Source organism: Aquila chrysaetos, chromosome 1 (genome assembly GCF_900496995.4).
Source record: "Aquila chrysaetos chrysaetos chromosome 1, bAquChr1.4, whole genome shotgun sequence".
Taxonomy (NCBI): Eukaryota; Metazoa; Chordata; class Aves; order Accipitriformes; family Accipitridae; genus Aquila; species Aquila chrysaetos.
In genome coordinates this window covers 35,018,333-35,090,421 of record NC_044004.1, presented here as the reverse complement: position 1 = coordinate 35,090,421, position 72,089 = coordinate 35,018,333, and the positions used below count along the sequence as shown (strand labels likewise).

At 37.0% G+C, this 72,089-nt stretch overlaps 1 long non-coding RNA gene across 1 annotated transcript; it reads left to right on the top strand.

The window, feature by feature from the left end:
- The first annotated feature begins 15,922 nt into the window (after positions 1 to 15,922).
- Positions 15,923 to 54,484, top strand: LOC115345251. The gene is made up of 3 exons (XR_003924777.1): positions 15,923 to 16,017; positions 36,064 to 36,187; positions 54,353 to 54,484. It is a non-coding gene; the product is annotated as an uncharacterized LOC115345251 (long non-coding RNA).
- Positions 54,485 to 72,089: the final 17,605 nt, after the last annotated feature.

The following is a 72,089-nucleotide window of genomic DNA, read 5'->3' as shown; positions in this document are numbered from 1 at the left end:
TGTGTGACTTCATCTACCCCAAAAGACTCATAAGAACTACTAATAGGCTCTCACAGGTTTTTTTTCTGCTATCATGCTATGTATATTATATCAAAAATAAAGAAAAAAATTATATAACTGCAATCATGAAGAGATTATTTTCTTCTCAGTTGAAAAACAGATTTATAATAAATGATTTAAAGGTAGATTACATAATTTAGATTTTACATTCTTTGTTTCCAATTAAAAGTGTATGCAGAAAGAGGCCAGCTCAGGCAAAAACATTGTTTTAAAAATATACAACAGTCGTCTTTGAGGAAAGAATGTTGACATTGTCATTTAACATGTATTCAAAGGAATTACTTTCTTCTTTGAAAAAATACAGCACTTACCCAATTACAGAAAAAGAGAGGATTAGTGTGTATTTTACGGTTCACCAATGGTTTTAATATACACACATATGTGTTATTTCTTTGTATATACAGCTGGGACATTAAATTTTAGTTGGATCAAAATAGAAGAATGTTCTTGGTGGCTCTAGCACCAGAGCAGGTTACTGACATTTCAAAGCAATTGAAGACCTAGAGATAGCTCTTGAAAGTTTCACTTGAGAGCCTACCAAAGTTTCCCTTAGTTTCCCATGCACCGGACCTACATTTAAAACAAAGAAGAGTTATATATTTTTATATATATACATATACATGTACACCATGCATGCCTTTTATTTTTTAAGTCCAGCTTCTGCTGCAGTATAGCTAAAGGATGTAAAAGATAAAACTATTCCTTGTTATTCTCTAAGGCACCATCCCACAACTGTCAAGAGATTTTTCTGGCAGATTTGTTGTGAGTAATCCTACACTAGGAATGAAAGATGAATTAATTCTTCCCTACTGCTGATGCTTGTTACTTTTATAATAGAAATTGATAATGTGAAATTTACATGCATTTTGCCCCTCTGAAATGTGCCCAATAGAGCTTTCTGAAGATTGCAATTCTAGTGAGACAAAAAGCATGACTACTAACATAAGAACACTTCACAAGAATACTCCAATTCCCCATAACTCTAGAAGGATAATCTTTGCTAGACTGAGGCCTAAAATTGTTCCTTGGAACTAAGCCATCACCTTTATTTATGAAAACCACACAAAACAGTCATTTTCTGAGAAAGAGCAAAAGTACTTCACCTCTGACTATTAGGGAAAACAAGTATTACTGAATGGATACCTTCCTGAAGTACCTTTTATTCTATTTTTCACAGAGTGACCTTAAAAATTAAATTTTAATAAATAATAAACATGTATCTGCAAGTTTCTGCTTCTACTTCAGCGTCTGCTGATTTTACTTCTGATTATTCTTTATTGCCTTGACTATCCATTAATAAAAGTATACCTTTAGAAAAGCTGTCTCAGGACTGTTTTATAATGATAAATGTTCTAGGCACTGCTTGCTTTTGTTCATCGTTTGCTGCCAGGCACCTGAGTACTGAAAATAGCAAGTCACCTCTAAAGATGTGCCAAGTGACCGTAGCTAATTTGAAAACCCTGTGTCATTTTCAGGTCTGTGAACACCACAATATTTCAACTCCCATGGATCTGTTAAAAAGGAATCAGCCCCAATAATGACACAAAATTTTATTCAGAATCCTCATAATTAAAAAGCACCGGGACTAATATATGTATAGTACATGTTTTTATTAACAAATTCTTATGGAAATGTCAGAAATCAATGTAATCTTCTGAGGAAGAACAGTAGTTTGATGCACTGCAAACTCTCAAACACAGTTTGTACTCTTCTGAGGTAGAAAGGCATTTATAAAATGGCTGCTTCTGGAGTTTTAAGTCATATACTCTATAGACTTGGGTTACCTACTTATTTTAGTATTTTAGAACTGAGCTATCAATTACGTGTGTTTTGCTCTGTAGTAAAATGTTGCGTAAAATCCACATGTGCATAATATTTGAATAACAAAAAAGAGTGAAGATAAAATTAGTATTTAGAAGAAGTGCTGAAATTTTTAAAATTGAAATTAGATTATGATACCTCAGGAAACAAGAAATCAAGTTCTTCGATAATTGTTTTGTTCCCTTCAGGCTTGGGTTATAACTTTAGCTCTGCTTTTTACCAATTTACTCCTTATCTTGAGGAGATTAAAACATAGTTGGCAGAAATAATTTAGATCTTATCTTAGAAGGGGAGTACTATTTCACAGCAATTGTTTCTCAGACTAACTGGGATTCCATGGTCCTTCCATGTTCCCATTTTAAACAACTACCTATTTCACCACTAGTGCATTTGTAGGAAAACATTCTTTTGAACCAGAGAAAATAGCAGGAGTTTATGTCCCTCCTATGGTTCATATTTCCTATGTAGATGTAAAGTATCATTTAAAAATATGTTTGTTTTAAATAAAAGTTATTTATACACTATGCAATGGCTTAAAACATGAATTTATCATTATAGAGTTCCTGTATTTAAAAGTCTGCTAAAGGTGAAAAATATGACAGTACTGTTGAATCCATAAAAATATATTACTTGAAAAACAATTACATTACTGTATTTCAAACACTGGCACATTGATTTTGCTACATTTAGCTTACCAAATGCTCCAACTTCTGCTGCACGTGCCATTTACCATGCATTGCATTTACAAACCCATTAATAAGAGGATTTTAGGATTACAACAAAATTACAGAAAAATTCTAAAGACTGAGGATTTGACTGATGCTGATTCAAACTGGTGACAGCAAACCAAACTGGGGTCTCCCACACATGTCACAAAACCTCTTAGGTCCTCTGAGGACTGATGCTTTTATGCCACCTCCAGAGAGCAGAGTAAGTTCTTCAACCTGCAGACAGATATTTGGCTGACTAAGACACAAGGGCTAAAGGAGGACCACACATTTCCTGTGCTGTCACTGCTCTTTCTGAGGTACTAGCAGTAAATGACCCCAAGAGAGCTCTCAGGCTGCATCCTGTAAGTGCAGAAATTGCAACTGTACTTGGGCCTGACTACATGCACTCCAGTTTCTTGAACTATTAAGCTAAAGGTGTACTCTTACCCTGAGTGCTTAAGAATTTAAAATGCCTGGCTGTAGTTCTGCAAATTGCTCTTCTGATTTGGTATTTTTTTGGTATTTTTAATCAAACCCTGGACACCAAAGGAAGAGTAACTATTTCGCCATCTGCAAAGATGGGAGTTACTCATCACTGAAAAGAGCCCCAAGGGTGTAATGGAAAGCACGCAACCTCTTACACCCCTGCATGAGGTCATCTGATTGATAGTTCATTACTGACTGAATCCTATATACAGTTGATGCCAAAAAAATATGCTTTAGATTCTCATTTTTCCACTGTTTCTCACATAAATGTCTTACCTTCAGCAGGGTGCACACTTTGCCACACTGGCAATAGACTCCAGAAAGCCTGTACTGATCCCTAAATGGATTAGTCTGCTTTAAAGGGCTTTTGTTTCACTTAGAGTCTATCATTTACACTTTTGAGTTAAAAAACAAAACCAACCAGCCAACCAAACAAACCAGAGAAGAAATACTTCATTTGTCCAGAAAAAAGAAAAATGGAAATTGATTTTTGGTTTTAGTTTTGTTTTGTTTTCTTTTTTTAATGTGCCCAAGTGGTACATACCAGAAAGAGGAACATATTTGTGCTATGAAATGAAAGATTTACAGTATATTCAGAATGAGATATTAATGACACTCTTTTATTTCTCCAGTGGAACTTGATTTGGGACACTGGTTGTATTTGTTTTATGAAAGACCTCACTTCATGTTTAATTGTACCTAGGCATAATAAAAGTTTGTTCTGTCCATATTTATCTCCTTTGTAAATTGGTGTCTGAAATAAATATATATTTGTTTCATGTTATAATAAATAACTTATGGTACACATGGTTGAATTGTAATCCCTAGTAATGAGTGTAAGAAGCCTTCAGATGTGCTTTGGATTATTTATTTATCTAGCATGTGTTTAGAGAAACATTGTACATTGTGTGTCTTTGTGGTGTTTTACTTGATTTTGCTGTTTAAAATAAGGGATTAGATGCTGGAGTCACTATTCAGACAATCTTCCATTAATATTTGGGGGGGGGGGGGGGGGGGGGGGAGCTTTTTTCACAGAGGGATTGCTAGACGACTGCCATAAAGAAGCGTAGTTCTTTCTGAAAGTCATCATAATGGACATTAACTACCAGGATGACTGAGCTCATATCTATTTGTAGTAACAGCTTACATACTTCTCTATTCAAGCACAGATTTCTTTGGTTTCTCTTCTTCATTCATGCTTATCTAACTCTTAAAAGAACTGGTTCTTTGTGGCTCTTTAAGAAAACAAACTATTCTACAGAATGAAAGAGCTGAATTGACCTAGGCTAAATAAGTGACCCTACAGCACATTCTTGGGAAAGGAAGCACTTTAGAGAAGAGTAAAATGAAGAAACACATATGCTATATACTGAGTTCAGCAGACTAAGTGCTAGCATGAACTCAGCTTCACTTGAAGTGGATGAAGTAGATTGTGGTTATATCCTTTCCTTAAACCTGTATGACAAAGGAAACTGGGAGAAAGTGACTATTGTAGTATCAGGGCTCAGGGGCTCCATCAGACCCACAATGTCAAACCTGCTATTCTTCAAAAAGAACAGGCTCTTACTAATTCACAAACTGTATCAACAAAACTACCGTTTTCTTGAGTTCAGAATTTTCATGCCAGGGTTGATCTTGAGATCATCACTGTATTAATGACTAACCCTTCCTCCTCCTACGCTGCAACTTGAAACCCACTCAAAAGCCACCCCTGAGGCACATATTATATTTCAGTCACGGTTCTACGTGATAGTGATGTTCCCTCGTGCTGTGGGAACTAGGGCCCTTCTTGGAGTTTCGTTACATGTTCACTGCCTCCCTGGCTGCCTAAATGTGGAGGTAGGAGGGAGGAAGGCAAAGGAGGACCTGTGGCCCTGGGAAGTGCCACCGGGCAGCTGCCTGTGCTTGAGGCATGCAAGCCCGGGGATATTCTCAAACATACAACATACTTGGGAGGTCATTGCGTGCAGGGTCAGTCTGGTAGCCTCAGTACTCCCTAGGGATGGTGCAGACTGCTGACAGGTTATAAAAGCAGGCACTGCAGCAGAGAAATGGCATTTACAGACTCGAGTCCAAGTTCAAAGTGAACCTTAAATATCGTCATGGATTTAGCCACTTGTGCGTGCCTCGGGAGAGACCCAGATAGGGAACTGTGTCACAGGCAGGCAAATGCTTTTCTTTAACTCTTCACTTCAGAAAAGGAAATTCAGGCTGCCTTTTTGAAGCCAAGCTCACTTTTCCCTTGTGCTTGCTGAGCCCTATCAATCTGAATTATTGGAGGGCTGACACAGTTTGACGTTTTTAACTCACTGGGTCAGCTAGGAGTAAAGGTAGTAAGAAATACAGATAAAGAGGTGCTGAGTGCCACTGTAAGGTATCTTATGTTAACAGAGCATCACTAAACCTACAATTTGTCATTTAGGCCACTGTAATCATATAAAACATATTTCTAGACTCATCTATGATGGCAGTCTTGGAGTGCTGAAGGCATTCCTGAAAACTAAAAATATAAAATGGAATACTAATACTAATAGTGGGAGGAAAACAGCGAGACCTATGGTTGTGGTCTATATTTTCATGAGCCAGAGTCTTACTGTGTATGACTTTGGTTGCTAAGCATTTCTTGTTTATTTTCCTGCTTTTGAAAGTGAGTAAGTTAACAAGCACGCTACTGCTTAATTCCTGTCTCTACTTTGCCTCATAAGAAAAATAGTAGCCCTGAGGAAGACATCCTCCTTCCCTACTATACCGTTTCATGGTTTGAAAAAAAATGAGCTGTAGGTTTAGAAAGAGTGTGCATCCTTTTGTTGTCACAATGATATGTGCAAGGTAAATAATGATTAGACATTGTTTTCTGAACAAGAAGTTAAATCTCCAGTCCCCGTCCTGAACAGTGTTGATTTTAGGGGTTAGGGTTTATGAATTGTATTTCCAGGACAGAGAGCTCTAATAAGATACTACTTGGATCAAATGGAGTTAAAATAGACCTTTCTGGCAGATCACAAAATATGTTCTTCAGCTTGAAATACCACATTAAGCTCCAAATGGTCAAAGGGGAGATGGTAAGAAGTTATTTCAGCATCAGCTCCATCCATTTATATATTGTGACTCTCTTCGCTACGTGGCAGTAGCTGACCCCTCTCTCTTACAGTCAAATAAATAGACAACATCAACTCAAAATGAACCTTACTCAAGTATGTTTATGTAACTGATAGCCCTTTTTAGTGGGTGTAGTCCCACTAATCTCTAGTTTTCAACAACACTAAGGTTTAGTGAGTGATTTTTTCACTTACTGCTGGATTTCTGAGACCTTTTTACATAAATATGCATATGAGTAATGCATATCCAGAAATTTAAATCAGACACTTGCAAATCAATAATATTTATCTGACTCCGATTCCTGTGCTCTTTGCAGATATTTCAAATTCAGTCTACAAATGCCAGGTTTCAATTAATTAGAAACAGTTTATCTTAATTAGCATGAGCTACCATCCTAACAAGAAATAAATTGTCTCAGCAGAGAAGGTGAGTTTTGTGAAATGTTAATGGCCATCTAAAGCCTTTTTGAAAAATAAGGGGCAACTGGGAATTTGGGTGTTGGAGAGACAATTTTTGCTACTTCTTTATTCTGACTATTCCTGGCACTGTGGAAAAAAGAAAAACTAGATCATATCCCTAGATTATCTTGAACCCTATAAAAATGAGGATCATTTTAATTCCCACCAATATTCATTAAATATTTAATAAAAGAAATTTTAAGGTCAAAACTTCCTTTGCTTAAGCTATTTTCAGCAATGAATACTACCTACAAGTAATCTATCTAGTAACCCAAACGCTTCTGCTCTCCCTTTTTTGTCTACTTCAATATCCACAAGGAAAAGAGGGCCCAATTGATAAGACTAAAACAAATTTTCTGCTTTTCAGGCTGTAGATGAGATAGATTTCTCTTTGTTCTGCTCTTCTCTCTTAACTTCCTCTCCCAAAACAGTGTTTGAAGAGATTTCTGTAAGATTAAGAAAAGGGGAGAAGTCACGTTTAATGTCAGCCAAAGCCATCCAAACTGTACCTTTTCATTTGTATGAGCAGAGAAATTAATCAGCTTCAGTTTATTAAAGTCTGTGAAAAAAATCCTTAGCTTATTCATTATGTTTCTCTGTTTTTGAGCACTTAGTGCTCAAAATAGTTCACAAAAATCCTGATCCTGTGTTGCCAGTTCCAGGCATGAAACTTGTAGCCAGAAGTAGTATACCCTGCAGGCAAAGGTCATATACAGGCTTATACTGACTAGCTTTCACTCTAATGAAGGCCCAACTGACCTTCTTGTAAAATGCTGTTCATAGACTTTGCTGAAGCAAAAATACCACTAATCCAACTGGAAGCCTGTATGGCACTTATGCCTGTGAAGAATGGAAATTATGGGAGACATTCAGGTATCTAAACAGAGGACTCTAGTGCCATTTCAGAGCTATCTAATGCTTCCATGTCGCGTGATTTGATACAGGACTTGCAGAAAACCCACGCCTTTCTTGAGAAGTACCTGGATACATCATGCATCACGTATGTCCTGGATCCTGATGTTTCGGTGGGCACTAGGTGCTGTAAATTACATCTAAGTGACAGGTGAAATAATAGGAGAGCTCTCACAACCTGATGTTCATAATGTGGTATTGGTACTGGAAGTTCAAGTGAATCGAAACAATGAGTTCCTTCTTAGAGTTTTCATGCCCTTAATCACATGGGGCACTAATATCCATCTGGCTGTAACTGGACATTTGTCATCCACTTTCTGCAAGGTATTCTGAATAGACTGAATGAAAGAATCCTCGTCTTCTCTGAGAAGCAAATTTTGGCACTAATGCACATTTGCATCTGTTTACATCCTTATTCCTCATCGTTCTTTTACTTTCTCTTCCTCACTTTTTAAATCAAACTTTACCTTCCTTGCCTTCTGTTAGAAATAACTTGCTTGGGTAGCTAACACCTCACTTTTGCAGCACCTCTGAGAGATTAGGAGTGAAAAGGTAGTTAAAAAATATGATTTAGGGAGTCTGATGTGCTGGGCCTCCGAGCAGTTGATATGATTTGACAATGCTTTGATTCTGTTTTTCTTCAACAGCAGGGCTGTATAGTAAGTCAGTAAAAGAAAAAAAACATAGCTACATTTTATGTCATTCTATTTCTTTCTTTTGCCTTTCTGTATGTAATTTTATCATATTTTGTCTTCAAGGAAATAAGATTAACCTTAAACAACAGTAAAGACAATAGCTTCAAACACACTTCAAATAACTTTTCCTCTTTTCCAAGTAAAAGGCAATTAATACCTTATTAATACCATCTAAAAGCCTGTCAAGCCAGTCATTTTCCCTTTGAAAAAATTCCTCAGCTTAAGAAAAAAATGATAAAGGAATCAAGTATGTGCTTATTGATTTTTAAAACTACATTATTACCTATCATATATACATGTATCTTTTAAAACAGGCACAATATATTAAATGTCAGTTGCTTGCACTGGAATGAAGCACAGTAAGCACATGTATTTAAAACATGAAAACCTCCTTAAAATTCATGGTCACAGTCACATGTCACTGTGATTCCCATTTACTTTACCGAAATAGACATGATGCTTAGAATAGCAGTATGTTAATTAGTTACCTGTACTACTATATCAATTGGTCTACAAACCCATTATAGCTAACTTTGTTTCTGAGATTGTGAATAGAGTGTGCTTGCATTCACATGAAACAGTCTTGCATGGCCTCCACTCTACAGTGTATAACCAACCAATCATTGCTCTTGCAATAAATCATTTCAACAACTGACATTTGTTATAATTAACACAATTTGTCATCTCTCTTTGAGAAAGCACTCTGGAGTCATCACAGTGTCATGGACTCTAAACTCCCTTGCAAAATCCAGAAAACGGATGTGTTTCATTGTTTGCAGCACTTATACATTTATAAATGGAATGGAAAATACAGTTTGAAGTGCTTAGGTAAACCTGGGAAACTGAAAATATTAACTTTACAAGAGATAAAACTGTAATTAATTCTAATTTTCTAGCACTGGCTGTAATAACTTCTGTCAATCTAAAATGAAACTAAAAGAACATATGTATTAACTATAAATCCCTTCATCTTAATCTCCTCAAATATTTTGGATACCATTAGTAAGTTTAAACTAACAGTTATTAAGTATTTCAGCCAGAGAAATTACTTATTCTGCTGTAAAACCAGAAATAGAATCAAACTAAAAAAGAAATAAAATGAAATCATGTACACTCAGAAAAAATATCTTAAATGTCAAAACTGTCACTTACTAATATGGCATGCATGTTTTTTTAGTCCCTATGGAAAAGTGAAAAATAAAAGAGAAGATATGGCGCTTAAGATGTCCATACAATATATGCATCTTATGATATATGTTTTATAAAATAGTATGACAGATAAGAAAATGTTGAGAAAGACCAAGAATTAATCCATATTTGAAAAAATAAATAAGTATTCAAGAAGCTATGGAGAATCCTAGGAAAAAGGAGTCATGTCAGCTCTATTTGGATAAATCTTGATTATTTTTTTTCTTTTGGGAAACAAACAAAAAACCAAACAAAGATCCCAGAAAGCCACTCAGGGCAAACATTCTCTGGATGGGAAAACTAGCAGGGAAGTCCCACAAATTCCTTTCCACTTTTTCCCCAAGCCACTGGACCAACTAAAGGTTAATGTTAGTGCTAAAAATAGTTTATTTCCTTCTTTGGGAACTGAAGTTCCCCTTTTAAACCCTGTATCTCATCCTGACAGAGAAAAGAAATATTAAATTGGTCATAAAATAAATCTCTACTCACATCTAGGCCCTTGTACACACTTCTCAAGAGGTCTAAAAGGGGCCTTAAGTACGGATGACAATCAGATTCATGTGGCTTGAATATGGAAAAAATATCAACTTGAGCCAACAGAGGATCTTGTTTGGAGGAATTCTCTAAAGCGCTGTACTATTTTTATCAGAAAAAAAGTGATAGAAATGTTCCAACTATTGTGATTGTTATGTGTTTTGGGATATTTCTTTTAAAGTCCTTTCTCCTACAGACTTGTGATTAGGCATAAATCTCAGTCTTCATTAAAAAGACTAAGTTTATACTTTTCCTGTTACAAAGAAAAATTTGAAAATTAGTCCCATGAACAAGGGCAAAACCCCTTAAAATCTACAGGCTAATAGAGATAATAATGTATTTTTAAATAATTTCTGTGTACTGTAAATGAAACTAATGATTTATGAAGAACTAATTCATTATTTTCAGTGGTTTGTGGTTCTCAATAGTGTTACCATGCTAGGATAGTAGGACTATTACCACTTGTGGCAGTAGTGAAAATAACAAGACAGGCTAAATAACAGCATAGTGCAAGATTCAGCAAGATAGAGTGTGCATATATATGGCAAACTCTCTTTCTCTGGCATCTCAGAGGGTTCCTTAAAACTAATATGAGGAAAATGTCATCCAATCCAGGTAACCTACGTTTCTGATTTATCAGTCAGTTTCATTTAGTTTTGATTGATTATACTTAAGCTTCATTGATTATTGAGAGTGAACTAGTTTCAATTATTTTACTAATACTGCCATATGACTAACAAGTATTATACTGTAAGGCAGCCAATGTTTCTTACGTGCTTTAGCACACCAGCAATACCAAGAAACAGGAACCCCAGTTTAAAGCTGAAAGCACATTTCTGCTAAGGCATACAGAAAAACTACATCATTATGTCATAATCCCATTCCTAGGAGAAGGATGAGATCCAAACAGGACATAGTGAGAAAGGAGGGGATGATTTTGCCACAGGTGGGAAGTACCAAGCCACTGAGAGGAGCCCCTCTGACCAGTGTCCACCTAGGAACTCCTGACGGTTTCTCAGCCATGAAGCAGGAGAAAGCAACATGCTGAGTAGCTAGCAAAGACCCTGAAGCACCTTACACATTCAGAAGGATTTTGAACATGCATTTATAATGACCAATGCAAAATAGAGGAATAACAGTGCTACTAGAGAGTGGTAGGGCTGGAGGGGAAAGGAAGGCGAGAGGTCATTTGGTTCATCTGCCTGTGGTGAGCAACTGCTCTCCTGTTTCCTGACAGAATGCTGTCTTAAATTCTGAAAGCTTCTTAAGGCTTTTTCATACTCAGTAATACTGACTCTGCAGTTATTCCAGACAACAAAGTTAAGTTTCCTTCACCTTTATGTTGAAAAGGTCTCCAAAGACTGTCCCTGAGTATTGGCTTAAGGCTATTAATTCTTGTCCCCTCCATCATAGACAGGTAGACCAGATGGCTGATCAGCAGCAGTCTTTTAAGTATTCAAATATTGCTACACCCTTCTTAGTCTTCTTGGACTAATTAAGACCCTTTTAAAAATAGTATTGTTCATGTAGGTCATGTTTCCCAAGCCTTTTCTCTCCTCTTGGCTCTTTGCATCACCCAAAGGTAGCCACAGTTATCTAGCAGTCTTCCCCATGTTGAATGAAGCAGAGTATTTCCTAAGGCTTAAGTTTATATAAACCAATAAGATTGTTTTATTCACATGTGAAGGCAATTTTTGATCCATGTCCATCTCAAGATGCATAACAATCTCAATTTTCCAGTCCTTCTCTGCAATATTGTTACCTATTGATACTTAACCCAGCTGTTCCCCACTTTATATTATGAACTCTTTTTCTCTAGAGTTTGTGTAGTAAAAGGTATTGACAGAATGGCAGGCTAAGAAGAGACAATGGAAACAAGAAAGAGAAATAACTGAAGGAATGCCAAAGCTGTTGCTCATTTACAGCTGGAGACAGTTACAAGAACTTAGGCTTTTACTAGTTCAGTATCTGATACTGGCTCTCCCTTGTCTTTTTTTTTTTTTTTTTTTTAGACAGTAATTAATGCTTGCAGAAATACTTACTATATAGTTGACATAGAGGAGTCTGTGCATATTGCAGCTTGGTAGCAGTTCATTTGTTCTGTTAACCCCATTTTATTATTCTTTCCTTTAACTGTACTTTTACTTTTTTTCTTTTTTTCTATTTTTTAAATTTTATGTCTTGATTCCTACAAATGAAGATAGTGACTTTGCATTGACCCTTCCCATTGCCTGGATTACTATTAGTCAGAGTGTGTTGGATTATAAATTGTAGAAGTGCCTTTGTCTTGTGTTAAGAGGTGATGACATAGTTTTTCTTCTTCTTCTCTAGCTTGGGCACATGTTGAATTTTTGATAAAATATTAAAATAAAAATCAGACAGTAAAATAAGTATTTAAACTATAAAGATGAATGCCACTATTTCATAGAGACACAGATGTCCTTTCCTGTAATGAAATCAGACAATGAGGTGACTGTCACAGAAAAGAGAAAGAGAGTAATCTGAAAGGTATTTCAGCAAACCATTGTTGCTCTCCTGTATTCAGTAGTCTGATATTGCACTTGTATGGCAATGGAAAGTTTGCCATGGATAAGATGATAAAATGTTCCAGTGCGATAAAATGTTCTAACATGATAAAAATTTGGCAGCACTCACAGCCTTCCCTCCTCTAAGCATAATGATCAGCAATCACTAGTCTCTCTTCTGCCTTGTTCTTGTAAAAAGCAAGCCAACACCCCAAGAAGCGAAACAATATTTGTGATTTGCTTCATGAGAATGTGTTAAAGCAAGCAGAAATGTCTCTGAGCAGAAGTTGGAGCAAGGAGTTAAAGGAGTTAAAGTTTTTCCAAGAGGAAATATGAGGTAACCTAAAGGAACACGGCACAGAGCTATCACTGGGACTTGCTGACAGAAATAACTGATACAGTGAATCTAGTCCAAGGTCTGCACGCAGAACAATATTTGTATGCAGAGGAGGAGCAATCAGACTCCTTTGTGCTCTCCGGTAAGCTTGAATCCCAGACCATGTTCACATAACCTGAGCCTGAGATAATGTTTCAAAATCACCTGACATTCACAGCTTTGCAAGTTTTTAATATACTAAGCAGGTGAGAGACAGTCACTTTAGCTGTGTTTCATGCTGGGATTGGTACCCAAACCAACTAACCCCATGGATGGAGACTGTGGAACAAGTTCATGGTCTAGCAGGGAAGTGAAACTCGGTGAAATCTGCAGAATTTCACCTCTCTGAAATGCACACAAGCACTTGTGCTCACTTTGCCAAGTAACTACATCACTTTTGTACGATTAACCGGGTAGTGGCTTAGAAGCACCTGAAAAATCACAGAACGATGTCAGCCATGGTTTTGTAATGACTCATAAGAGCTGTCTTTTATGAAAACAAGCAAACAAAAAAAGGCACCTGGCCTTCAGATCCCAGACAGGACAAGTCAGGAATCCCAATCTGCTCCCACGCTGGAATTTTCTAATGCTATACTTGGCAGTGCTAAGGGAGTTTAATGTAGTGGAGGTAATCTGCACACTAGCCAAACCCTTCAATGCATCAGCAACTGACACAGTTCATGCCTCTGGAGTTTAGTTTTAAAATGCCATCAATTAAAAACAGGGAGGGGGGACTTAATTACTCGCAAGTTTTGCTATGCTTCTGAGGCACAGAATAAGATTTTTATGAACTGCAGAAGGAGGAAAAACATTGTTTTTTAATGACCTTTTGGAAGAAAATCAGTTTGCAAAGCAAGGAAACAATTTTTGAAAGATATGTGGGCCTCGGGGAGTTTGAAACAAAGAGAACTGAAGTCTAATTCATTGAAAAAGTAGTTTGGGGTCAGCATATTCAGAAGATACTGCAGTACACTCACTATCTCTCAGTAAGTCTGGTGTTATAGTACAACTTGCTGCTGTTTTGTGGCTCTTAGGAAGGAATAAATTATGTGCATCTTATATTAATTTCCAGTATAAGACCTGTGGTAAATAATCTGAAGTTTTCCTCTACCATTCTACACTGTCCAATGCTATGAAATGATGCTAATGACCAATTATTTCTGCATGGACTATTTGTAGAAATGAAATTTATTTTAATGTTAACATTTCTGTGAAAGAGTGCACAAAGTGTTCTGCTGTAGTATATCATCAAGTGATACTGAGTGGTTCTATAATTTAAATAACTTTAGCTAGAATGTCTCTGCTTAAATAGATCATGTTTCTGTGCCATTTTACTTCATTGACTGAAAAATCCCACACTAATTTCTGAGCTGCTTGGGAACTAATTAATTTTAAATCTGTTTAACTGTTATACAAGTTAAAGTAATAATCTGTTGAAAGTAATTGCAGTGGAAAATTTTTAATTTAAAGTTCCAGAAAGCAATACCTACACTTTTAACATCACCAAACTATGTGTCCTATTAATGCACATAATCTCAGTTTCCATTAGCTGACAAAAGTATGAAAATAGAAAGGAAGTATATAAAGCCAAAAAGAGAGGGAGAACTCACAAGAAATGGAAAATGTGCTGTAGGAAAATTTAATTGGCAGTACAGTAATGCAAGACTCAGTTGTCACAGGAACTATAACAAGATAAAGCAATAGTCCACTGGGCTGCTACACTGACAGAACTTTTTAAGATCTAGTCTTTACACCGATGCATTCTTTTTGGTAATGTTCTGTGAAATTGCATACTGTATTATGGCTGCTTTTCAGCAAAGTGATGGAATATAGAATGTATGAATAAATCTCCCTCCACTGAAAAACAGCAAGTTACCTGCTGATACCCATCAACTACACAGTTACCTGAGAGGATGTTAAAACTGTGTGCAATGTTTCTTTAAACATGTGAGACAAACTTAGAAGACAAACTTGCCTGGGGACAATTTTAGATAAAAGCTGTAGAATGAAGAAAGGGGAATATAGGAAGTTTAGGAATAATATCAGTCAACTTTTCTAGATGTGCAGAATTCTACATTACTCTAGGTCCAAAAAGATGGTCAAAGAAAAAAAAACAAAAACCATCGTTAAGGACTCTAAATGTCAACCTGTGGGAAGATAAAATTTCACCTTATTACTACCAGCCTCTACTATCTTTTAGATTCAGTGGCATGGCAGAGAGGGCAAAACACACTGAGAGTTTTGCAAGTGTAACTTTGAATATTAACCTCAGAAAACTACAGACTATTACCAGAATAAACTCAGCTGCTTATGAATTTTTAGAAGCAGAAGCTGAGTGGCCATACACATCATAGAGATAAAAAGTCATTGTTAGCTACCTGCTTATGAGACCCTAAAGTTGTGGGGGAGAGGAGGGAGAGGGGAAAGCAGGAGGATTGCACTGAGGATAGTTCAGCTACTCCTTACTGCTTCTAAACACATCTGAAAAAAATAAAGCCATTAGGCAACCCAGTAAGGAAAAACTTGTGTCAGGTGAAACAAATTTAAAAGAATGACTGAAGGAAATGTTGCAAAGTGCTATCATTAAAATTGATATTATTTTTTTTTAACCAGAAAATGAGAGAAATAGTTACACATAAGTCTATGATATTTTTTGATGCTCAGGGAGAGACCTTTAAGGAAATGTTTCAGGCCTGAAAAAATTATTACAGTCAGGCTTTAGACCTCTTAGAAATGGATTTATAATGAAACTGCTGACACTACCTGAGCTATAGTTGAACAAATTGCTTCTGTCCTGGTGTAATGAATAACCTCAGCATCAGGGAGCTTTCCTTTCATACAGAAAGGAAAAAAAGACTGATTTCCTATTTTTAAACTTCCTTTCATCTATCCATCTTTCTTTTTTTTTCTTTATGCAAGGTATCTGCATACCTTAATGTCCTATTATTCAGAAGCTGTGCAACAGTCCTGTGACATTTTATCTCCATAGTAGTACTTTGCATAAGACCTGTCTGGTTATTATCTCTGCCACCCAAGAGCTTAAAGTGTTGCTCTCTTTAGCACATAGCCACTATCTGAGGCTCACGTGCACTAGCTATCTCACATTCACAAAATGTATGGGGTTCCAGTAGGATGAGAACAGTCTATACAGAGGTAAATTAGCCTATTTTCTTCATAATTACTTGAACATCTTCATTCTGGAAGGGTCTGAAAACAGTTAGTGTATCATGTAATGACTGGATTGAGTTGACTGTGTGTAATATAATTAAGGGTGGGAAAACAAGCATCAACATTTCCATCATTTCAGGTGAGAGGTTCAGTTTATTCTGATTTTATGACCTGGTCATAAACTGGCTCTTACAGATGGAAACTGTCATACTGCAGCTTATTTACAGGTCCTCCGAATTTACTGGGGAGAAACTTATGTGATGTCGCTTTAAAGAAATTATAAAAAATAGGCATTATAGGAGCAGTTTATATGGTTAGAGTAACCAAGTTAATTTAAATAAAAAAACCCAGCCAGCATACAGTAAAGCCTGATAGGAAAAACTGCAATATTCCCTCCATTTTTGGAAACAATGTGAAAGCAAATATTATGCTAGCAGTGAGCCACATTCCAGGCACTGATATCAGTGAAGAATTCCCACTGTCATTGGCGAAACTACAGTCATGTGTCTGTGGGAAAATGATTTTTTAAGGACTGAAATATGATCTTGCAATGCCACTTGGAGTGTTTGCAATACCTTGCCATCTATTTTTATGAGTCTAGCAATAGATGTGGTGTTTAGTAGGCTCTCCTGAAAGAATAGTTGAACTAATACGATTACTTCTGAAACATTTATTGTGTGATACGGTCTCAGTTCAAAGGCTTGCTAAGGTATCTTCTTATCTTACCTACCCAGAGGAAAATAAGGGCAATCAAAATATATATAGTGCACACAGGCAGAATATTAGCTTCATTGAACATCGATCAAATAAGCTCCAAAATAAGTTTTCAGTCTGTCCCAAGAGACATTAGAGACATGGTTTTAGTCTGTATTTGAAAGCATCAGACTTACAAGTGTTCTTTATGGAGTTATGGCCAAAACTGAATATAGTCAATGAAATAAATTCTTACAAGGTTTCAGCTGTCTAGGATTAAGTTCACATGGGAAGAGTTATCCTTTTTTTCTCCACTGATGGTTGATTTGGAGGTATACAGAGTAAAAAGCAAATAAGTAAAACATATTCTTTTTGCTTTTGGATGTCAGACCTAAATATGGTTGATTTTTTTTTTTGGCCCAGGTAAAGCAAACTTACCTCAGTATAGTCTTTGTATCATTGATCTTGTCAAAGGCCTAAACCGAATAAGCCGAAGGTTTTTTTCCTGACTCTGCAATTTTAATTTAAAATACATATTTTTCAGGGGCTGTTGTGATTGGAACAGGAGAGGCATTGTCACACTTTATGGTCTTTCATGTTCAGCTGATATGGAGTCCTTTTCTTCCATGTTGTTCCATTAGGGCTTTTTTTGTGCTGCCTCTGAAATGTGGAACTTTTCCTGAAGTGTGACTCATCCCCAAAAAGAAAAAAAAAATTGCATATACGCATCCTTTCATTTTATTTAACAAATTGCCAACTTTGTATTTTAGTTCAGTAAGTCTTGCTCATCTCTTTCTAATGTGTCACACTTGTATGATTGCCTAATACCGCTGAACTAAGACAGCAGCAGCAACTTGTGCAATGCCCGATCTCCTTTGCATCATTAGGGACGGTCTATGAAGCAAATGTCATTAACTTGTGAGGAAAGGAAGCAAAACTGACAAACCCTCATCGACAAACTCCCCTCCATTTGTTCATCAGTCTTTATTAAATAGCAAATTTAATATCAACATTCTTGCATAAGACAAGCCACTGAAGTCTTTCACCATGAAAATTAATGCTGTTTAAAATTAAACTTGCCTTTGGGTTTCATTTAAAAATTAACATTGTAATCTTTGTATGCTATGTTGTGAAGCCTAAATGAATGCTAGATAATGGAAATAATGAGACACGGGAGCATGTGTAGGGTTACACTGTAGTTCACGCAGTGAAGTGTTAATTAATGTAACCAGCACTGAGAAATCACAGAATTTATTTCTGCTCTTTTTCTCTCTTCTGCACTATGTGAAAGACCATGGAACAGTGATGTGACAGCATAAATCGGGGTCTTTCCATGCAGATTATTCACTTAGATTTGCTGGAACAAAATATTAAATAATAAGTTTCTTGGTGCAAATGTATAATTCATTTCCATAGCTGACTGCGTTAAAACAAGATAAGTAGTAAATCCAGTGAAATCTCACACACGTACCTTTAAGCAACTACTTCAGAAAGCCAAAGCACAGTGTGGATTTCCCTAGTAAAGGAGCATATCTTCTTAAGGAGTAGTACCTTCTTGTCATCAAATTCTTGCCATTCAGTTCTCTAACCTCTGCAGTATTAGCCTGTTTCTGTGACAGTATGTGAAAAGAGTGGTGTCTAGTTACTACTTTAAAATCCAGGATTTATATTTATTTGAAACAATCTGTTACATTTCTGATTTAGCATTTCTAATTTCAGCATTTCAAAGAAGTGTAGTAACTAACTTTGTGTTTATATAATCCACTATTTCTAACCCATCTCACATTTTATTTCAGAAATAGGTGCTGGTATGAACTAAACAGGAGAAGTCCTCACCATTATTTGAAAAGTGACAAAATACTTTGTCCTTCATTTAAATTCTGTTCTTGAGGATTTTCCTTTGAAAATACCTCTTTGTCCTCCTTTCTTATACCTATGAGTGGGTAAGAGAGACATTCCCTGCTCTAGGTTACTGTCTCTAAGCTAGGAAATATGGATTAGAAGTGGCAGAGTGCCTGTACCTCACAGACATCCAGGTGCATGAAAAAAAATGCAACCAAAAATCAAAGAGGTTTTCTACCTGACTGCAGAATGATTAAAAACATAAAACCAGTAATAATGTAAAAAAACCTGTCAGGGTATTTTTTTTATCTGGATGGTATCTCCTTCACAAGAGTCGATGAGTCTTTTGGCTAAACTTTTCATATGGAAGCGGTTATTTTCCCCTGGAGTTAGACCTATGTGCACAGAAAACTGTCTTTCTGGAATACCTCTGTGTGCACTATGATTTGAAGTCAACATCTATAGTGCTTCTTTAACAGAGTGTCTGGGGTTTCTGTGGAAAATTAGTAGCTCACACCTAACCACAGAGACAAAAGTGTGTAGCTGCTTCAATGCTGAATAGTAAATGGAGTCTTTGTCTAATTGACTAGTATAAGCAGAAAGGAATTGGATGCTACACTGAAAATGTACATAAAATACCTGCCTTTCTACTGAAGCCTCCCTGTGACCACAAGTATGTGCAGGAAAAAAACTTTCACTTCTAAATGATTTTGAAACTTGAGTAGAAGAGGAGCCACCTACAGGTCCCTGAATTTCGCTGTTGATATTGCATACTTATGTCTTCCAGTATTACCTGCGTCTATTTTTAGGATCCAACTCTAGACATCATTTGTGTTTCCCAAAGTAAAACACTTGCCTGATTGCAGTACTATGTTGGAACCATGCAGTCAAACAGCATTCTCTCTCCCATGTTTTGATTTTCATGGGAGGAGAACTCCTCTCTGCAGAACTAAGAAAATTCATGACAAAGAGTTCATTTCTAATGTGGCTGATGAAGGGATGGGAAGTCCGAAACCATCTTAGTGAATGAAGACACCATAAACACAGTTGAAGAAGGTGATCCAGTGAGACTGTACATCAGTGCAGAAGAGAAATGCTGGCCTGTAGAAAGTGATGAAGAAGATGTGTAATTTGTCCCCCATTATTATTGAGTTAGGAGCTGAGGGGAGGCCTGTGGGTTACTCTTTTCTGATTCTATTATTGAAACTATTCGCGTAAAATAATGGTAAGCTTTGATGGATCACCAGATGATTTACACTGAGAATAACATGGTTCAGAAAGAACTGTACACCTACGAGAAAGCTGGTTTGATCAACTGTTGCCAATGAAAATACATTAACATTATCTTAATTTCTAACCCCAGTAACACATGTGAAAATAAAACTGAGAAAGTGATTATTCTGAATACAGTTAAGACATCAAATCAGCAAATGCGTAGTTCATAGTTTTGTGTATGGGATATTACTATGTACAAAAGCAACTGGACACAGTGGTTCCTGGTGATGTTTCACCTTTTGAGAAGAAATCTGGAAAACAGTGAGTTAATTAACAAAATGAAGCAGAAAATGCTATGTAACTGTGTCCTCCAGTAGCAGGAAGGAACAAAACCATACGAACACAATGTGTTTGTCTTAGTCTTAATGTGACAAGAGAAAACATAGTTTTCTCAGCCACATACAAATCTGGCTTCTCTCTCATTCCTTTCCAGAATGAAGATATCTTTTGATTTATGTTCAACCAGAATAGAATGATCTGTCTTGTGGAAAAGTTTCTTCTTCATACCTCTCCAGCTCAAATGCTTTTAGTCACTTACCTGATCCTTATGCACAGTGAGGACAATCCTACTTTGGGGAAAAAATTTGATTAGAGTTTATGCAATGCAGCTTCTATTGGCTTTGAACAAACTTGCTAGAGCAAGCAGGAGGTGAGTTATTATAAATAGCACTAGCAAAGTGCTGCTTGGTAAGTGGCCGGTGTTAGCCTCCCTGAGCTCTGTTTTGCTGCAGATAGTTTCAGGGTTGCTCAGGTACAAATACAAGAACAGCAGTCATCAAATCCTTGCCTGCAATAAAGGTCTTTTATGCTGCTTTGACACTACTGTATTGCCATACTCTAGTTATAACTGTAATTTACACCTACTTCATCCTTTTTTATGCTGCTGGTGCACTGTAAAGCCAGCTTGGTGTGAATAAGGATCAGTGAGAATTAGATTCCACTTTTAAAATTATTTTTTTTCTTTCCTAGCCACCTCTGTAAGCCCTCATCTTTCTTTTTGGCTGCGCTGCTTAAAAGTAGGCATGTGACCATTGCACTGCTCAGTGACCTAGGAGATATTTTATGTGATGGATTTGTTTCTGAAAAGCTTGCAATCAACATATAAGCAATTAGAGGCCACTTTACTTCCTGGCAGTACTAAGGCTCCTGCTGTCTGGTTTAGTACTGGCAGATGCAAATAAGGCTTTGAAAGCATCACTGTAAGTCATTCAGACTGATGTAGTCCTTTCATTTCCCACAATGCATTCAAATCCACATGAAAATCTGTCTCACATGGTATCGGTAGTCAACCAAAGCTCTGTCCTTGGATTTCTTCATTTATGGTAAAAATCACATACTATTTAACCTGGAAAGAAAAGAAAATGCAAAACAATATCCTTGGAGTCCAAACGACAGGAGAGTTCTGTTATCATGATGCAGGAGTTTTAATTATTCTGAGCTTGCACCTTCAGAGCTAGCCATTTCTCAGCCCAATTAACCTGTCCTATTGTACAGTCCATGTAAGGCATAAGGCAATTAACATTTGTACCATAAATAAACAATTAAGGAATGTTTTGATTTCTGGTTACACTTTTTGTCATTCAAACTGCACTGCAGTTTCTGCCTACAAGGGATTTGCTCTTTTAAACACTTCCTATTTCATTACCAAGTGTCTTTCGCCTTTCTTACAGTCAGCAATGCACCATATATAAAGCTTTAAAAAGGTGCCAGTTCACCGACGTAACAAGCAAAGAACAGAAATCACAAGCATCCCTAATCCTTTAGTAACTCTTGTCACCAGGTACTGTTTAATTTTACCAAATCTTTAAAGAAATAGTGAGAATGTTTTCCAGTTTTATTCTGGAGTTTATTGTAACTGAGGACAAACTTTGGTCCAGATTTGCAAATTAATTTCACCCCATGCCTTTATTAGCTAATGTTTGTCCAGGCTCTGAAACACTGCAGTTCTATGTTATTGACATGCATTCTCCTCATTAATATTTCTGACAACACTACTGGTTTTATTTCTTTCTATTCACTAGTGAATTTTGTTAGGTATAGGTGCAATGTTTCTGGGCAAGGAGTAGAGTTCCTTACCAGTGATGATCTTGGGTCATTTTTATGACTCTGATAATGACCACTGCTTTGATTAATGCTATAATTTTTTAATGGATACCTATAAAATAGTTATAATTTATAGGCCCCATAGATTATCATTATTGCACCAGAAATTCATAGTAAAATGTGACTCGTGGAATCATTCAGGCTGCTAATGGAACTAGTTAATCACATCTATTAATGTCATTAGCTCATTAATGACTAGTTAATAATTAGTTAGTGACATCTATTCAGGCAGTTTATGGTACTAGTTCTGTAATGATGTCCCAGTAGGTAGGTTCCTATGCAAGTGGAACCATTGAGGTCAATAATGTCCTTCACAGACATGAGGGTTAATCTGCAGACTTATCATTGCAACATTACACTATAAAGCCACGGATGGAATAGAAGTGAATGGAAGTGAAAGGAAGGCAGGGTTTTAGGATTCATAGATAGTAAAAATATTTGTAATACAATCCAGCGTTGCAACTGTCCAAGGATAAAAATGACTTAGAACTACTATTAGGTACATGGTTCTGTAAAATATGTAACAACCAAAAGGAAAGTAAGTAAGAAATCTATGCATTGTAATTATTTCAGTATATTCAAGCAGATGGATTACATCAATATTTTCTAGCTTTCAGTATTCTGTGGTTATGAAATGGGAATCACAAGTGCCTGTAGTATCAAACCATCTTTACTCAATCATACATTAAAAGAACTCCACAAATCTTGTAAGTTCAATAATTCTCCATTAAATGCAGCCTGGATATTGAAATTCACCACTCTTTCAAATAATAAATGCAGTTTCCATTATTTTTGTTGTTATTTATATGCAGCACGAAAAATTCTAGGATGCTATTGCTAGCATGCAAAAAACAGGACACAAAGATTTCTAGGAAAAATGTTCATTTAGGTAAGAAATGGTTTAAGTATAAATAATCAGTCTGAAGGAAAAGGCAGAAGTTGTCAGCAGATGACACATGCTACCTAGTTTAACACCATCTTAAAAAAAAAAAAAAAGGACGTACAGTTTCCTATTGACAAAATGTACGCATACACTGACAATAAAATTAAGTAAGTGAACTTCTTAGCATATTTGTCCCCAGGAGAAAATCTTATTTCTTTTTGCAGAAGTTATATGATATGAGAGTAGTCTGAGCAATAAAATGGCAAAAGTCCCAGTGGACAGATGATATTTTCTACGAGAAACTGCCACTGTAAATCATACCAGTTGCAGATTACTGTGTGTTTGTGTTTATTCTCCATGAGCCATATACATCCTGGAAATGGCTTGTATTTTGAATGTAAATTGTCAAGTGTGTGAATTTCAGCTCATGCAAATATGAAAACCTATTTCATAACCATTATTCAAATGCTTTTTAACATAGTAGTTTTCATTGCTTGCTAAGTGCTTTCCCACACTTCTTCCTAAGTAGGAAAACAATATGAATGGTGCCCATCTGTTCTTGTATGATTTTTATTTCAAGGCTATTTTAATTGGTTTACTGGCTCTGACAAAATGAATAGAGTGCATTTACAGACATCTGAAAATTCCCTGTACGCTATGTATTCTGGAGTCTGCAATCCATTTTGCAAAAATCAGTGTTTGTGGGAAAGCAGATGGAAACAGGGCAGTACCTCTAGTCTCTGCAGCAGTTCAGCAGGTGCCACACAATAGCACATTTGTGAGAACAGTCATGTCCTTCTTCAGGGAGGAAGGATTCTACAATAAATACCAATGATATTTGACCCAGTAGATAAGAGGCTATTGGACCTTAGATAACAAAATAATTCATTCACAAAATAAACACTGCAACTATGTTCCAGGACAGAGAACTTCAAAGATTGGTATGCCTGAAATTTTTCCTCTGTTCAGTAAATTCATCTCAAAAACTGGTCTGGTTTCTCTCTGATACTGAAATAGAAATAAACAAAATAAAAAAAGTGGCCACTATGCTGTTGTTTATAGCAGTAAGTACTATGCTGTGAACACTAAAATACAGTGTTCAGTTTGTCCAGTGACAGGGTTTTATGTTGCCTCTGACTTTTCCTGTGAGGAAGAAATGATGAAATCGTATTCCATCTGGTTAAGCAGTTATTCTGTATCTTCTTTCCCTTCATTGTCAGATGTTCCAGGCCTAAGGCACTTTATCAGTATCGAAAACAAAGTATAAAAGAATGGCTGCATTAATCTTAGCAACTGAAATATTAGTTTCTATTAGAGTATGCTGACTCTGTGCTACAAGACTACTCTAATTTTCTACCTGTCTTCCTGTACTCTGAAGCACCAGACACATTGCTATGGAATATCAACCTTCAAAAGAGCTGAGCATTAACCTGGAAAAGATTTTAGATATCTGATTTGTCAACCAACAAACAATACCAGAAATAAGAGTTTAATCTTTAAAAAAATAATAATTAAAAAAACCCCAAACCATATATGATCTACAAAGAAGCTGACTTAAGCTTTGCAAAACTTACTATTACGTTAACTATTTTGGAAATCAATTCATAAAATCATATAACGTTCTGAGTTGGAAGGGACCCATGAGGAACACTGAGTCTAACTCCTGATTCCACACAGGGCAACCTAAAAGTTAAACCATATGTCTAAGAGCATTATTTAAACACTTCTTGACCACTGACAGCCTTGGGGCCACGACCAGTTCTCTGGAAAACTTGTTCCAGTGCTTGACGACCCTCTCAGCGAAGAACTTTTTCCTAATATCCAGTTCAAAATGCAGGTGGCCAAGCGTCTTGAAGATTTGACTTTTAAGTGATTTTAGTACATGCTAACTGTACCTTTCGCTTGGTGGATACAATGCTTGTTGCCATAAGTGGTTCTTGATTCAAAATCTGTTTTACTTCAGCGAAAAAGTTCCAGGTGCTTTTAATAAGTTTTGGCAAAAATTGAAGCCCAGGAAGACTCTTACACACACACTTCATTCATGGGATCATTCCCATCAAAGTCAAACTGAAAATAAAACTGATGTCATGTTTTCGTACTGAACTGGAACATTGTTATGTCAACAGGCATTCTTCTAACCACTAATTTCTTAATGAGGGAAATGGAAATTAACTACATTTCACAGAATATCTGCTACATTATTGTAAAAACTGATTTATTCTAGTCCTTAAAAAAGCTCCTCAGATAAATCAAAAAATAAATCCAAGGATTTTGACATTAGCTGGCTCATGTTGTAAGACTACCTCAGGGCTGTGAGACTCATCTGATTTACAGTTATATAATTGAGAGCAGAGCTGGCCTTTTATCTTAAATTATCTCTAAGAGAGTGCCAAATCAGATAGCTCTTTTAAATCAACATGCTCAGGATTTACCATACTGTAATGCGTATAGGCTGACCCTGGACTTCCAGCCTGTCAGGAACAATCATCAGCTGGAAGCTCCAGGTCAGGGGGTATTCTGAGAGTTTTTTCCTCTCTTTAACACTGGGCCTGACATATAGCTGCAATCAACAGTGGAGATATTGAAGCTTACATTATTTATTAACTTTCTGTTATACATATTTGGGTTGTTCAAATTCCTGGGGCTTATCCTACTGTCTCTGAAACCCTGTTTATCTACAGGAATTTGATTTACAGATGATACCAGATTTATTTTCAGTGACAGTATGAGAAGAAACTTCATTGTTAACTCTTAATTCACTCTCACAAGAATTTCTTATCACTTGGCCCCTTTGACCACAAAATGCATGTTAGACTGTTTGCTAACTGTTTGCGTCTCTGTTCAGAAAATAGTATGCTATTTCATTATTTTTGCTCCCCAGCTAAGGGTCTAAACCCAGTTAAGGGGTCTAAAAAGACATGATGGCCCCCATCAAATACCTAGCATTACCTTCCAGATGTTGGAAAAGAAGTGTGATCCTGCAAAAGGAAGTTAAACTAAATATTCTGAATTGTAAATTTTTATATAAAAATATTTTAATTGAAATTCAAATTTAAGTACTTTTCTAGAAAAAACGTGCTTGCATACAGGTTGCTACTTATTGAAGATAATGGGAAATTGGGATGAATCTGATAATGGATATATCAGATAATAAGGTTACTACAAGATGCAAGAAGAGTGCTGTCAGAAATTTCCAGGTGACTTTTCACAGAAGGAGCTTGGAATCAGAAGGACTCACAAGAATCTTCCATGTAGGACCTAATCCTACTCTAGAACTTATGCAAATATAGTGCACGCAAAGTCCAGGTGTAGAGGAACTGGAGAGAAATTCCAGGAACCTGGAGTTATCAGGGGCAAAGACTTTGGAAAAGTGACAACTTCTGGATTCAGCTGACATCAAAAACAGTTTAAATATGTCTATGTAGAGCAGCACGTGACTTATGAAATTCTGACTAGCTCTACACTTGTGATATCCATAGCTCACTCCATTATTTCTGCATCCAAAGCATGTGCATGATCCTTGCACAACCCGAATGAATCTTTGACAGATGATCAAGAGCTGTCACTGTTTCTGTTCATTTTCAAACTGTTTTGTACTTTGGTTTGACATTTTGAGTAGTTGATTTCTTAAACTGAGAAAGTGCACTCAATTTTATCCAGTTTTTAAAGCTTTTCATAATTTTTATCCATAAATTCTTTTTGACAGTATGAAGAAAATGCAATAAATACAGTATATGAATGTATCTCAGGTTTTAATAATGCCTAATTTATATGGTTGAGATTTTCAAAAGAACATCAATGAGCTACAGCTCTCAATTAATTTGAAATGCTAACTTGCTTACACTGTTCTGGAAATCCTACTCCTAATACCTCCCGGTACAGAAGTTGAATATAGTCAGATTTCCAATGCATTTTAGGTTTTACTGCACGTATCTCTTCCTGACATATTTTCATAGTATTATTCTGTCCCTCTCTTCACTTAAGTTACAGGAGAGTGCTTTTTTCAAGGGATTATCTTAGTTTGTTACAGAGGGGGACATCAGACTCTAAAATAATTTGATCTAGAACAATTTTCCAGGTGAGCTTCTACAGCATACTTCATCCTAGGCATGTGAATACTGGTAAAATCAAATTGTGGATGAAAATCTTGGTCCTGACACACTGCAGACTTTGAAATGACAAGGGAAGTGCAATTGAGATTGAGCTGAGAGTAATAATAAGTTTAGCACTAATATTAATATAGTCCATCAACTAAAAGTGGTGCTTTATTGTTTTGATCAGTGATGCCACTGAATGATAAAGGCTAAAGACAAGTTTTGTAAAGGCTTCTGCTCTCACAATGTAAATTTTCAGAACGTGATGCACAACACTGGCAGTTAGGGTAGCATCCTTAAAATTTCCAATGCATCTACGTTTCTCTTTTGGGTCATGTGCACAAGTGGTCTCAGATGATACCATGCTACTTAGCTAATTGTCTTGGGGGTTTCACAGTCTAATCCTCCACATCTGCCTAAAGCAGAGTGAGGAATCTGGCTTTCACACATACTGGGCTCTCCAGCAGCCTATGGAGTGAAAACTGCCTCTTCTCTTCCTCTCTGCTGAACTGAATATAGCTCCCTTCATTCCTCAGTACCTTGTATAAAGACCTGATGTTTTGGCTCCAGTCAAGTGTAGGACACTCAAATGTTGCATTGCTGAACCTAAAGGTTTTGATAGACAGACTCTGTGAATCTTAAGCTGACCCAAAGGTCAGGCAGTTGCCATGTCAAGTTTTGCCACTGCCAAACACCAGTCAGGCTCAAAAGAATTACCAGACTGGAACATGTGTCTCACACATCTCCATACAATCTCAAAAGACCTTCAGTGCAAAAGCTTGTATCTTAATTACAAACCTGCCTTCCCTGCCCCTTTGAGATGACAAGCGAGAAGTATCTGCAAAGCAGCTGAGCACAGGAACACCTTCAGTTTCTTTGCTCTGTTCTCATGGCAGTAAACTCTGTGCGAAGGACTGACTGTGTTACTAGAAGTAGAATTTCTTAAATTGCCATGGCCAGATTAGTTGACTTTATTAAATGGTATGTGCTCAGCAAATGCATTTATGCAAGCTTTGAGGCAGAACTCCATTTTAACAAGCAATATAGCAGATTCCTCTGATGAAAAATCAATGTCATGCCTAACTTCCCCTTTCTCCTCACTGCTCCAGATTTGTATGTATCCCAGGTCATTTGGATTTATTTAAACTAAATCTATGAATTATGACATCAGTGTAGGTCACCCCCTTAAGAAATATGACTGGAAGGTGGGAGCGCAATGAGATCCATGGTGTCTTCTCCCATTCCCGTGTTATCACCTTTTCATTCTGAATGTGGACTGGACAAAATGGTCAGTTTTCCCAGATTTTCTTTTGCGAAATGGGAACTGTAAATCCTCACTAGCATTTAGATCATATGATATATGAAGAATTGTAAACTACATGGTGAAATTTCGTTATTCTCACTGTATCAAATGGCTGATTTAGTAGGACTATTAAACTAAGTTTGCACAGAGCATTGAAATGTGGTTTATATCTGTTGCCATCATAGTCACCATACATTGTTATTAGAATGACTTCTCTCCTTTATCTCTCTTTGAAGCTCAGTGGTGCAGAATCCAGGTTGTTAACAGATGTCATGCCTTGGAGCTTGATTGTCATTGCTCTTCAGTTATTTTGGACTGGGAACTTAGTTACTGAAGCAAGGGGTTTCTCACAAGTTTGTGGAAAATTAGTGTTATTTAGTACTAAAAACATTTATAGAAGGCAGTATTCTCAAAAATAATGACAACACTGTAAGGATATAGTTATCATCAAACAAATGATGTAAGGTGTATTTAATATAGAAAACTCAGGTAAAAAACAGTTCTAAATAAAATGTTGCATTTAAAGAGTAGTTCAGTAATTTGTTCAGTCATGAAACGGTGGTGTTTTGGTGATATATTCAGTTGTCATACTACCGCACTAGTTTTGTTTTATATTCCACTGGGCTGTCTAAATTCCCTGTTGTAACTTAATGAGTAGAGATAAAGTTTCCATCAGTAAAATGGCAGCGAGGAATAAAGATTTTTCTTTCCCTTGTTACCGATATTTAATTTGACTTATATTAAGAATATTTTTCCTCTGTGACCCTAAACACTAAAAGTAAACAGCTAGATACATTGTGGTCTTTTCCCCCTCTAAGTTGCACATGACTATATCCTCTTTTCTGAATCGTTAAAGAAGAATAAAGCCTTTCATATACACTAATAGACAGCTAAATAAAGACACTGAATTACTGAGACAAATGCCTAGTAAATTGAGGAGGCTCATAAGACAGAAAAAATAGTAAACTCTAGTTGGTTTGACATTAGTAAGACAAGGTAATACATATGGTCTAGGTATCTTGTGAATAGGTTATGAATTTTAGGAATAAGGAATAGTAATGTCTCATAATTCACCCAAGGACATTAATCTCTGCATGTAGAATTTGCTTCAGAAGGAAAAAAACATCCCTTAAAGTCTAAAAAGATAAAGTCACCCCCTAAAGTTTAGAGGCAGCACATTATCTAGAAAATGAGGGGGCAGGTATTGTAATAATTAATCAATTAAACCATGTTACCTTCAAATACAATGAAAAAGCAGATTCACCTCTTATGTAAAATCTTCAGGCATGGTTTTAGTATTTTATATTACACTGGGAATAGATTTTCCAGAAACAATCAGCGTGATTGGAGAAGAAGACCAAAATAATAGGAATTCTAAAAAACTACCACCACTGACATTTGAGTAAGGAAATTAGTTCATACTGGAGGTAGACTAAAAGCAAAAAAAAATAAAAATTTAAGAGCAAAAACAAAGTCAACTCTAGCAAAGTATTGAAATGCATATCAAGAGCTCCAGCTGCACTTCTTAAATATAATAGTGCTCAACAAGTTTACAGCTAGCTTTTACGAACCCCCTGTACACATCCTGCAATACATACAGGGTGCTGGATTCTTGATATATAATATACAACAACTATCACAAGCAATAATATCTGATAGAGATGTCAAGATCTTAAGGACTGTGATGATAGAAAAGGGCAGCCCAGAGGGGTGACTACCAGGTATATGAATAACTGAGTTTAAGGTATCAGTGAGGACTGCATAGAGGCTTGTGCACATAGTGATGTGTCTGTTAGGAGCAAAAGATAGAGCTCTTACAGCACCTAGATAATCCCTGCAGAGTACTTGAGAAGATAGTAGTGATTATATACACACAGTTACTAATAACAGAAGAAAGACCAGGTCAGGGAAGCAACATAATAAACCTTTTGATAGGAGGTGAGAAAGTTGAACTGCCATGGTGTTTTCTTCATGTTCCTAATATCAAAAGAAAATCAAATCCTTGTGAGGGAGTAGGGATTTAAAGTTTTTGTATTAGAGAGAAACTTCAGGAGTAAATGGAGCCTTCATAGTGAGGGACAGCCACACGATACAAAGTGGAACCAGTGCTTAAACTTATGATAGGGAACTGAGAAGAGAAAAGGCTACTTAAAATATTCATGATGCAATTCTGAAGCCATTCTGGATGTGTTTACACAAATCAAGGCTAGGTTAGGCATAAAAAAAATCAGTAAAATTCAGCAAAGAACAGTCAAAACAAAATCACATTTGAGAAGGACATGGAAAATAAGGAGCAAGATCAGGACCAAATGAATACATGGCTCTCTATAAAAGAGAAGGTGTTGTGATTTCAGCCCAGCCGGTAACAAAGGACCACCAGCCACTCGCTCACTCCTCTCACCCCCTCTCTGATGGGATGGGGAGGAGAATCAGAAAGGAGAAAAGAAAAAAAAAACCACGGAACCTCGTGGGTTGAGATAAGGACAATTTACTGGGACAACACAAGAAGAGAAGTTACAACAACAACAACAGTACTAATAAAAGAATATACAAAATGAGTGATGCACAGTGCAACTGCTCCCCATCTGGAACCCAATGCTCCACTACTTCCCCCACCAAAAGCCCCAAGGCCCCCCCCAGCCCGCTCCCCATTTATATACTAAGCGTGATGTCACATGGTATGGAATAGCTCCTTGGCTAGTTCAGGTCAGCTGTCCTGGCTGTGCCCCTTCCCAGGTTCCTGTGAAAATTAACTCTATCCCAGCTGAACCCAGGACAGAGGGGAAAGAAAAAGCTGGATAAACTGAATAAGTTGATTTCAGTGACAATATCAATACAACTAACATTTCATAAGATTGGTAGATTAAAAATAATATGTGGGACATTGTGATACCACTGGATTTTACATAGCTATATCAAGAGCCAGCAAATATGTGATATTGAATCTGTTGATTGCATTGTGATTTTTTCAGTGACTGCAGAAGCGAAAACTGTTAGTCTACAGCCTGTGTCTTTTTCTTGAAGGATAAGATACCTGGTGTAATGACTTCCATTTCATGAAAACATGAAATATTAATCGTTAAACCGGGCAGAGTAGGTCCTCAGTGGGTAGAAAGGAATACAGTGCCATGAAAATCAGTGCAAAAAGATACTATACACTAGCTAACTCTCTGGCCCATGACCAAAACAAACAGGAAAAATTTAGAACAAATGAATTTATTATAAGTCATGATGGTCAACTGCTAGTTTGCATCTAGAACTAATATGCTGATAGATAAACCTTAAATAATAATGTGGCACAGAAGAAATTTCTCATGTAAATATTTCAAAACAATGCATTCTTAAATGGATAGCAATTAAAATATGTGCCTGAAGGAAACTGGCATTTCTGCATTGTAGAAAATACCGTTACATATAGTTTCATTCTGACCTGGCATAAAAATAAAACAATTTCTACGAATGAATTATTCGGGGAAAAAAACCTTTTAAGTAACCAGATGTTACATTTTTATGTAAATGAAAATTTTATCACTGATTTGCATATTTTACTTATTATTAATAGCTGCAATAAATTTTGGAACAGGTTTTCAGTAGAAATAGAACAATACCATTTTATGATGTTTGGAACATCTGATTTTATACTGTTTTGATTTTCTTAACAAAAATATGTCAAAATTGACAGTCTATTCCAAAGATGTCATTATGAGAACACACAACTTTCTGTCTGGAAAAAAGTAGTCTCTAATAAACTGTCATCATTTGTCTACTTGTGATTTATTGTGAATAGATGGAAACTTTTGGAATCCATCATGGTGATTTTATATTTGTTTTCCTATCTGCTTTTTATTTGGTAGAATTCTGCTGTATTTTGGGAGAATAATCTTGACTGAATAGTAGAAGTGAAAATACTACAAAATAAATCTGAGAACAAGTTTGGCATTTCCCTTGTCTTTGCCTAAAGAACTGAAAATAATCACTTGGAAAACTCATCTCGCTCTTTCTCACTCATACACATACACACACACACACACAAAGTGTGGACAAAGCAACTTTCTTGTTTTACAGCTGGTAAAGACAGAAACCAGGACCAATACTTAGATGATCAAATAAGAGAAATACTGAAAATTCAATGAATTTGTATTTGACTTGCCTAAATGTTCAGTTAATCCGCTATTGATTTGTTTCAAGTGAACAGTAAAATGCAACAATGTAAGATTAGGGTATTATTTCTTGCTATTTTATTGTTCTTGCTGCGAAGCCATTATGAACACATCGTGAAAACCTTAAAATGAAAACCAACTCCAGCATGTCTGTCCAAGAGAGAAAGGTATTTCACTGAAGTTTACACAGAACAATGCAATAACACATATATATTCTTTGCCAGTCAGGTTAACAGTTTTACTGATGGATTTCTAGGGCTATGCCTACATTAGCCAGTGGAGTGACATAATAGGAGTTAGTCTGGAGACCGAAATATCTGGTGCTGAGAACCAGTCATCCAGTTGCCTGTGTTTTGATGGGGTTTGAGTTGGCTCGCTCCTGGTCACAAGGACTGAACACCCACTTGCTGTTTGAACTTGTGCATGTTCCTGGGGTGAAGCTTTTGGTTCAGCTTTATCCATTCCTGCACTCCTAGACTGCTCCACGACACCAGCAAAGTGCCGTATGTGGCGGGGATTAAGGAGCTTCACTTCAAAAGCACAAGCCTGATCCAGATTAAAAAGCTAATGCTGTTCCTTATGGGAGTGCCAAGATTGCGATGAGATTGTGTATTACTGAGTGACCGTGAAATCTTCCAACTGCTATCCTCCATCAAATCATCCTTTAGCTCAACATTAGCTTTGAATTCCTTGTTAATATGCATTGTTTGTACTGAGGTAAGTTCAAGAAGTCCCAAACAAAAAACATCCTTATCATTTTTTGACTGCCTAGCAGAAATGATGATCACTGCTCTGAACTGTTAAAAATTATCAATGATGTGGATTGCAGCCCTTCTTTTTTAGTTTGCTTTATGCCTTCCTTGTATGAAGGAAGTTTTGGCTTTGTTTGGTTTGCTTTGAGAGACGGAGTTTCTTATGCATCCATCGCTCCTTAAAAACACCTCTTCAGTTTGCAACAGCTTTTTCAAAAAGATGATTTCTTCAGTTTCTTAAAGGAACATTATTTGTCCTGTGAATCAAATTAAAATTAGTTTGAACAATAAAAAAGCTAAAAAACATAATTTCCTTACTTTTGGTTCTGTTTCTCAAGAATGGGAACAAGCCAAAACCTGAAGAGGACTATCAAAATCTTGGAGTATATTTTCACTAGCTTTTGATCTCAGATTTCACAGAATTTAGGACGTTTATTGGGTATTCCACTTAAGATGCTTTATTTATAAAACAAACAAAAAAGGGATACCATGTTAGACACAGGTTGAAGGAAATACCTCACCTGATCTTTTTCAAACAGTTTCATCATTTATGAAAAAACGGCTATGGCAAGATACAGTGTCTTCTTGTCCTTTGGGTTATAAGTACACTGATATTTAGGCTTCACTTAGTGTCACTCATTCTGAGCAGTCAAGATCACGCTGGGATTCAGTGACACCTTAAGAGCAACTTTAAATCTTGTTTAATGCACCTCTGCATTTTTTCTTTTTTTTTTAAATTTTTATATATCTAACTTCTATCCTCTCTTCCCAATGTGATTTGAGCCCAGAGTTTCAGTTTCTTAACAGATCTGCATTTCATTTTGTGTAGGGTAGAAGTATAGCTTCAGGGTCTCTTACGGCTATGCTAAAAGACAGTCACTGGTGAAATCTCCCAGGTTTGACAGTTAAACTTGCCTCATCATAATAATTTTGTTTTGATGCAGTTTCATCTGTGTGCATGTGTGTGTGCATGTCTGCATAAGCTAATTATAAGGCAGAGCTAATTAGAAGGCTGAGCTTTAGAAGAGACATTAACATTTGTCTGCGTTACATTCTTTTTGATTGATCATCTAGTCTCAGAATTACCATTTTCAAAGGAAGAGAGCCAGAAGACTGCCTCTCCTCAGCTCCCTTCCACTGCACTGTACTGTTTCCTAATATCAGCTAATTTTCAGCTGAGTGCTTTTTCACAGTGACTGTATGAGATTTATGACTCATCTTCTACAGTGTACTTCTATATTAATTGTATTTAACTATTGCTTATGGTATTTTCACTCCATCTCCTGCTTTTTTGCTCCTTTCTCTTTTTCAAAAGTATGTGAAACCCTCTCTGCTCCTGCATTTGAACTCCCTGTTTGGGACTCTGCATTTGGCTACCAGCATTTTATTATAGCACGGTGATAAACCAGGTGTCATGCTCTCATTTTGTGTTCCTGGGGCTGAGCCACCTGCTTGGGTTGCTGTCTCACGAGGAGCTCCACAGTATAATCACCTTTGTTTGTATTGTCTGTGACTTTGCCAACAATTCATGCCTAAGGCTTTTAGTGTGTCTGTAGCAAAATGATACCTGAATATCTAGGGATGAAAAGGTAGACCATGTTAAAATATAGCTTTTAAAATATAGCTTAGTAATAGATAGATACAACTAAACTTTTGAAGAGTGTTATGCAGGGAAACTTTTCCTCCACTGTGCAAAGTTGAAACTTTACACAGTCTGGTCAACTAAAAACACAAAAAAGTCTTTCTTTCAGGTCAGAAAAAATGTTTTCTTTCAATAATTTCAAAAAAACCTTTTGAATTACCGGTGTTTCTATAATTAGACTAAAGTTCCAAGTAGAAGAAACCAAAGCCAATATTTATTACTTAGAAAATGTTGACATGGACTATCCTGACAATTTCAAAACTTTAAAAAACATTCCTTACCAACAGTTAAATTCCTCAAAGTCAGCCATTCCTTGCAAAAGGTTCTGGTTTGGTTCATTTGCTTTTTTCAGATGAAACAATTCTGTAAAATAGTCCTGACCAGCTCTGTAGTGGAATTGCTTTGCTTTAATTTATTTTTTAGTGTTATCTTTCCCACCAAATTTTATAATATTTGTGCAATTATATGGCTTCCCATAGTTTTTTTTTGGTTTTTTTTTTTTTTTTTTTTATACTTTGTAAATAGCCCAATATACTGAAAAGTGAAGATATTCTTTGCAATGTAGTGTTTCTAAAGTACGTGGTATTTACTATCCTAACCCTTTAGAAATATTTGTGCAAAGAGTAAATTCAATGCTCCAAAAGCTCATTGAAATCAATGGGAGACTTTCCATTAAATTCAATGGGCTTTGGTCCAAGCTGTTTGTAATTATAGGCTGACATTTTGAAAGCTGCCTAAGGGAGCTGGAAGCCTAATACTCATTAAAATTAACTGGGCATCTAGCTTTACTAGGGTGCTTTGGAACTCACTACTACAGTTTATATAAATGAGTGACCTGTTTATGAGGCTCAGTTAGTTACATCAGAGCTTCAAGGAATCTCTAAGCATGTGTCTTATCTTTTATGTGAAAGAAATATGCTTTATATTGTATTAATTGATAATGGCCATTTTGCTGCAGAACAGTATTGTCTAGTCGAAAAAGAGAGATGTATATATAAAAAAATTATCATAGAATTGACAAAAACTGATTTACACAATGGCTTGTTTGCCAGCTTAATGCCTTTTATTTTTTTTTTTAAGAAATATTCTTAAATATTTGGAATTTATTTGTAATGAGAACTAGATCACTATACTGAACAAACAATTCAATCCATAAATTACCTGGCATGTTATCATTGTTCTATCTACAGCAAAGAGTCTGTGATATCCTTGGTTATATCTATGTCATCCATATCTGTATCTACATCTACATCTACATCTACATTTTTATCTACATCTATCTAGATACTGTTTAAGCATCACAAAAGCATTCAGCAAGTAGTCCTTCATTTGAAAAAGCTGCGTGAACTGTGACTGACAAATGTAATTTCCTATGGATGCTGCACTATATTAAACCAATATATATAAGGTAAGTTATCTGAGCTATAGTTGCTTATACACATTATGCGATACCAAATCAAATTTGTGAACTCTGTTGATTAGTTCTAAATGTCACTTGTCAGAGTAGCATGTGGTTCAGTAGTAATACACTTAAACTCACCTTTGATTTTAAACTCACCAGTAGTTTCATTCATATGCTTATAGCCAAACAGTTCACTGTTAACGAAAAGTATTCTTAAGGGATTAGAAATATTAAAAATCTTTGGAAGCTAGAGATACGAAATTTTAAAACAATTTGGGATTGAAAGGACAATATTGTCATTTGTAGGGGTTCTGAATTATAAGATACATCAAAATAAATGTAATGCCTATTTACATAAAATATTTATGTGTACGTGATATGCAGTTCAATAGTGAACTTGATTTTATTTAAATTAGTTGTGAATCATAACATTATTTCCCAAGATGACTTATTACGGATTATGATTTTATAACAACAGTATTGTTGCTGCAAAATCATTACTCAGTCAGCAGAAGTGTATACAGAATACTATTGCTACCGATGAGAAAATACACAAAGTGGTCAGATGCAAGCAGATCAATTATTTAAACTGATCTCGTGTACATAAAATGAAATAGAAACTATTTTAAAATTATATTTGGGATAAAAGTAAAGAGGCTGCATAAATATCTGGTCAGTTGAAACTACTTAGCTGGCTCCTGGAACTGTGAAGTTTCTTCAAGTGGAATTAAGTTCCTGTTTCAAACAAAGAGCAGCCTCCTTCTTCCCTCCTGGCAGGAGGCTTTGCATACTGCTAAATGAACGGTGATAAAATCAGATTCCAAGAGGAAGAGTAGCCATTGTATTTTTTTATTAGTATCATGTTACATTTCTTGCAGGTCACTTACTGTTTTCTGCTTTTGAGGCAGCTGTTGGCCTGCCCTCCTGGTTGAAAAAGGGTGCAATTATTTAATTACCAATTCAAATATATATAAAAAAGGGAAAGGGAAGCTATTTCTTACAGTACAAAAAGCCCAAAGCAAGGCAGAAAATGTCACACAGTAAAAACAACAGTACAAAAAGCAGAAAACACCTAATTAAACTGAATTGGACTGAAGTGCAATTGCTAATGTCTTTAATGAGCTATTTTATGCTATTATCTGCCATCGAACACACACTTCTGCTACTGTGTAGTTAGTTGTCTATATGTGTAATTTTATCAACGTTAGTGGGGGTGACAGACGTGAAATGTACTCATTTGTGTCGGTCCAACACCAAAATCCTTGTAAGTTCAGTGCAGATAATTGTTTAGATCTCTGGATGTCTTTCTGAAATTCCTCTGGAAATGCATGTTATTTCTAACCTTCTTGTACTTGAGACTATTTCTTCTTTAGGACTCATGAAGCTTCTCAGACTCATACCATTAGCAAATTTCATCAGCATTTGCGCATTTTTAAGCCAAGATCAGAGCTGAAAATACTAGTATCAACCTCAGGACTGATCATGCATTTCACTGTAGCTCCTCTGTGCCACTCTGTTGTCACTGATCCTTCACCTTCTTATTTATCCACCTCTCAGTTCTTATCCTAATCATCATCTTCTCTAGTTTAACTAATAATTTCCTATTAAGCATCAAATGTTTTCCTGGCTTCCAAGTAGATTAGATCTAGATTAGACCTATTTCCCTTGTCTAGAAAAGCAATTATCTCCTCAATGAAAGGTATCAGGTTAGTCTGGCACAATCTGTCTCTGTCAAACCCAGGTTGCGTTTTATCACATTTTCTCTCTACCTCTGTGCCTCCATTCTTTCCTGTTGTAAAACATAGCTCAGACCAGTCTGACAGAGTCACAGTTGTAGGATGATCCTTTTTTACTTTCTTAAATATGTGTAAAATTCAATTTTTTTCTGTTGTGTGTCATTCCTGAAACTTGATGGATTTCCTACCTCTACTAGAGAAGATCCAATACTGTGCCAGCACTCTCATGATTCTGGGATAGTGACAATCCCTCTCAGTCTTCATACATGAAACACTTAATGTTTTTTCTCCATATCAAATGGTAATTTGTCTTCCATATCTTATACATTCATTCATCTGTATTTTAGTTTAGTTCCACATGGTTTCTCCACCTTTGTGGGTTGTTTTTTTTTTAAATATTCAGGTTCTTTCTACAGTGGACTGTGAATGCGAAACTAAGTTTCTCATTCTGCATAACTTGACTAAATATAAAATTATTTTATTGAAGTCTTCATTTTGAATTAGAAGCTTTAAAGACTAGTTTGTTGGTTTTCCATCTATTTAATTTAAGTGAATTATCTCGTGACAATTCTTTCCAAGATTATTTTCTACAGCTCGTTTTTATGCAACATGCTTGCTACTTACCAAAGTCAAATAAACATAGTCTGCAATAACAAAGTATGATTCTATCTGGTATATAAAATTGTTGGTTACTGAGTCCAAAACCATATAAGCCTTAATTTCTTTTTAGCATTTGTTCTCCAGTAAGTATCCGGGAAGTTAAAGTCACTCCTAGTGACAGAGTTCCTGGTAGTATTTCCAGATGTCTTTCTGTATTCAAATACGAGGTTGCGATTCCATAGTGGAACCCATTCACTGTTTTCCCCTTTCCTTTCCAATACATGTGATACTTTTCCCATCTTTTTAAAAGATCAAAGTGACAATTCATGTATGCTATTCCTGCTTACATCTTTAAAGTTATCACATTCTAAAGGTGCAGCGTTACTCTCACAGACTTATTCTTTATTTCTATGTGAAAAAAAAAAATGCCTGCTCTTCAGAGCTTATGGGCCTCTTGTGTTTTCTTCTTCTCTGTATTCTCATTATCCTTTTGCTACCCAGCTTGACACTCTACATCAATATTGTAAGTTTCCTCACGTCTGCATTTCTTATGCTGGAATTTAAACATTTCTCTTGTTGGTAGACATATCCAATAATTTAGTTGCAAAAGATTTAATTTAACTTTTAACTATTTGACAACTGCTTTCATTTCTAGGGATCACAATTAATTACTTGGCAACTGTTTTGCTGGGGCTTTTTTAGATGTGAAAAATATTTTTCTCTTCTTAGTTTTCTTTAGTCTCCAGCATTCCTTTATCCATTGTTTGCATTCTCATTTACTTTATCCATTTTTTTTTGTCTTGTAGCTTTATTAAAACTCTATCAAAACAAATGATGGATATTAAAATGAGTTACTGCGAGATTCTCAATGCTTTTTAGTCTTACAATTCTGTTATCACTTATGTTGGCCATAACTGAAGAAAGTTTATACCAACAGAAAAAAAAATCCACCAAGAGAATATTTTCCAAATGACAAACTTGTCTAAACTGTCCTTCTAGCACCAGCTTCCAGAGTTATCCATTGATCTTTTTTACTTTGTCTGAATTTCTTCTTCATTTTTTTTTTTTTTTTTTTTTTTTTTTTTAAGTGTCCTGCAGAATATAACTCAAGATCACATAGTTTAGTATTTTCCCTGTCCTGGAATAATCATCTCGTATCTGTTCCAGCTGAACTGCATTAATGCCGTGTATGTGGCCTCAAAGTCTTTAGCATTTGGGACTTTCAAATTTATAGACCCTTGCAGTGCATCGCTTCAGGAGAGTAGATTGCTAAGGTAAGTCTAATTTCTTTTCAGCATCAAGCTAAATCTCCTTCCCTCTGCAGTGCTCAAATTTACGTGGGAAAGAAACATGGCCATATCGGCTGTAAGATCTATGGCAGTCCAGCCAGAGGAGAAAGGGGAGAAGGGAGATCAGGACTTCATGCACACCACCATACATACTGTACCTATAAAATACACCATGAAATTCTAGGTGAAGATATGCACAAGACGCGAAATATTGCCGCTTCAGTTTAAGACCATTCTCTGTAGAGAACAAAAACTTCTTTGGACTGGGGACAGGCATGTCCTAAGCTCAGTGTAAGACTGTGCACACCCCGAAGAATGCAAAATCACCTCTAGCTCCCCACTTTCTGCTCTTCCATCTTGTCTTCTCTAAAGCAAATAACCACACACATGAACATTCAGTCATGTTTAAAAATTCAAAATAAAACACCTCAGACATTTCCCCTTCTAGGAAGAAGATGAAAGAAGAAAACTGGATATATCTTAGCCACTTTATTTGTTGTTTGTTGTGGTAACCATATTATAGAAAACCTACAGACTATAAAATTGACTTGTGGGTCCTGTACAGATATAAATTATGTTACTCCAATAACCTGTCAGGGCCCAGCACAAACAGGAAAAGGACTGATGGACTGAAAGTTTCCTTTAAAGCTTGAGGTTTCAATTGTCCTTGTTTAAGACAAACAAGCTGCATTTTTTACAAAAACTGGCATTGTACAGCTCCTGCTATATTCAAATACCTTCTGTTACCTCCAGCTGCCACCGAGGGAGTTCAAAAGTACTTCTGCAATGCAGGCCACAGTCTCAAGTCAGGCAATGGGAAACTGGGAAACACATAGCTTGTGGCCACCTGTGAAAAGTTAGCAGAGGTTTACTCTGTTCTCCAAGGTGGCATTGACTGAATTAATCATTAAAACATTCTTTTCCTTACCCCCCTACAGTCTTTGCTTCAACCACTGTACATACTCCAATTTCTCCTACAAATGGGGAATCCAAGCCACAGCAATCATCTGTACTGCACAACTTTGTTTCAGTCCCAGAAGCATCCCATCTCAGGTACTGAATGAGATATGCTTTCTGAAGGAAAAACAGCATTCTATTATGCAATTTTTTTTTTTTTTCTTAGTGTATGCCCATAGGGATTGCACAATTAAAAAGTTGCTCAAGAAATTTTTACTCAAGTATTACTAAATTTGGATTTATAACGTGACTAATAACAATATGCCACCAGGAAACTCTCCCACACATTTATTAATAATACTGATATCTATGGATGGAAATACTGAATTGTTATATAGACTACCAATAACTTGAGCTAATATAGTAATGGAGAAGTTCAGGAGTGCTGGGATCCTTTCCAAGTTCAAGGAGACAGTATGTTTTTTAGTGTCACAGATTGTCCTGCCAATTCCTCAGAGACTTTACTTGCTGATATTATTGTTTTCCAAAGCCTTGGGTTCTCATCTAAACCCCATTTTTTCCATCATATCAATTACAATCTTTATCCCTTAAATTCCTCTGATACGTTCCCCAATACAAATCCCACCTTTTACCCTCTTTTTACATTATAGAGTCCCAGTCTCCCAGTGCCTGATCCCTTTGATAGTCTTTCTCACTGCACCCATTCCCGGCAGCTCTGTTCTTTGTCCTTACATGGCTGAAATAGGTGTTCATGCTACTGGGCTCAGCAGATTCTGCTTACTTTTGCTTCTTGTTCCTCTGGCTTTAAAATATCACAGAGCTGCACATACAAGAAAAATTTATGTAGCCCTAAGTGGAACCCCTTCACTCTTTCCCTGACAAATATTCTGTGCTTAAGACATAAGAAATCTCTACTGAGCCTGAATGTTTTTTTCTCCAAAACCTTATAATTTACAGTAGCAACAAAAGCCAGATTTCAATTTTCATCCCACATTGTTATCCCCAGCTGCCAAATATCAGTCTGCAGCTTCAAATTATATTAACTATTTAAATAACTTCTTCCCTTATCATCTTCTTCCCTCCACCCTCCTTTTTGATTTATTATCATGAGTGAAAAAACATACTTCTTGCTTCATTCTCAGAAATGACTGGATTGTTTTGGCAAAAAAGACATTCTAACACGTTTTAACCACCTTTGAGCAGACACTAAGGAATATTTGAGCCCAAATGTCTACCAATTGGCAAATTGAAAAGTACTAAAATCAGCATTTTTATAATGGAAAGTGTCAGGAAACATTAATAAGCATAGCTACTGGACCATTTTTGGCCTTCACCAGTTTATTCAGCATTAGCCAAGTAGCACAAAGTCCCTGGCTGAAGTAGTCAGCTCCATGGAGGCTTTAGCTTACACAGGTGACATGCCACTGGCCCAGCTGCTGCCTCTGTGATTTGCAGTTTTGACTGCCTCTCACATTACTTGTGGGAATCCTGCAGAGGCTCATGCAGAATATTCGCACTTCAGGCTGCTCTGCACTGGGGTAATGTCAAACCAAGCCCCAGCCAACAAGTCTACAATCAGAATCTTTCAAAAATCGTTTCTTTACACCTTTTTTATTAGATCTTTACCTTGTTCATAAAATGCAATTTGTTTTTATCTTAGACATACGCATAATAGCACGCAGTACCTCTGTTATTCAGATGTACTCTTTGCATTTAAAACTTCAATCTTTCTCCGCACAGAATTTCTTTTGAAAGAGGGGGAAAGGGTTTGTTTATCTTAATAAATTAGCAGATTACTACTAATGAACAAATAATGTCACTTAACACAGCTACACTAATTTTCTCTGTTTAAACAAATTTAGGATAATCTTTCAGAAAAGGTTTGGTAGATAACTTTGCAAATTGGCTGCAAACCTAACTGGTAGATATTTTCAATTGGACTGATGAAATAGGTGAGCTGTGTGAAAAAATACTGCTGAGACTAAGTCAACTGGAGTTGAAACATGGTAAAGCCAGGGATTTGTACCATCAGAAGAATTTAAATAGACAGCAGAGCTGTAAACAAAAAAACCCTTCCACATCATAAGGAAAAAAAAAACCCAAACACCATGAATACATAGGTATGTTTATCTTCCCATTAGTGAGTGTAGTGTTTAATACATAGTACAAGAAATTTGCTGCCGAAGGGTTTAAAAGTAAGATTAGGGAGTGCAAAGGAATTACAGTCCCTTTAGCCTGTGGATCCCAGAATACTGTTTATAACAAGTGGCACAGTACGAATATGGAAGACATAGGAATTTTCCCCTCTGGAAAAAGCTATTTTAATTCCCTGTAGTATGCCACTGTATCATTTGCATTTGATCTGTTTGGAACATCTTCCATTTAATTCTTGGTAGACTACAACAAAAATAACAGCCCTCAAGTACCTTTGGGGGTGGGAATCTAGATGGAAAAAGGAGTGACTAGTTTATCCCCTTATGTGACATTTTATCCCATCCAAAATAGTCACTGCTGAAAGAATTAAAAGATACTGTGAATTTGTACTGCTTTTTAGAATTGGTATAATATATGCAGTTAAAGCTTTGTTAACCACACATTTTATAAAAGTGATTATCAATTGATTAAAATTGCATATTAGAGTACATAACTTTAATTTTGTATTCACACAACGAAGCTGCAAAATGATATAGAAGAAAAAGGAGTCATAAGAAGTTATATTTCTCATTGAATATTGCACTCATTTCACCACATATTACAAATGAATTGGACCAGATATAGATGTAGTGGTGTCCTTCCTCACTGGGGCAAACTGGTGGTGGTCTGAGACTGGGGAAATGCAACAATGGCCAGACCCTTCTTTTAGAGTAAGTTGATTCTTATCTTAATGATAGGGAGGAGGCTCACTGCAAATAAAGGATCTGAGACTCACTGGCTGCTTTGTGTTGCAAAGAACAGGAGATATCCCACTCCCTTGTGTTTACCCTAAGCATGTAAATTCATGTCTTAGCTTGCATCCCTTGCTCACTCGAAGTTCTCATCAAAGTCAGTGGGAATTTTGAACATGTAAGGAATAGTTTACCTCTTTAACTTCATCAAGCTTTCTGCTTAAATGTTCGAAACCTCCCTTTCCGCTATTCACAGATCTGAACAACAAAATTTCCTTAGTTCTCTTAATTTTCTTGTGATGGGGAATTGTTACCCTTTCTATCACCTAGGCAGCTGATCTTCCTTTTCCCTGATACCATCCACCAGCTCTATGTTTTAACCAATATGGAACAGACAGAGCAGTGCAGGGCTGTTGGCTGTCAGGCTTCTCCTGTTGCAGTATGCCACTTTTACCATTTTACTTGGCCAACATAATGGACTTTTCATCTCTTCTCCTTTAAATGTGAAATGTGTTCACATAGATAGCATTTTCTTCAGGTCCTCGCTTCAGCAGAAAAGTAACATATGGTAAACAAACTATCCATTCCTCTTTTCCTTAAATAGTAAATTACTATTGCAAGGAAGTGTTTCATGTTATCTTAAATTAGACCAGGACAAAAACATGTTATCTTTTCTTTCTTTAAACAGTGACTCAAAGAGCTTTTCAGAAAGTAGTGGCTGTGACAGTGGTGGTGGAAACTGAGCTTAGCAGCAGCTCACAAAGAACTCTACTTAATTTCTGAACAAGAATTATGAACTAAAATTAGGTTACCTTCATTAAAAAAAAGCACTGGGAAGTGAAACAATGGTGGCATTATTCACAACCCTTTTGACAATTGCAGTCATGGGACACAACAGCCCTCATGAAACTTTTGGTCTGAAGGCTAAAGATGACTCTTCTTCTTTGTAAGTTTTACAGATTATATGGCTGGTACCATAACACAATAATGATTTTGATGTACAGGTATAAAAAGGTATTCAGCACCTGCTATTTTATAGAATAACAAATGAATCTGAGCAAATGGCAGACTGAAGTAGGTAGGCTAAAGTTCCAGAAGTACCTCCTCTACCACCTCTACATCACTTCAGACCTCTGAATGCCTCTTGCAATGCTGTGTCCCTCATATCTACACCCAGAAAAAAGTCTTTCTGCATGACGAATGCTTGCTGCCTAGCAGAGGAGCCTCTGCTGCCTTTGCTGGGTAGCAGAGAGGAGCAGGGTGCTTCTGCCAAACATTGTCTCAACTTTCCTACTTTGCTGGGCAGCAGCTGCTCCATTCACCCTGGGCAAAACCTTCCTCCCAGATAGTGGAGAAGTGAGATTTTGGAAAGGGAAATAAGAAAAAGAAAGAGGGATTTCCACCATGGCTGGGCAAGATGTGTACTCTATTACAAGTAAATGGAATAATTTTATGTGAAGTGGTGTTGCTTGATGTGGGACGGATAGTTCACAGACCACTTAGATGTGCTTGTAAATGTGTGCATTTACAGTTGAGAAGAGTTGAAAATTAAATGAGCTGATAGTTTGGGCACAGTGACAGAATGTATGTATTTGCAGAGTAATCTCATCACCAACAACTCCTTAAAAGCAACTTTGCTTTATGATATTGAAGAAGCTTGATATAGTGTTTAACCTGTCTATTTAACTGGGGTCTGAAATGAAGCACTTGCTCTGACATCATAATTTTTTTTCGTTCAAGGCATGTTTTGTATTTGACCCTTCCTAAACAGTATGAGAGTGCGGGCAATAATGGAAAGTAGCTCATGAAGACCAGGGTTTTACAGCCCAGGCAACTTGGACCAGAATATACATCAGATATGCTACAAAGTCACATGGAAAGAGCTTAATGATGTTTTGCATTGAGAAGATTTGCTCATGTCTGTCTTTCTCTTCTAGATGCACATATTTTATATCGGTTGTACTGCAAATGTATATGCATGATTGAACTCAAACATTATGCAGCCTTAGTTATTATTTCAATACTTCAAGTGAATTCTGCTGGTAGACAGTCTGTTCGGGCTCATCCGCATTGCATGTATTTGATTTGTTCAGGCCACCAGCAGATGTATTTTGAAATAATTGATGTGTTTCTAAGTATTAGTAGTCTGTAAGTCCATTGTAAGTGGACATTGCTTCCTTTAGTACATCCTTGTTTCTCTGCTGTCTCTGAGAAGATGGTTGATTAGATCCTGTGGGTGAATGCTTTTGAAGTTTGGTTAGTTTGTTGTAAATCCATGCTGGTGCCAGATACTGAAACTAATTGGCAGCTTTGCTTATTAGTAGTGTACTTTTAAAGAAAAAAACCTGAAGATGTTCAGAATACTGAACAGGATTCTGCCTATCTCTGTATGACATTCCACTTTTTTCAGTCTCCTTATAAATATATGAATGATATTACAGTGACTATTAGGCTGTTGAAGTGGAGAGTCTCGATTTCCAGATTAGCCAATCTCAGCGTTTTACTGTATCTGGTATTTCAATGTAGAAGGGTGAAGTGTGAAGTATTTGTTAACCATACCAAGCAATCTGCAGGTGTGCAAAGAAAGAATGTACTTCTTGGAGTCCTCCTTTACAGCTGGAGCTGCTTGCTGTGACAAGAGGGGAGTGTGGGTAAGGAGAAGCCTTGCTGCTGCACAACGGAAATGGAAGTGGATTACATGAGGTGAAAATCACCTATGAGCTCATATAAAAAGAAAGACCCAAAGTCACTCATATTAGCTCTTGACCTGAGTCAGCCAAAGTTTTTGCTAGTCTCCCTTTTGAAGGTTTGTTTCTAGTATAGTCGGTCTTAACATTTTAAATAGATGCTTTTGATAAGTGTGCAACCAGATATGAGAAACGAAACAAAATCCAGATTCTTTCATTCCTAAATCTCTAAGCATATCACAAAGCCTGAAGTCATACAAAATACCATGTGAATAACTGATAGTATTTGCTTTTTTAATTTGTCAGCTTGTTCTAGGCCAGGAAAAGGTGAATTTTATTAAAAGATCAATGATCACTTAAAATCTCAAAGGAAGAGGGAATGTCATGTAGAACATTAATAAAGTTTAGAGACAATTGGGACAAAAAGAGTAAGAAAAAAACATGTTTAATTGATTGTTCATTTGTTATGCATGAAATGTATTCAGAGACAGTAATGAAATTTTCACTATCTTAGACGGACAGCACTAGCAGAAGAATTAATGAAATTACACATGGCTTCAGCAAAGTACTAATAGTTATAGCTCAATATTTCCGTTGCTTAGTGACCTGATTGATTTTCAAAGTAAGAAATAAGAAAACAAGCCCTGTACTGTGTGTTATGCTGTAGTGAAATGTGTACATAAAGTATTACCTTAGCCGCCTGGTATGTGCAGTTCAGCCAAATTCTTCATTAATTACCCTTGTAGTGAACAGGAAACCAACATCATTATTATAACAACTAGAGAGATTGTAGGATTTTTTCCACTAGCTCTTACAGTGATGAATACTGTCTACAGTGTTGTTTACAATGCTTAGACTGACTTCATGATTCCAATGTAAGAATAGCATGTTTAACTGTTAAAAATGCAGTCATTTCAAAATTAAAAATAAATTAAATACAGCTAGTGTATTGCCAAATTATTAAATATTTATATTAAAGCACTGAAAAGTGTTTCCACTTTTATACTCACTGTCACAACATTTTTAAGAGTTAGTGTAATTCTGAATGAGGATTTGGAGAACTTCTAAGGAGCTTCTCTTAGAAATACATATAATAAAACAAAAGGCTAACATTTACTAGAGAAAATGAATTGAAATTCTGAAGTAAAGATCCATAAAGTGAGTTTACCACTGACTCTCTAATCATCTCTGTTATCAAAGCTGTGCTAAGCTTAGTAATGAAATCAGAATCTGATTAAGTTTGCTGGGACTTGCGATCCTTCTCACTCTGCCTGGCTTTCCTTCAATTGTGATCAAGGATGAAAATGATATGAGCCTTTTAACATCACTCCCCTGCCCTCCTCTTTTTCCTTTCCTCCAGAGCCCTTTCTCCCTCCTCCAAGCCTTTTATCACAAGGAGAAGAAAAAAATCAGCAGATCAGTCCAACAGTCGTGGGGTGTTTTCACATGGGGGGTTTGGCAGGGTCTTTAAGCCCTTTCCACTGGGTGTTTGTTGGCTCTCATTAAGGGCCATGCAGGCGACATTCCTGCCATGCCTCACAGGGCTCAAACTGTGCTTAGGATGCAACAAGTCTCAGTCTTGCCCTCAGTGTTCGAGTTGCAGTCTGATCCAGCTCACAGATATCTACGTTCTGCCCTCAGATTCCAGCATTTTGCTTACCTGGGCAGGTTTTAATCTGAATCATTCACCCATTCCTATAAAACCACAGGGTGTATTAGGTGACTTCAAGGCTGTGGAACATAGAGATGCCAGCCAGAAAAAGACCAGTTGTTTTGCTGTCAGTTGTGTTTGTGCACATAATTATGTGAGCATAACTTAACCTTCTAATCCATTTTTTATAATTCTGTATTTAGAAAAGTGCATTATTGTTAAAGTTCTCCTTCAGTGCAGCACATAACGCTGTAATGACTTGTAGGAACAGTTAAATCCATATTTAAATGATTTATTGGTTTTAAAAATGGATGACAGATGTAGAAATGAGAGATATGTTTATCATGATGAATTCTTGTGTTGGAACCAAGTTAGCTTTCATCAGCTACTTTGTACTATTTTATTACACCATTGATCTGAAATCTGATTTTTGTACCTTGACATAAAATGAGGCTTGAAATATGTTTTCAATATTACCTATCTATAAATTCCATCAGACTAGCCTTATTTTGACTGTGGTAAGACCATCTTGGAGTTGCAATTAATAGAATATCATAGACTGCTTTTTCATTTTATTTCTATCTCCTCCAGCAAGTCAGAGCAATGATGGATGGTCACTTCAGGATTTTCTCTGTGTTCTGAACTGTAAACAATGTATTCCAATGACTCAGAGATTAAAGTTTGTTTTACAGTGTTTTATTTGGAACACTAGATTCTTATTTTATTATATTTTCTGAAAAACTAAAACAACAAAGAAACTGGCTTACTTCATGTTCACATTGAATAGGCAAAATCATCCCTTAGGTTCAAGACCACATCCTTGACTTTTTATGGTGGTCTAAGAAAAAAAAAGAGATGTTTCTAGAACATATAGCACATGTATTCAGAACATTTAGAACACTTATTCAATAATATAGGCAAATAAGAAAATCCAAGAGAGTTTACTTACAGAACTTCAGAGAAACTTATCTGCGTAGGGTTGATATTAGCTTAGCTTTCAGTCAGACTGTCAGTTCCTATTTGCTGTATCTTGGCTCAGCTACTTGAACACAACTGTGTGTAGACATGTTGCTTGCATACTAGTCCAATGTTTTGAACTTAAAACTCTGAACTTGACAGACCATTTCCATAACATGAATCTTCTGGCTGAGATTCAGCTTTTGTGCCTCAGTTTTCTCTGACATAAAATGGAGATAGTGACTGTTTTATGAAGCTTAGGTAGGTGTATTAAGAAGAGTTCGTATATGACTACCACTACTACTTAGTGTTATCAAAGTCATTAACAATAGTAAAGATAGTAGGATATCAAGAGCTCATCAAGCTCAGTGTGCATTTGGTTTATTTTATGGAGCTTTGAAACAGGTCTCCAAAGAGGTGCAGATAGTCTTATATTTAGAAGCAGCTAACATGTTTAAAATGAAGTTTTATGGTCTGACCCATGGTCACTAAGGTTTAATACCACTTTATACAAAATTGGCTTCGTTGGGCAAAGATACCACATCTCACAGCCTTCCAGCTCACTTTCACAAACTCTTCCCTGGTAAGCTCAACTGCTCTGATACTGACAAAGAAGAGCGCCTATTTTCCCTGTGTAACGAATCCCAGTTTCACTCACATGGTATCCCTACCCATTTTGAGTTAGCTGTATTTTGGTAAGTTTTCCATTTCACTGCCAAATGCTGTCTGGCATTTGGTATTTTCTAACCATGAGAGGGCCTCAAGCTTCTCAGGGGTAACCGAATTTGGATTCCATTATCCCAGAAGCCAAGACAAAATGATGTGTCCATGGAATAGCAAAAATTAATTTTGTGAAAGTAAGTGGTCTGAGATGGACAGTGCAGCTGAGATGGGAGAGTGCCTCTAGACAGACTCAGAGAAATCAGGTAGTTTGGGGATACAGGGAGAGCGACTGGGAGAAGTCAATGAGACCTTGAAGCTTATTGAGGGGGAGAAAGAAATATTGGGGTTTGAACACTGAGCCAGGGGCTGGAAGAGGTCTGTATTTTGAGGGAATGAAGGTACAATAAGCTTCTTACATCGCCCTTGCTAGGTTGGTCTGATCTCTAGGTGCAAGGCCCCTTTCCTGAATCCACATGCCTTCCCAATACTATGCAGAAAATTACCCTGCTTTCTCTTATCCCTGAATGCAGATTTCTGCCTTACAGACAGAAAAGCCAAGTTGGGCTAAGTGCCAAGCTGGATATCGGGTGTGGAATAAGACTGTGGCTCTGCTGTGATTGGGGAAGATGAGGAGAATAGCAGTAATTGCTGCTGTTAAGGAAAAGCAAGGCGCTAAAGAAACCCTTTGGCCACACATCCTTTCTACCTCCCCGCTATCTATGTCTGTCTGTTTTCAAATTACCTAGTCTCCATATCTTCTTGCACCACAAAAATAAGGGGGTGGGGGTGTATGATGCCTCCCCCATGGTCTGTTGTGCTAAGTAAACATCTATTTTTGCTAAGTCTAAGGGCAGCACCATTGCCAGGTGCTGAAGTTGCAGCTCTGCTCCTGAAAGTTTATGAAGGTTGAAAAGCTTACGCAAGAAATTACAAATGCAGTCAAGGGCTCAAGCAATTACACTCTTCAAAGTGTTTCTCCTATCTCAGTGAACAACTTGAGATTTTTAAGGGTGTATTCATTTTACAGTGGAAGGAAAAGGTCAGTCTGGTGGCTCCCTGTTTTCTTAATTTAAATCACTGGGTTTTCCCTCAGTAATTCAAAACAGAGATTAAGGATTGCAGGAAAAATTCTTAGGAACTGTAGCATTCTGTAGGAACAACAGCAAAAATCATAGAAAGCTGATTTTTTTAATTATAGTTTAATCAACCTAATTAATTCCAATGGTACTAAAATCTAGTTAAAAATAGCTTTTTTGTTATTGTATCGCTGCACAAATACACTTATCTGCAATTTTGACTTAAGGCCTTCTGTGCCTCAGGTGTGCCCTACCTTTGAGAATGCAAAGTTAGTTCCATGAAAATTTAGGCTAGAGAAATAACTTTGGACCAGTCCAATTTTATATTTCCTAGCATTTGATTAAAGTCACAGAAGTACTTGCTGAGCAATGGTTGATTCATGTCAATAATTTCCACCAGGCTTGGTTTCTCCATTGTTGGTGTTTTGCTTGCTTTGTCACTGGTAAATTGCCAATTCATTTTTTTCCTTCTGTGACTCACATCCTCAGGCTAGTTTTTCTCAATATCAGGGCAGGCAAATATATTCTGGACCAGCATGATGTTCCTTTGTTCTTTGGGACTCTACTTTTAGTTTGCATAAGAAGCCGTCATTGAGTGGTAGGTATTGTCCCACTACACTTAGTTGGTATGAATAAGTCACAGTAAATGTCTCCTGTGTAAAACCTGAAGTTGTCCCCTGGCCTTATTGTATGAAGATAATATCCAATCCTATACTAACATAGTAATACCTAGAAAATGGTTTTGTTTTCTTTTAATGTAGCAGGTAGGAGACTTGTCTCACCACTGCAGATCCTGTAGTACATTTTCCCCCAGTGCTTTCTTCCTACAAGAGGATAATTAATTTCCCTGACGGTTTAGTGGCTAGTTCATCTCTAAGGTAACTGGTGAATAGTCTGAGATTATTTATGTTTCTGGAAAGAACAACAGCAGCACACAAAGTTTTCTTTCTTGCTATTCTTCATTGTTTGCATAACATGTACTTCCCCGGGTAGACAAGCATGTTTTGTAATTCAAGGTCCCTGGAAAACAACAAGGCAATTATTCATGGAGGAAAGGATTCACTAAATTTGAACTCATGTTGTGAGTTGTTCATAAAACATTTTCTAAAATCTGTGACATTTGGAAAACACTGAACATTAAAGAGCTTTGGTTCCCAGACCTTTTTGAAACTTTTATGCTTAGCTGCTCTCCCCTAAAACCATAGGGTTTTAAGAAATTTTTGTTGTTTTTTAAAAAGTAGACCTGAGTTTAAATTATTCAAGCAGATCAGACTATCAAAATAGCAATTCTTGGCTTAAAAAAAAAAAAAACCAAAACTGTGAATATTTGTTGGTTTAGTCTCATAAATTCCACTGTATGATCTTCCTTAAGATTAGACGTTGATTTGTAGTCTAATTCCTAAAATTGTCCATTGAAATTTTTTTATGCACCTGAAATTGAAATAAAAATCTACTTCAGGGTCAAGTGCATAAAGCATTTTTGTTTTGAGGGGACTTGGTGTTTGCTTTCAGCTTTGGGACAGTCCATGTTACCTTCAGTCCCACAAGCTGCTACCTCATCTTAACAACAGTAACCTTACTGAAATCTATGGTTTATTTTTTGCAGATAAATGCTATAGTTATATATATAGGAGTGTAAGTCTTTTTTTTTTTTTTTTTTTTTAGTATTGTAGAATTGGGTGGTTAGTAGGATCGGTCCTATATTGACAGTTGGAAGGGAAAGTCAGGCTGATACAAATTTCTGAATCTGTCTAGTCACTTACCATGGCTGCCGATGAGCCATGTCTGTTACATTGCCCTCAGATGCTATTTTCTGATTCTTTTCCTCATTCAAAGAAGCTTACACACTTTTTCCCCATTGAGAACAAGATGTGTGCAAACCCACAGGAGATTTACATTACATGCATGCCAGTTTCTTAATGAAAGGGAACTTGCTGTTCTGCCCCTTAAGCATTCATATTTTCTCTTGTGTTTCAAAGCTGTTTTGTGCCTTAGGGGTAAAAGTCACAGCTTCTGTACCACAAAATCAAGCTGAATTCTTCAGAGAGAGAGTCTGTGTTGGGTAGAGTTTTAGTTCTGCCCTGAAACAGTTTTCTTGTGACAAGGAAACAAAAGTTGTGACGCAGAAGTTGTGTTCTCATGTTTCTTTCTACTTACTGCTTGTTTAGTTCATATGGTTGTTTTTCTGTTGATATTTACCATGGAAATATATATGCCCCAGGTAACATACCTGCATCTGTAATTTCTTCAGATTTCTCAGAGCCCTTATGGAAGGTCATAAATCTGTTTCCTTTAGAAAAAAAAATCTAGTCAATAAAATTCCTTCTACTTGCTTCAGGACAGGCTAGATCGACAAAAGGTTAGTGGTTTTATTTTATAACGGTGTTTAAACAGCATAATATTCTAACTCAGCTTTAAAACACTGCTAACTTTAACTTATTCTATCTGGACACATATATAAATCATAGGGGTAGTAAGATGTGGACAGAATGTGATAAAAGTGAGAAAAAAGAAGACTTGTTTCTTTGTACCTATGAATGTTCCTGGTTTTTAACCAATCTGCTGCTCATGTTGAAAGGTACAGCTCAGTCTTGACTCCGGACATGACAATAAAATATAGTCCAAATTCTCCTGCTTGAATCTAAATGTCTCAGAAAGCTAATTTAATTAAACTTAATTCCTTTTCCTCCAAAAAAGTAATTCAATCTAGGAAAAGAGTATTACAAATATGACCAGTCCCTGTCCTTACATCTCTTCACAAAATTCTTTTGGTAAAAGTCTAGCTATTTTTTTTTTTATTTTAACTGATATTAAGAGGACCCTAGTTCTCATATCTACTATAGAAATCCACATGTAGTAAGTGTCTTGTATAGGGAAAGCATTTGCAGAGAAAAGTAATTTCCTTCATGAGGTTACAAAAGATTATTATAAATTGTGTAAAAATGATTTCATAACTAGAAAAATCAGACTGACAGTGCCTTTAATAGTGACTAACCATTTAAAAATAGCATTTTCAAATGGAAAGGTGATAGATATTTTGGAAGTACTAATGGTGACAAAAAGATAAATAGATGCCCTGCTACACACAAGCACATTCAGGATAAGCCAGACTCCGATTCCTTGATTTCATTACAGAAAGTGGTTTGTTGGATAAAGGGGAAAATGGTGCCATTGTGCTAAACAAAATTTTAATATACGAATGTATATAGAGCTTTAATAGCTGCAACTGCTGATCCATGGCTGAAACAGCATACAACCTGCATGTGAGAGAAATTCAGATGCATGAAATATTAATGATGATTTTAAGAGGACTATACTTTTTCAAACAATGCTCAATTTACAGTTGTGCTGTCAAAACCTTTCTATTTCCCACATAACTGTCTGCTTCTAAATTAAAATAAATATGCTTTATTTAAAATGCATGAAACCTGAGGATAACGGTCTACAAATTTAATCCAGATGCATACTAACTGCTAGAATAAACATTTCAGAATACGGTTTTACATAATACACTTATCTGTTTCATTTGGCTGTCCCCATAAACTCACTACACTCCAAGCATAAACAGGTTGTTAAGTACATTTAAGGATTTTAGAATGAACACCAGAGCGGCCATTATCATTAAAATGAAGTGCTTATATTGGAGTCAGGCCACACGGAAGTGTTTACCCAGTACTGAATTAGAATTTCAATTTTTTCCTTCTCTTAGGCACTGGAGTATGGATGGCTCTGATACATCAGCTTGAAACCCATCATTTGAAGATCGAGCGCTAGATGCACATACAACAATACAAACATGCAACAGTCCATTTCTACATGGTGAGAATACACTATAACATTAAATTTCTGTAATATGAATTCTCTGGTTTTCTGGTTTATTTTCCTCATAGCTGGATGCTGAATGCTAGCTCTAGTGCAGGGTCACATGCATGCTCCTGACCTGTCAATAATATTCTGTTTCCTGCATGCACATGTACATTCTTTGAATGTTCCAGATCACAATACTGAGATAACCTCTGAACCTTTCAATGGCACAAATGGAATAGAAGGAGGGATGAGGCAGTCAGTGCAAAGCACAAGGAATAGGATATAGTGTGAGTTGACTGGTAGCATTGATCATCTTTTTCTGGCAAAAAGGAAGCTTCTGCTTCATTTCACAAATTATTTTTAAAGTTGTCATGTTAATTGATTCTTGAATAGTCTACTTAATGAAGCTTTGTCAAGTATTTTCTACAAATGGTAAGTCTGAGTGAAGAAACACACAAGAGAATGACATAATACATTCTAAAAAGATCATTTACTAGACTGAAAAATATCACACACACAAATGTGAACATAGGGACTTCTGGGCAAATTTCCCTTATCCTTGATTTCTTTAGTTTTCAGAGAATGCAGAGTAACAAGTAGGCAAAGTATTAATATATATGCAAATAACTGCCATTAGTTTCCATATTCCACTTGGTCTTCCAGGCCAGCCTTGGCATCACAGTCTGATAGCAATGATTCTTTAACTTAGTTTGCATAGTCACTAGTTTGCCCTGCCTCTGTTTTAATATAGGAATAAGCTACATATATAATTGGTGGTGCTTCTTGTAAATAGAGTTCTTTGTAAATCACAGATTTTTCAGATCAGGTGATTTATATTTTTAAAGACCTGGTTAGTGTACAACTATTCTATACTATATAATTATAGTATACTATATTTTATCTATAATAGAAAATCGAATACAATCTGCAAGAAAGACAAAACTGCAGATCATCAAGAGAAGAAAAAGTACATCAATAACACCAACTGTGCAAGACAAGGAGTTGTCTTTGCAGTCTCAAGGCTTGGGGGTCACCTACATAATATTCTTCAGGGTGAGAAAAAAAACCTGACCGTCTTTCAATACTTCATCATCATTATACAACAATTCCTACTGCTACAGTGCTAGATCCACCAGAGCTAATTCTTTGATGGATGTTTTCTATTTTTCTACTTCTTCAAGGGTCAATCCCTTTTTCTTTTTAACAATAGACCAGAAAATAACATGAAACACGAGAGAAATAATAAAATTGGTAGTGGTGCAGATACAACACTGCACCTCTTCTACAGATAAAAAAAACCCACAAAACAAAACCAAAAAACAAACCAGGGGAAAAAAAGAAAGAAAAGCAAAGAAATCAAAACAAAGAAGCCCCACAAATAATTAACACTTAATGTAGCCAAAAGATTCAGCAGAAGCCAGTAGGGGGTGTTAATCTTAGTTGCAAGACAAAGGGAGATGTTCACCTTTGCCAATTTATGGTGTAATGAGGAGTTGAATGTGTGAAGAGAAGGGAAGGGGAAAGGAAAAATGGAAAGGAAAGCCAGAAGGGAAGAGGGAAGGGAGGAAAATGGAAAAAGGAAAAATAAAAAGGAAAACAGAAAAGGGAAAAGGGGGAAGTGGGATAAAAAAAAAGATTGGATCTGAAGTTCTGAATTGACATGTCATTTGTGAAAAATGATGCTACCCACTTGTATTGCTTTTATAGACCACCTCAGGATTATACATAACTCAGATATCAGTGTTGTTTTAGCAAACTTTGAAACAACAACTACCTGAGCTATCTTGTGTGATAGAAATATGATGTATTTCATTAGTGTTTGTCAATCTTTTTTTAGATTTGGGACATGAAGTTTTTTAAAAGGTATAATCTCTACAGGTCTAATTGATAGCCTACATTCATGAAGCTATTTTCCCCAGGGAAGTATGAAAGCCTTTCTTCTGGAGACCTGTTAAAGATATTAGCATAGCTCAATGTTTTACTTTTTTGCAGATATCACGAGCTTTTACATTATGACACATCCCAGTAAAATATATACAAATATATATCTTTAAAAGCTATATTTATTTAATTTAATTCATACATTAAATTCTTTCTGCAGTTGCTTGCAGCACTTTTGTCTTCCTGACTTTCAGGCACTTCTCATCTACCATAAACTAAATCTCTCACAAAGAAACTAAATGAAAATGAAATTGTCAACAAATAAGAAAATTGGATTTATTTTCTTGCTTGCTTTCACACACCAGATATGACAGCAAAACACATCAGAACTGAAATTCAAAGGTTAATTTCCTTAAGAGGGCTTCTGGACTTACTGTAACATCCAGAGATCTACTTCAATTACTGAAAAATTAGACTTAAAGTGGATGAATGCACACAATATATTTGTTCTTTGTTACAATATATTTGTTCTTTGTTACAATATGAGTGAAAAATTTCTTTCCATTATCCTTTTGATGAAAGTACACTCCTGTCTGCCTAATAACATGTTTCCTGTTTGTATGCTACAGACTTGCTAAACACTTCCTCTAAAAATTGCAGAGTAAATAGAAAGATTTACCTGGGCATATGGCAGAGAATTAGAAGAACTTCCTTGTAAATCTTAACTGACCTATATATCTTAGCAAGTGATTAATTCTTACATTTTAAGAGAATGACCAAAAAAGGAAGGAGAAGACTGAGAGGAAGAGCAGAGGCAGAAGTGCTAGCACTAATACAGAAAAAAAGAAACAAATGTGTAATCTTTGCGTGCCTTGGGTATTTGGAAAATTTCTGAAAGCCGTAAAAAAATTGTTATGCTTGTAGCCATCTTCTATCCTGTTCCTTAATTTTAAAGATTGGTTGCCATCATTTAAGCCCAGCTGGCAACAAAGCACCACTAGCTTGCTCCTCCCCCGGTGTGCACCTTCCGGAACTGGATCCTTAGGTCCACTCTGAACCTCGTGACTCAATGGGAGGGATCTCCTTATTTTCTCCTTATTTTCCTTCCCTGAACTGAACCCCAAATAAGCAAGGCTTGTGGTATATGTTTGGTGATGTACGGTTAGGATATTACACAGTTTACTGACGTAGTTTCATGCCTATTCTTGTGAGCAAATAAAAATTGAGGTTTGTGAGTTAAAGGATCCCTGGTGTCATTTCACCTTAATCCTCTCCTGGGAATCAATGAACCTGAGTCATCATCCTGAGAAATTGGGACGTGACAAGGAGGCCTCAGATCCTCTGTATCTCCAACTCCAAAACCCCAGGGGTCAGCCTTGGTGCTTTCTGCCAGAGACTCCAGGTAGGGCTATTCTCCCCGGCTGCAGTGTAGAGCACATTTTTAACATCTTGTCCTGCCCGGACTGGCCCAAGGGCCACTGCATGAACAATCTCCTGCTTAATTTGTTCAAAGGCTTGTCGTTGTTCAGGGCCCCATTTGAAATTGTTCTTCTTCCGGGTCACTTGGTAGAGAGGGCTTACAATCAGATGTAATTTGGAATATGCATTCTCCAAAAACCCACAACACCTACGAAGGCCTGTGTTTCCTTTCTACTAGTTGGTGGAGACATAGCTGCTATCTTGTTGATCACATCCATTGGGATCTGACAAAGCCCATCTCACCATTTTATTCCTAAAAACTGGAACTCCTGTGCAGGTCCCTTGACCTCACTTCGTTTCATGGCAAAACCAGCCTTCAGAAGGATTTGAACTATTTTCTTCCCTTTCTCAAAAACTTCTTCTGCTGTGTTGCCCCGTACGATGATGTCATCAATGTACTGCCGGTGTTCCTGAGCATCACCCTGTTCCAGTGCAGCCTGGATCAGTCCGTGGCAAATCGTAGGGCTGAGTTTCCAACCCTGGGGCAGTCAATTCCAGGTGTACTGGAGGTCCCTCCAAGTGAAAGCAAACTGTGGCCGGCACTCTGCTGCCAAAGGGATTGAGAAAAACGCATTTGCAATATCAATTGTGGTGTACCACTTGGCTGCCTTTGGCTCCAGTTCATATTGAAGTTCTAGCAAGTCCAGCACGGCAGCACTCAGCAGCGGCGTGACTTTATTCAGGCCATGATAGTCTACTGTTAGTCTCCACTCCCCATTAGACTTTTGCATTGGCCATATGGGACTCTTGAAGTGTGAGTGAGTTTTGCTGATCACTCCTTGGCTCTCCAGTCAACTAATCAGCTTATGGATGGGAGTCAGAGACCCTCAGTTTGTGCAATATTGCCGCTGGTGCACCATTGTGGTAGCGATCAGCACCTGTTGCTCTTCAATCCTCAGCAACTCCACAACTGAAGGGTCCGCCGAGAGATCAGGAAAGGTAGACAGCTGTTCAATTTCCTCTGTCTCCAATGCAGTTATACCAAAGGCTCACCAGTACCCTTCTGGGTCCTTGAAATACCCTCTCCTGAGGTAATCTATGCCAAGGATGCATGAGGCCCCTGGGCCAGTCACAATGGGGTGTTTATGCCAGTCATTCCCAGTTAGATTCACTTCAGCTTCCAATACAGTTAGCTATTGGGATCCCCCTGTCATTCCAGAAATACAAATGGGTTCTGCCCCTTTATAGCCTGATGGCACTAGGGTACATTGTGCACCGGTGTCCACTAGAGCCTTATACTCCTCCTGTGGGTCTGACGTGCCATGCCATCGAATCCACACTGTCCAGTAGACCCTGTTGTCCCTTTCCTCCACCTGGCTGGAGGCAGGGCCCCTCTAATCCTGGTCATAGTATTCATTACTCACTTTTTGTAAACATGAATCTGAAGTCCCCTCAAGAGGATCAGAAGTGAGATCAGCCCTTCTACTCTGTCTGGGCAACTGCCCGCTGGAAACCGGAGCAGCATTTTTCCAGGAAGAATCCCCTTTTGTGATAGTTTTCCCTTGCAACTCACATACCCCTGCCTCTGGGGTCGAGGTAGGTTTTTCCATCACACTTTCTCATGTCCTCTCTGTGGTCACATGAGCAAAACAATAGGGTACCCCATGGTATGTGCCTTCTATATCCTCTCTCTTGAGCAGAGGAATGCTTACTCCTAATAGCTGAGATATGGGCCCATCCAGGTGGGGAGAAGGACATATCCTCTTTGAATTGCTGGAACTCCCATGGTTAGTTTCTCCACAGCTGAGATGCAAACCTGTAGGGAGGAAGAGACACTTCCTTCCTGTTGCCGGAGTTGGCCAGCCACTTCATCCACCATTTGTCCCTCCCCTTCTTTCCAGGACATTACTGCCAATGAGTTGGCATACGACGGTGATGTACTTCATAGAAACTTCCACCACATGGGTTATGTGCATTGAACTTCAGCTGGATAGGTGAGTAACTGGTTGTTATCTGGATCATTATAAATCACCTCCAGCATGGTTAATTCCCTCAGGTACTGGACACTTCTCTTCATGGTGGTCCACTTGCCTGGGTGACATGTAACATCTTCCTTGAAGTACCTTTCCTTTACACCTGACAGAAGTCACCTCCAGAGGCTGAGGGCTTGTGTCTTTTTTCCAAGCGCCTGGTCAATACCCCCTGCTCTAGACAGGGATCCCAGCTGCTTGGCTTCCCTACCCTCTAATTCCAAGCTACTGGCCCCATTATCCCATCATCGGAGGAGCCAGGTAACAATGTGCTCACCTGGATGGCAGCTGAAATCCTTTCGTGTATCTTGCAGCTTACTTGGGGATAGGGATTGGGTGATTATCTCTGGTTTTGCATCTTCTTCTTGTTCTCATGATGACCCTAGTTCACCTTCATCTCTCACTAAGTGAAGTGATTTTTTTGTGTGTATTTCTTCTTCTGCATAGGGGCAACTGATACCTGAGCAGGTTGGTTCTCTGGTTCAGCTGCAGTGTCTCTCACCAGGGTTTGAGTAGCCACCGCGCCTGTCACTGGGGTTGGAGTAGCTGCACTGCCTGTCAGTCTGTTTTCCATCCCTTCCCCCTGATGGTGCTGCATAATATCGAGCAGTGTTTGGTAGATACTGGCCAAGGCCTAGCACAGTGTGGTAAGTTGTACCTCTTTGGAATAACCACAGCATATTCCTTTCAAATATTCTATCACTTCATCAGGGTCCTGTAGTTGTTTGGGAGTGAAGTTGCAAAGCATTGGAGGTAAGAAGTTCTCTAGATACCTGCCATGTTCCCTAAAATGCCATGCCACCCATGACTACCCAGCCTTGGGGCAGATCTCTGGGTGGTATTCTTTAAAATTTTTTTTCTAATCCTAAACAAGACCTGAAACATATTCAGGAGACATAGCAAGAAGAGCATGCTGGCTTGAACATCCCAAGGATATTCAAAATTCTCAAAAGCTGTTGTAATTAGCCTGAAGGAGAAAGGGGAGGTGAAAGAGCAGGAGAAAGTATCCCAACATGTCTTCCCCATAGATTGGGTGTGATTACTAATAAATTCTGAGAGAAGGCGCCTGAGGTACGGGCATGACAACAATGCCACATACAAATACAAGCTTAACCTCATGACCAGTGATGTAATCATACCATAAGTCAATATTAACCAGTACAGCAAAATCATAGTCCTGATCCCTCTCCCAGAGGTGATAAACATCACTGCAGGGAATACATAGTGCATATAAGAATTTACATAACACTAGCATGTGAACAAATAAACTAATATTGTGACCAGTGACTATTTAACTAATATAAGAAATACGTATAACAAATTTTGTTTTAACACACTCTGGTCAGGTCTGTCATTACCTCAACCCTTCGTGCCCCATGTTGGTGCCCAAAAGGACTGTCCTGGTTTAGGCCCAGCCAGCAGCGGAACACCACGTGGCTGCTCGCTCACTCCTCCCCTCCTCGCTGGGATGGGGAGGAGAATCGGAAGAAAAAGGTAAAACCTCATGGGTTTAGATAAGACCAGTTTAATAGGACAACACAAAGACAGAAGAAATAATAATAACAATAATACTAATAAAAGAATATGTAAAACGAGTGATGCACAATGCAATTGCTCACCGCTCGGAACACTATGCTCAGCCCATTTCCAAGCTGTGATCCCTCCTCCCCTGGCCAGCTCCCCCAGCTTACATACTGAGCATGACATCAGTATGGTATCAAATATCCCCTTGGCTAGTTTGGGTCAGCTATCCCGTCTGTGCCCCCTCCCAGCTTCTTGTGAAAATTAACCCTATCCCAGCGAAACACAGGATACTGGTAAATGGTGAATGATGGTAAATATTTTTGATTTTCATGGTATAAATCATTTTACATGGACTGAACTTTAGATTGCAGAATTTCTGGATGATGGCCACCTCTATCTTTGTGTATTGTTCAAGACTACATAGGCAGTCAGAGGGAAACAAATAAATAGTTGTCACCATCTTCTATGGTTCTTGAATCTTTATTAAATGCAAAATGGCTGCTGGCTCTTTTCAAGGTAATTTGTTAAGAGCAGAAAAGGGCATCAAAATAATATCAATAATGTTCAGTGATTGCTAATAACATCCTAGTGAAATGGATGTATAAATTTCTTTTCGACAAGTATACATCATGCTCTGACCTTTTAGTTCTTTACTAGTATCACCAATGACAATGTAAAATTCTCTCAGATGCTATGTTTTTCTGTGATGTGGACACCACTCACAAGGAGCTCAGATGAGACTAACAACTTATTTAGCATAGGTCACTGAACAACTATCAAATGCTCAAAAATTCCAGTGACTACTGACTGCAGAAGATTCAGAGCAGTGAGTTAGAGGTGAAAGACTTCATAAACCATTTCCGTTCCACTAAGCCATCCAGTCTCCTCCTCTGCTCCTTTTCATTATATTTGACATTTTTTAGATTTAATCTTGGTTCCAGACTAGTAGCTTGTAGCTGTGGGCTGAGGGGATGAGACTTTTCTGAGATGTAGAACATATTAAAAGGGAAAAATATGAAAGGTATGTGGAAAATGCAGGCCATAGAGAGTTTAATAGAGTTAGTTGCTAAGCACAGGCACTTTCAGGAAAGAGTTCAGTTTCTAATGTTGCTCCTGATAGCCAAACCAACTTAGTGACAAGGGAGCTGCTTCTTCAACAACTGTGATTCCTCTGTGAAACACTGCATGACCTTGGCACCATGGAAGGGACAGAACTGTCACTGGGTTTTAGTCAAAATTGCTGAATTTGCTCCTATGTGGGGAAGGAGTGATTATAGTTCTCATTATTTGCAGAATGGGCCTTATTTCCTCAGCTGAGCTCTCTCTCGTTCTCATTCTGCACACATGCACACTCACAACCACAAAGTGAACTGGAAGGATACAAAGAAAAGTATAAACAAATGTAAGATGTCTGGCAATGTGTCAGGATATTTCTCCAAGAAGCAAATAATTAATAGACAAAGATAAATTTTTATTATTTTTATTTCATCTTTTTAAAACAATATGTATGCACTTGCATAAATTGTGTTCAAATATAAGCCTGGACTACAGAATAATTTGTCTACTTTAAGAGATTCATAATAATAATATGGTAAGTGACAAGCTAAGTCCATACTTCTTTATTCTTAGCCCCAAAACCTAAATGGTAATCCCAGCCTGCCACTTCAGTACTCCATGGCAAAGTGCAAGAGAAGCAGTCCAAAGTGCTTAGGAAATACAATTAGACAGTTTTCTTCTTATAAAGATCTTTCTAATATTAGACAATGTTTGTGTGCATGTGGCTTTACAGATTGATAAATTCTTTCTGAACGTGTATTTGTGTAGTCATACATGCTCATATACATGTACAAAATAAAAATATGGGTTATAGAAATACATAAGTAGGTAGTTAGTATGTATTGTATTTGTGTGTATATATCTTCCAAGTGTACCCATAATTGCACATATTCCGTGCTGTATAACTGCGGGTACGGATTTTTTATAAGGAAGTATATGAAAATATAGCAGACATGGGTATATGAGTGCATATTTAACTTTTAGAAAGACTACAGGAACACAAAGATTTGAAGATGGTTTGACATTACTCAAGTATGCTTGAATAATTCAAATTTACCCCATATTGCAGAATAGGCTCTAAAATACAGCTATGCATGTATTGTGATTTAGATACTGAATTTTAGCTAACTACATTGAATTCACTTGGGGTGAATGAAAACCACATTTGATCTATTACTGTCTGCCTGTTATGGAAAAGGAAAGTATTTGAAATATGTTCTCTATATTACAGTATACACCTGCTTTCTGCCCTAAATAATAAGAACCTAACAAAAGGCAAGAGTTAATACTACCTTCAGCCATGGCTGGTAACTGCATGATGGTTAAAGGTGCTACACAGAGAGAAAATGTCCACATTTGTACAAAGGCTTATATACATTTGAACATTTATACTTTTCTGCATTGTGAGATCTTGCAGCTTTTCTCCTCCTTGTAAAGAGGAGAATAATATTTTAAAAACCCGTCTTGGTTAAATTTTTCACTTGGTAACAACAGTGTAGCGTGTTGTATTTCTATGTCAGAGAATATGCATATAGACATATAGGCATATAGGCAAGGGCAGTCCATAACTGAAGCATACATAAGCTCTGCTTTACCTTCAGTTTTTTCACAGGGACGGTCCCAGGGCTGTCCTTAACCAAAAGCAGAATAAATTGCCTTCTTTGGACTGCCTTTCCACAGGTCCCCTGTCTGATTTCAATAATGTGATTGTAGGTGTTAGACATCCCAACCCTTTCCTCACCTTTTGGTGTGGGACAGAGGGAGAAAATGCACCTGACCTGGACCTGGTCTGTCTGTGCTCATGGCCTTGAACTGGCAGAGGGCCATGCAAATCATGGAGCTGCCACTGCTCGGTATTAATTTTTAAACTGCCTAAGCCCTGCCGTGGCTCAGAGGCACTTCAATTCTCTACTTTGGAGCAAATGCTGAAAGCAAAAATGAAAAAAAGAAGTGTCTGGTGTTTGTTTTGAAGATGTGGTATATTGCAAAGTTTTCTCCAGCTGACATTTCACCGTAGCTCAGGTGGAGAATGTGAATGTTAAAATATGTATATTTTTCCATGGATCACCAGGACTATTTAAAACCAAAATCAATAAACTTGCCTGCAACAGAAAGATTTCTTGTTAGATTTTTTCCCCTGTATTCCTCTGGCACTGCTATGAAAGGCAGAGTGTGTACCCAGTACTATGCACACAACCAACGCAACCTCAGACTTCCTCTAGGAAAAAATCTTTCAAAATGTGACTTCAGATTATAAGGAGGATTCTTCGCCATGAGCACCAAATATCATGGATATTACAGAAGAAAATATTTTAATACTTATTTCTAATCTGCAATTAAAATGTATCTGGATTGTATTTCTAACAATTTCCAAGGTTCTCTTCTCCTGCCTGTTTCACCTAAATTTTATCTTTGAGCCAGGAGGAAAAAAGCATGGAAGAAAAATAAGAATTAATGCTGTCTAAGGATAAACACTTAGAGAAATAGAGTAAAAAAATCCCAATAAATCATCAAACAACTTAAGTTGGTTAGTAAATTATCTGCAACGCCAATTTAGAAATTGAGAAAGTTGCTGAGCTATTCCAGCACTTGTAGCTTTTGCTTTCTGTTTCCACCTGCTCCAAAATCAATCAACATTAAATATATTCCAGGATAATCAAAACAGTGTGGTGTGAAATTCACAAATTTTTTTTCATCAGATTTTATTATTTCATTTGGGATTCATCTAATCTCTAACTTTTGAATTTCACTGGTTATCTATTAGTCACGTGTATACAAAGACAAACTGAGAGAATGATTTAAGAGCTATTGTCATAATTGGTCAAGGAAATCTTTTATGCCAATATCTGAGCAGGCTATCTGTCATGTAATATTTTCCTTGCAGAAATCTAAAATTTAATTGGCTTTGTCAGTGTACCTTATTATATATTGATGGATGAACAAGTCTTGCCTTTTGAAAGTAGAAAAAGTGATAAAAGACATATTTTTGTGTTCAAAGCTATGATAATACACGCATTTTAAAATGTATCATATATGACAGTCATCTTTATTTTACAAATGCATACTTCCTTACTCTAAAATGTATCTTCTTCTGAGGCTTGGAGTCATTTAAGTTGACTTCATAATTATTTAGAAAGAAATTATTTTCTGGTCTTCAATTACAATATGCCTATGCCAACAAAAACGGCTTATGTTCCTCTGGTGAATAAACCATAACAGTAACTCTCCTCCTTCAACTCCTCTCTACTTGGCTTATTTCATGTAAAGTCAAGATGGAAAAATAATCGTTCCATTCTTTCAATTTGGTAGGATATTATTGCTAATACTGACAAACAGACAAAATCTCAGGCATGCGTGAGAACACATTGCCCTTACTGTCCAGCTGAAAGCAAATACCTTTCAATGGGATACAAGAAAGAGCATGACAGACATACCGAAAAAGCAAATGAAAATAAAACCCTTTAAAAATATAGAAGAGCATCTTCTTCTGATCAGCAAGCATTGCTGAGCATTTAGGATGAAAACAAGATTGTGCCAATTTGTGGGGTGTAACCACTCCACAAAGGACAATAAAAGGGAGCATTTCCTTTAGCAGGGAATGCACAGCAACTCCCTCTCAGGGCCTGTAACTGGAAGCCATAATATAGCACACTGGAAACAATGGGTATTTCAGTCCAGTATGACCATAGACACCTCTGTTTTCACCCATGTCATGCAGTGGACTCACTGCACCTTCAGACGGGTAAGCACATGCGGATGCTGAAACTATTCTGGCCAAAGAAACTGCTGAGTTTGCCTCCATACAGCTGGGTTAGCTTATGGTCCACTTGGCCCAAAAGTCTGCGTGTCCAGTTAATTTCTTTCTAAAGAACTAAACAGCTTACCAAAAACATAGTAATTGTTTCTATAAAGGTAATTGATAGGCTGAGTAAAATTGAGCCCCCTTTGACACCAGTAGCAAAACTCCCACTGACATCAGCACAGCAAAAGTTCAGCAAATTTTACTGAATTGGGATACAGCAGTAGGAAGCAGAAGTGTTTTATGTTTTCCTCTGGGTACTTAATGGGTCGTAAACTTTAGTAGTTGCACAACTCCCATGAGTGTCAATAGGAGAAATGTGGCTAAAATTGAGTCAGTTCTTTCTGAGAATGTTAAATGACAGTGAACTTAAACGTATATACAGCAAAAAGTTTTATTTCAATGAAAAACATGCCTGTGTTACTTTGTTCCCTCAAGGTCTACCCTAGAATTTAGATGAAAGTTTGCTAGTTACCTTGAGAAAATGTATTTTGTGAAAATGGAGCTTGTCACACCAGGGCCAATTTTACTAGAAACCAGCACTTAACATTGCTGGTCACAAATAACACAGCACATAATTTTGCAAAATTCAGAAAAATATTGTATTTAATACTACAGCTTTTTGAAAGGAATTATAGATGCATTGTCCTTATGACAAGAGTATAGACTGAGTGGGTGAGTGGAATATTAGAAAGGATACTTCAGAAAGTAGATGTCTGAAGTAACATTTAATCTTTAGGACAAGAACTGTAGCAGATCCTAGGAACTGAGAGTAAAAAACCATCTGGCTTCTCAGCAAACATAATGAAGAGAGTCTTCTCATAGCTAGTCAAACGGATTATTTACCTGAAAATTTTAGTCATAAACTGATTTGTGGAGAAAAACAGTGAAAAAATAAGGGCATGAAAGGGAATCTAAAATAAGTGTACTAGCTTGTCAGGTTGTAATGGTTGGTTTGGTGGTTCTAACACATAGAGATAATAATGTTTCTAGGAAAGTATCAGTCAATTATTGAGATTTTTATTGTTCTACAGATGTTGTTTATTAGTTTATAATTCCATGAACCATCAGGTAGACGAATCCTAAGGCAAGTGGCAAAAATATATACCAAAGCTATATTTATGCTGACCACAGAATCTACTCAGCTTGCTCCAAATATCTTACTTTTTAACAGTTTCATTCATGTGGCACTTGCAGATACAAATGGTGTATAACAGACAGTCTTAAAAAAACAAGCTCATCTTTATCCCATTAATCTCAGTGGTATCTGAGCTTGAAATCCCAAAGATAATATTTCAGTATCAACACTGATTATTAAAATGCTGATAATTTTAACAGGTAGAATGAAAGAGAGTGCAAAAAGGTGGAGACAGGTCGTAAATGAAAGCAGAAGCAGTAAAAACATGCAGGATGCAGAATATAGCTAGAAGAATTGGGGAGAGAAGAGAAAAAAAGAAAAAGCCTGCTCAAGTGTAGCAGAGGCATGTAAGTTTAACAGCATTTCATTCTAGTGCAAAGTAAAAGTGTTTTAGTATTACTGCCTATGTTCTTTTAAAGAAGGTGATTACTTTGCATCTAGAATAGACACTTAAATACAAAAAAGAAATTAGGAGTCTTCTATTGTTCCATGCCATTTATGTCACACACAAAAGAAAAAATGTAATTCCATTAAATTGATCTTTAATATTTCCTTTTTGTTTCACAAACTAAAACCAGAACTGTGTAGAAGGTTAACATATTTTGTTGAAATATTGCTAAAGTAACAATGATTAAATTGCTATACATAATACATAATAAATTTAATAATACTATAAATATAATAATATAAAAAAAATTGCTGATTTGTTTTATTTCTTGTCAGGACAGGTGATAATCTCCCTTTGTTCTTTCAGAACTTTTTTCTTATACTTACACTGAAGTGGAATACTTGAATTTCCATGATACTGTGAAAGTGCTGAGATGCACTGAGGAATATTACAGAAGGCACCATTTGTTGTATGATGTTAAATCAGTTGAGAGCCAGTCCCTTGGATCAAGTGCAGCAGGGAGCTGAAGAGGTATTTTGTAAGCCAGAGTTTGTTGAGCCAGAGCTCAGCATATTCCTGCCTTTGGTCCTATAACAGAACTATAGACACTGAGAAGATTAATTGAAGACCGTAATTCCAACTGTGCCCAGGTATTCAATTTAAATTTACAAAAGAGTCTGAGTCTCCTAAGCATCACTGGTAAATTTTGCTTCTGATTATCATCCAAATGGTATGCATGAGCTATGAGGTTGACTTGGGAAATCTATATACTCTCCTTTATTTTTTCTTGTGTAGTCAGACTTCTCCCTGTTACAGCTTATGACTGTCACCTCATATTCTCAGGTTCTGCATATGTGAGAAGAGTCTGTCCCTATCAGAGCAGCTGCACCATGAGGAGATTCAAGCCCTGGACCAAATGCCCAGAGAGGTTGTGTCATGTCCCTCCTTGGAGATACTCAGAACCAAATGGGTCAAGGCTCTGAGCAACCCGGTCAAACTTTGTAATTAGTCCTTGACAAGCAAGGTGTTAGACCAGGTGACCTCCAGGGGTCCCTTCCAGACTATTTTCTTCTATGATTTAAGTTTCTAAAGATTTTTAATAAGAAAAACCTACTGTTATCCTTTCCCTTCTGTCTTACACTTTTTTTCATTATACCTCAGAATTTTTGGAATTTATGTGTTCCCCAATTGCCTCTGGAGCCTTCATTTTCTTGTGAAAGTTCCTTTCAAATAAGACACTACTTTTTGCTGTTACTTCTCTTTAGTTCAGAATGAAAAGTACCTTCTCCAAGATTATGTCATTAATCTACACGCTGTAAAAGACTGGCTCAGTGCATGAATTACAATTGAACTGTGGCATTCTCCACTCCAATACCTGTTTAATTTTGTCATAATGTAAGATTTTGCATTACAGATACATATACTGTAACTCAGTGTAATTTGCTTCATTTTGCAACACAAAATTGGGATTAAAAAATCATAAATAATAAAAAGGAAATAAGAAAATATTCCTTTTAATTGATTGTACAATCAATAAGCTATTCCCATTTTAAAAAAATAAAATTAAAAAGTCTAATTCTGTAAGAATGCTGATGATGTAAAGGTTAGAAGCCTGGGAAGTCTCCATTATACATTGGCTTTTCACTCAAAGATCAGCAGAAGCTCCATTGTTAGACAACAGTGTTAAAATTAAATATCCTGCCTGGAGTTAAGAAGGCGTGACGTGTTTGTTTGTAAGAAAAGGAGGGTGTCATTTGGTGAAACTGCAGGAAGCTTCAGAGTAGCAACAGGGTGTCTTTTTTTTTCAGTGCCTCCAATTGACTTTGTACACATTCTAAAGAAGTCATTGAGATTAATTAAATGCAAGATACTATTACAAATTCCAGTCATTCACATTTTCATTTAGGGCTCAAAGAAAAGAGAACTTGACGATGGTAAGCATATATAAACCATTGGTTGTTGGAGGTTGCTATTTGAACTCCATTTGCTACAGAAACTCAAAACTCTGCTTCTCTGATCACATTAAGGCTCATAATGCATATATAACTTGACTGTGTTAACAAAGTTTCAGTTACAGTCTTACATGTGGTAAAAGAGAAATTGAGAATAAAAAACCTTAGAAGTTTAAGATAAGATCAAATCATTTCAGCATAACTCTACTCCTTAAAGACAAAACATTTTTTATGTGAATCATTTTTCTAATTATGATTTTAAAATTAAACTGATTTTCATTAAAAATGTGCATTTCTAAGGTAGAAATTAACTATTATCCTCAAATCTCATTAACATCAATTATTTCTATTTTCATATCTATCTCATTAAGCTGTATTTCCTTTTAATTTTTCGCCAGCTTTGTGACTGGCTATTGGAGATTCAAAAAGAATGTCCAGTGAACTTCAATGATCTGTGAACCTGTTGTGGTTTAACCCTAGCAAGCAACTAAGCACCACGCAGCTGCTCACTCACTTGCCCCCTACCCAGTGGGATGGGGGAGAGAATCAGGAAAAAAGTAAAACTCATAGCCTGAGATAAGAACAGTTTACTAGAACAGCAAGGAAGAAACTAATGATGATAATAATAACAATAATAAAATGACAATAATAATAATAATAAAAGGATTGGAATATATAAGTGATGCACAATGTAATTGTTCACCACCCGCCGACCGAAGCCCAGTTAGTTCCTGAGTGGAGATCCCTCCAAGCCCCACTCCCCCCAGTTTATATACTGGGCATGACGTCACATGGTATGGAATACCCTGTTGGCCACTTTGGGTCAGCTGCCCTGGCTGTGTCCTGTGCCAACTTCTTGTGCCCCTCCAGCCTTCTCACTGGCTGGGCATGAGAAGCTGAAAAATCCTTGACTTTAGACTAAACATTACTTAGCAACAACTGAAAACATCAGTGTGTTATCAACATTCTTCTCATGCTGAACCCAAAACATAGCAGTGTACCACCTACTAGGAAGACAATTAACTCTATCCCAGCTGAAGCCAGGACAGAACTGCAAAATGTTTTGATTTGTTCCTACTTTTATGTTCTAAATAGAACTTCACCTTGGAAATGGAGTATAGTGTCCAACTGAAATCGTAACATAAAATAAGTGGAAAATATAAATTTTTGAAGAAACTGAAAGAACGGGGTTTGGGGGTGGGGGATTGGGCAGGGAGTTGTAGACTGGTCTGTATTTACATTTTTCTTGCAGTAACAGGGCTACTTGGTGCAATGTGCTCACTTTGCCCTGACTAATTGAAGTCCTGACTGATAAACATTTATGTATGCACATAAGTTCTTATATGCCTTCTACCAGTTTATTTGCCTTCAGCAGCACTAATTGGTCTGAGTAATCATGGGTTTCTCTAACATGCTTCTATTTGAAGCCCTCATGGTAAATCTTGGAGGTTCTTAAATATTTTTAGGAAGGTTTCCTTATTCACAAGTATAAATGCTATATCCACAAATGGGCGACTTTTATACATCTTGCAACCTGGTGTCCTAAAAGAGGGACAAAACCTTCAGTGGCAGAACTGGACCCCTGTGAATTCACAAAAGCCAGCCTGCTGCCTAGTCAGTCACTTCCGCAACAGGGGGCTTGAGGAAAGGGTTTCTGTTCACTCCAGAGTCTAACTCCAGTCTCTCTCTCAGACTGTTTGGAGTCATTAATCTTTTGAAAGTTCTTCCAACAGCACTAGAACATCTGTGAACAGAAACCAGGGACATGCAGAACCTGTGGACACTATTCTTATTATAATGTAAAGAACAGATGTAGGACAGGCTAAAGATCCATCTCTTCTACTCTCAGGTTTTTGAAGTGAACACTAAGGAGATACTCAGAGAATAAGTAGAACACATGTATGCAACCAAGTCATATCCTTCAGATAGCATCCAACGGTGACTTTATCTTAATTTAATACAGTTCCTTTTCCAAACTAGTCAAAGTGTGTGTGGGTAGCTGCAGTGACTGCAAAATACCAGTGCAGCAACGCTGCAAAGAAAATTTTATACAAATTTAATTCTTTCTGTGTTTATACCTCAATTTATTAATCAAATATGGGGACTATAGCTCTTTTCCCTTCTTGAATCCTTGGAGTTTTGGATATATAACTTGTACATTGAATCATAGAATCATAGAATAGTTTGGGTTGGAAGGGACCTTAAAGATCATCTAATTCCAACATCCCTGCCATGGGCAGGGACACCTTCCACTAGACCAGGTTGCTCAAAGCCCCATCCAACCTGGCCTTGAACACTTCCAGGGATGGGGCATCCACAACTTCTCTGGGCAACCTGTTCCAGTGCCTCACCACCCTCACAGTAAAGAACTTCTTCCTTATATCTAATCTAAATCTACCCTCTTTCAGTTGAAAGACTTGAAGACATACTTCACCTGTTTTTAGCTTTTGTT